This window comes from Rhagoletis zephyria, unplaced genomic scaffold (genome assembly GCF_001687245.7).
Source record: "Rhagoletis zephyria isolate East Lansing unplaced genomic scaffold, Rhagoletis_zephyria_1.1 Rzeph_scaffold_03010, whole genome shotgun sequence".
Taxonomy (NCBI): domain Eukaryota; kingdom Metazoa; phylum Arthropoda; class Insecta; order Diptera; family Tephritidae; genus Rhagoletis; species Rhagoletis zephyria.
Genome location: NW_016160094.1, coordinates 2,979 through 68,547, shown reverse-complemented (window position 1 = coordinate 68,547; position 65,569 = coordinate 2,979). Strand labels below are relative to the sequence as shown.

General features: G+C 34.1%; 4 protein-coding genes across 4 annotated transcripts; 1 reads left to right on the top strand and 3 right to left on the bottom strand.

Moving 5' to 3' along the window:
- Positions 1-11,622: 11,622 nt before the first annotated feature.
- Prp6 (pre-mRNA processing factor 6) lies at positions 11,623-14,921 on the top strand. Its single transcript, XM_017623001.1, has 5 exons — positions 11,623-11,864; positions 11,931-12,248; positions 12,307-13,507; positions 13,599-14,552; positions 14,627-14,921. Exons 1-5 carry the CDS (start codon positions 11,767-11,769, stop codon positions 14,849-14,851), a joined length of 2,796 nt encoding a protein of 931 aa, XP_017478490.1. The 5' UTR covers positions 11,623-11,766; the 3' UTR covers positions 14,852-14,921.
- Positions 14,922-14,927: 6 nt separating this feature from the next.
- On the bottom strand, positions 14,928-15,886 carry LOC108368208 (uncharacterized). Its single transcript, XM_017623002.1, has 2 exons — positions 15,428-15,886; positions 14,928-15,356 (listed from the first exon to the last, which is right to left on the bottom strand). The coding sequence occupies exons 1-2, from the start codon at positions 15,884-15,886 to the stop codon at positions 14,979-14,981; spliced, it is 837 nt and encodes a 278-aa protein (XP_017478491.1). The 3' UTR covers positions 14,928-14,978.
- A 5,476-nt stretch (positions 15,887-21,362) lies between these two features.
- Positions 21,363-27,609, bottom strand: Ir75d (Ionotropic receptor 75d). The gene is made up of 5 exons (XM_017623004.1): positions 27,363-27,609; positions 26,399-27,164; positions 22,064-22,652; positions 21,730-22,001; positions 21,363-21,654 (listed from the first exon to the last, which is right to left on the bottom strand). Exons 1-5 carry the CDS (start codon positions 27,607-27,609, stop codon positions 21,363-21,365), a joined length of 2,166 nt encoding a protein of 721 aa, XP_017478493.1.
- Positions 27,610-56,757: 29,148 nt separating this feature from the next.
- Positions 56,758-58,221, bottom strand: LOC108368209 (uncharacterized). Its single transcript, XM_017623003.1, has one exon. The coding sequence runs from the start codon at positions 58,219-58,221 to the stop codon at positions 56,758-56,760; it is 1,464 nt and encodes a 487-aa protein (XP_017478492.1).
- Positions 58,222-65,569: the final 7,348 nt, after the last annotated feature.

Sequence of the window (65,569 nt, the reverse complement as noted above, 5' to 3'; positions counted from 1 at the left end):
CTGATCATTTATGTATACATTTGTCTATATCTATCTCGATTCGTTTTGGCTGTTACAAACAACCGTTATGTGAACAAAATTAATATACCCTTGTGCACAAGTGCGCTCGGGTATAAAAATGGATGCCAAGAGGCTTAAAAAAGTTGTAGTTTGAAAATATTTTGGAAAGGGTTAACATAAACTAAAATTCATTACTCGAAAGCTAACTGAAAAACTAACCCTCTAGTAGGCTGAACCGCCTCCAGACTAAATTAAACACGCTTTTCGTGCACCTATAATAATTCTTTTCTATATTCGTAAGGCGAGATCTTTAGGCAAAAATCGTACCTTTACGGCGATGTAAATTTAATCCGTTATGTCAATCCGTTTAATTTTAATCGGCAGTTGAACTAAAGATTTTGAAAGCAACGATTGAAATGAATTATTTCTTGCTATTTAATAATTTCGTAATTAAAGAATTTTTTTCTTTTGAAAAATTTTTTGATACAAAAAAAATCAGGGGGTTTCGTAGTTAAAAGCACAGTATTTTGATATAAGTTTTATAATGGTATGACTATCCGAAATGAATAAAATTGCTTTCGAACACAGACCGTCTACAGACCGGCTTGCCGATACATAAAACCCCCGTTTTCATTTTTGACCGTCTACAGACGGGTTTGCCGGGTCGTATACCAACATTGTGTAGTAGAAAGCTGAAAATATGTATGCCAAAGGAAGAAATTACCCTGTAGGGAACTCATTGCACTATTATTTAACAAGGTGTGACTATGCCTCGACAACTTTACGTTAATTTTAACCGACTCTTTTACACGGTGATGTCGCCAAAAAACTGCGTATTTATAGTTGACTTGTAGTGTGTTAACTAACAGATTTTTGTTGGTTCAGTCGGTTTTTATACTTTTTTTAGATTAACTATACCCCTATAATTACTACTTAGTTCGGATAAATGAGCTTTTTAATCCTTTTCGAAATGATGCTGTTTCAATATCCCTAGCTCCCTATATCAAAATACGAGTTTTCTTAAACAGCAACTTTTCACTCTAAGCTAAGCGTTTTTTCGTTTTGTACGCAAGAATTTTTGTTGAAACTGAAAATAGTGAAACAAATTTCACACATAACTACAGGCAGAGAAGCCTCTCCTCCGATTTGTGGCGTGCGGCTTGATGTTGTCACAGGAACCCACAGAATACCTATATATTTCTTTCTTATACCACCACATCTTTTTTATTTATTTATTTAGTCTACAGACAAATGTTTTCTTACAGACAATTGAGATAAAAAGATTTAGATATTTAAGTATGTATGATACATTACAGAGTGAAATAATTATAAATATTAACTTGTAAAGATAATAATGATATACAATAGCAATTTGGGTAGCTGGCGAGGCCTTGCCTCCAGTTTACTTTTGTGTGCGGCGGGCGGAAGACCTAGTTTCCGCTCCGCGCTGTTTACAGGCCGTTGATCATGGTCGGAAAGGCCGAGCTTCCGATCCATGTTCCCGTAGTCATTAGGCAGGCGGAAAGCCCTAGTTTCCGCTCCGCGCTATAGACGAACTGTTGGGCGAGGTCGGAAAGGCCGAGTTTCCGATCCCTGCTCGTATTGTCCTACGCGGTCGCGGAAATATACGAAGCCGTTACAATTGTACTAAGCAGTCATAGATATTGTGTAATTTTTTAGTTCACGGTTACAGATATTAGTTAATTGAGTATTTGTTGAGCAAAGTTTTCTTTATTACAAAAAGCGATTCAGATGTGTCGAAGCAATCATAATGCTCATGATAAAAACATAGCAAGGTATAACCGTTCTCTCAATTTGTCGGCCATGATTTTTTTTTGAAGTTTGCCAACATTTTAAAATCATATAAAAGTGAAAATAAAAAATTGAAATTGTTCGAAATTGTTGTTGCTTGAGATTGAAAATGAAAATGTGTGTGTGAGTTTGTGAGTAAATTTAAAAATTAAATTGTTTGGAAACGTCAAGAATCTTAAAAGTGACTCTCAGCGGTTCTACCTTACTATATTTGTATCATGATAATGCTTGTTAAAATCTTGGCATAAACACCGAAAAGCATCATGCATTTCAAAGTTTGATTTACAAATACTCAACACAATAGGTTTAAAATGTCTCGTGGGTCTTGTAGGAATACAAAAATTTATCTCACTCAGTAAAAAGGGACTACTGACCATCCCGTTCATTAATTTAATTAAAAAAAGAACACCAAGCATCTCTCTACGACTCTGAAGCGTCGGCAAATCTATAAGCTTCAGGCGATCCTTGTAGGGTGGGAGATTTTTAGACGAGTCCCAACATAAATTTTTGAGGGCAAATAACAGGAACTGTTTCTGCACTGATTAGAGCCTGTCACTATGAATTTGATAACTAGGATTCCATACTATAGAGGCATACTCCAAAATCGGTCTAACTAGGGAGGTAAAGAGAACTTTAGGGACATAAGGATCGTTGAACTCCTAGGCCCAGCGCTTAAGAAAGGCCAACAATCCTCTAGCCCTAATCACGCAGGAGTTTATGTGAGACTTGAATTCTAGTTTCGGATCCATAGTTACACCTAGGTCAATGAAATTGGTCACTTGCTCAACATTGTGGTCAGATATCATATACGAATTTGGATAGAACGATTTTCTAGAGAAGGTCATGAATTTACACTTTTTCAAATTTAGTGACATGGAATTTGCTTCACACCATTCGAAAATGCAGGTTAGGTCAGCTTGCAAATGCTCCCTATCTTCTGCAGTACTAATGTACTTAAAGAGCTTAACATCATCAGCGTACATTAAGCATTTCGAGTAATTCAACACCTTAGGAAGGTCATTTATAAATAAAATAAACAAGACGGGACCAATATGGCTGCCCTGAGGTACGCCGGATGTGACATGTATTGGCCGGGAGGTACAATTTTTAAAAATTACTCTTTGTTTCCTATCCACCAAGTAAGAAGAAAGCCAGCTGAGAAGAATATGAAGGAAACCAATTCGATCAAGTTTATATATAAGGGTTGAATGAGATGAGATACTTTATCAAATTCCTTGCGGAAATCAGTGTAAATCACGTCCGTTCGAAGATTGTTTTTAAACCCATTAGACACATAAGTAGTGAATTCAAGAAGATTGGATACAGTTGATTTACCTTTGCAAAAACCGTGTTGCGATAGATCAATAGCAGAAGTAATAGAGTGAGATAGTTCTTCCGTAACGATTGCCTCAAAAACTTTAGCAATAGCACAAAGCTTCGCAATTCCTCTATAGTTTACGATGTTAGTCCTACTTCCATTTTTATAAAGTGGCAAGATAAACGAATCCTTCCAGGAAGATGGGAAGACACCCTGTTTTAGGGAAGCATGAAAAATATTTGTCAGAGGCTTATACAAATACTCTGCACAACTTTTAAGAACACTTGTGGGTATACCGTCTGGGCCAGCTGTATATGAAATTTTCAAACAATTCAAATGAATGAGGATGTCTGCAGCAGATATCGATGGAATTCGGATATAATCAAATGATGGCAGAAAGAATGGGTAGCTAGATAGATTCGAATTCAGTTGGGAAGATGTAGAACTGGCAGAGTAGTTTGACTCGAAGAAACCAGCAAACATATCGGCAATAATATTTTCGTCACTGCAGACTAAGTCATTCAACTTCAATGTTGAGGGATAACCGTTAGTCTTACGCTTTGTGTTCACAAATGCGTAAAACGATTTGGGATTAGAAACTATATTGAGTCGAACCCTGTTAATATAATTATTGTAACACTTTTTGTTCAATACATTGTATTTATGGCTAAGAATGGAGTACGCGGAGTAGATAGAAGAAAGCCAGATTTTTTAAAAAGCTTTAATGCTTTGGATTTTTGATTTTTTAAGCGTTTTAATTCGCCAGTAAACCACTGAGCGTTAGACGTTACGTTAGCTTCCTTAACAAGAGGAATGCTTTTACTGAAAATATCTTGGTTTAGTTTTAGGAGTTAGCGGAGCCTTTGAACGATATTTCAACAAAGAAAGAACAAGAGATATAAGTTCGTGTCACAGCTTCAAAAACTAATTGCATATTACACTGTGAGACAAATGGTAGGGGTCAGTGATCGGGAAGGGTTCAAACTACCGGGGAAAGTTATATCGGTAAAAAAGAAGTTATACGTGTCCGGGCGTTTCGCTGGGTCACATCTAGGAATCGAGATATATCGATTTGAAGTTAGTAACTATCATATTGAGGAAATTGTCACCTTTGGTGGTCTTTTTTTGACATAACTCGAGAACCACTAGTCCGATTTTGTTCAAACAAATTTGAAAAAATTAAAAATTACAATTCCTTTAATCTGTTCATATAACGTTTTTCTATATAATCAACAGTTTTGCCGGTAAAAATAAATGTATGAAGAAAATAAATATTTTTTGCCTAAAATATTAAATTTCATGACGTATGTCTCATTTTGTTCATAGGTTATGTGACTTTACGTGACACTTTTTTCCGTTTTGGATTTTTTATGAATAAAAAAAAAATTTTAATTTTTAGGCAAAAATAAAAATTATTAAGGCAGCTATGGCCTAATGGTTAGATGTCTCATTACCAGGTACTCCCGGGTGACCTGGCCTCCAGAGTAAAGCAAGCTCGTTATGTTTACCAATATAATTTATTCGAGACCTGTAACATTAATAATGTGCCGCCAGCAATTTCCGCCTCGCCCACTCAGTGTTATACCAACATCCATTTATTTCTAGTCTGCAGTTATGAAGACACAAAGTTAGCAATGCGCCTAGAGCACTATAAACCACTCAAAAAAATATTGTTAAATAATGAAGCTATCAAGCACCATTTTGCTTCTTTACTATCGAAATCAGATAAATTTTCGTTGACCTCCACTTACAACTTGTGGACCCCCAACGTAGACCCTCGGCGAGTATCCCGTGGACCCCTGGGATCACTGATTTATACTCACAACAAATTTTTTCAAAAGTCTTGCATTTTTCATTGTATCTTTGATACCATAGATATAACGGAGCATCAATCTACATTCGATGCGAATATGCTTTCTACCAAAACCTCATTATTTGAGGCATATTCACGCGCTCTTTTTAACCGACTTCCAAAAAAGGAGGAGGTTATCAGTTCGTCGGAATATTTTTTATTTTATTTTATTTTTTATGTATGTTACCGCATAACTTTGGACCAGAGCTGTTAAGTAATGATTATAAATTGTAATGATTACCGATTTAATTAATTATTTTTTTTCAATCTGCTAAATGATTAATTACCATTATTTCCACTTTTAAATTAATAATTACCGATTACCTTTAAAAGTAATCAAAAAATAATAGTATTTTTAGCCAATTGGAAGAAAAAAATCAAGAATAATCAAAAAAACTAATGCGACTATTTTTACAATAATTTTTTTTTTTATTATTTTTGATTATCTATAATTATGTAAATTATATTCTGTGAACATAAATATTCTTTCCTCTTTTAATACAACTTAAACAAAGTGCAAGAAACGATAATATTATAACAAAAAACTTAATACATATATAGATATTATCTACATAATATCTTACGTAATAACGTTTACTTATACAAACAAATATTAAACAAACATATTCATTGGAATTAAAAACTAGCATTCGCTTTTAATAATACCAAGTTTTCGAAAGAAAAGTCGGTTAAGGAATGGCGCCTGGGTTTATTTATAATTCCCGCATAAGAAAAAAGCCTTTCGACAGGGCCTGATGATGTTAATGGAGTATTGAATAGTATGACAGCTTCTTTTAATAATTCATAGTTTTTCCAAACTGCGGGAGTCTTTGAATCGCTTATATAACTGTAAAGTTAACTTTGAATAAGATTCCTTATGTCATTTTTATTAGGAGAAACTTGCTCAATACTCGAATCATCTTCATCATCTGAAATACAAAAACACTTTTGCATTAAACACAACTACGTATGTATGTTCAAGGAATTAATTTACCATCATCATCGAAATTAAAAAATTTAGATCGTTTTGATATAACTTTACTTTTAGGATTATTAATCTTAAAAGAAAGTCTTTGATTTTGTGTATATAAAAAAATTGTTTCAGCAACCCGTTTAATGATATGATCGTCAGTAATTTCCATGTTGGTTTTCCGCAGAACCTTGATCCAATTCGTTTTGACATCTGGAGATAGCACAGCTACAGTAATAGCAATGTTCGCTTCCGGAGTTAATATAAAATATGCACTAAATCTTTCCCGTAACTGCATCTCCAGCTTTCCAGCAAAAAAACTTAAATAGTTCTCCTTTTTGTTTCTAATTTTTATAAGCTTGTTGCTTACTGTCACGAGAACAGGAAGAAGATATCCATAAATAACATTATCTTCACCTAGAAGAAAATCCAATGCTTCTGCATAACACATTTGAATGATACTCTATATCCTCTAAAGATAAATTCGTCAGGCTAAGTCTATCGATTAATTCGTTTAATTGGTCTTTATGGCAAAGTAGTTTGAGAACGGAATCATACAGGGAATTCCAATGAGTTACAACAGGTACAAGCAATAAAGAACCTAATGATGATTTCGGCCATTTACATTTTTTTCCACAGATTGTTGCACTTTTCAAATGCCTACAATGATAAAATTTATCATTAATTGACGATTGGAAAACCCGTTACTAATGACAATTACCATTGTATGCCTGTCATATAGTGCTTTATCGCTTTTTAAAGTTTTGATGTAGTCAGTCGTAGCTAATAAATTTAGTGTGTAGCTGGAACATCTGTGGTGCCTCGGCAGAAAATAATCATTTTGAAATTTTGGTAGTAGGCAATTCTAACAGGTGGCAGCCCTCTTCAAAAGTATTTTCGAGCTTAATCCTTGTTAACTTTCCTTCGTCGGACATTGCGATACATATTTTAATTAACTGATGAATTAAGTGGAATTTGACTTTTCAAACATGTGACACATCACTTTGTTACGAAATAAAAGATCACAGACTTATTATTTTTGAAACGGAGTAAAATTTAATTTTAATGTTCGGTTTCGGCTTCGTTGTTCGGCCGAATATTGAATTGTACCTAATATTAGGCTTCGGCTTCGGCTTCGGCCAAAATTCCACCTTCGGTCGGACACTAGTATGCATGTATGTTAGATATGTATGTGTGTATTCCGTTGTATACAACGCAATAGTGTACATATTATATGTTTATGTATGCATTATGTTTATTATTATGGTTAATAGATTTTCTAAACATTGGACCTTCCTTGTTTTATACAGTCAAACTTTTTTCGGTCTTTGAATTATATGGAATTTTTTGGGGAAAAATTTTAAAAAGTGTAAGGAAAAGTGGGGATTTTATTTTTGTTGAGTGGCGATTTTCCAAAAAAAGTATGTAAAACCCCAATATAATTGCAGTTATGATATAGCATTTTCAGTTTAAATGAAACTTTTTTCAAATTAAATGAAACCTTTTTCAGGTTAAGCGAAACCTTTTTCAAATTAAATGAAACCTTTTTCATGTTAAGCGAAACCTTTTTCAAATTAAATGAAACCTTTTTCAGATTCAGTGAAACTTTATTCAAATTAAATGAAACTTTTTTCAGATTCAATGAAACTTTATTCAAACCAAATGAAACTTTTTTCAAATTAAATGAAACTTTATTCAAATTAAGTATTAAACTATTTTAAATTAAGAACAGGAAATCAACTTAACCTATTAAGAGCCGTTTGCACCATGTCTGGCTAACACTAAAGGCTCTGTTATGCATACTTGGCATTGCTTGAGAGTTGTCACATAAGGAATCTGTTAAATGAGCTTCGCGTGTAAGCTGTTACCCAACGCACAGCATTACATACGTAGAAGTCTGTTGGTTTTTGATTTCTACGTAAAAACACACACAAATACTCTCCCTTCTCACTCACTCGCTTAAGCGAAATGTAAACTTTGGCATTTGCATAACAATTGTCTAATTATTTTCTTTTAACTTAAACAAACCCTATGGATTAGAGCACAGTCTAATCACGGCAACATTCAACTTCGGTTCAAGAATAATTTTGACATGTCCCATTTCTCTTTTCCTTTTCACATCATCCTTTACATGTACTCCCGAAAACAGAGATATTTGAAGTTTTATAAAATGAATAAATTATATGATTTGCCTAGTTACCAAAACCACTCGAAAATCACAGCAAACCAACCAACCTACCAGAGCTTTATTTTAAGAAATGAAACCACCAATTTTGGTCCAATTGGACCGAAACGGCAACACTGTATTCAACATGCCTTGACCGTAAGGGAGAGCAACACGTAACAGCTAATTCAAAGTAATCCAAAAAAGAAGTTTCATTTCATTTGAATAAAGTTTCATTTAATTTGAAAAAAGTTTCATTTAATTTGAATAAAGTTTCATTGAATCTGAAAAAGGTCTCATTTAATTTGAATAAAGTTTCACTGAATCTGAAAAAGGTTTCATTTAATTTGAAAAAGGTTTCGCTTAACATGAAAAAGGTTTAATTTAATTTGAAAAAGGTTTCGCTTAATTTGAAAATGGTTTCATTTAAACTGAAAATGCTATAAAAACATTAAAAGGTGGGATCATTCTCTCAAATCGTCGGTCATGATTTTTTTGACGTTTGCAAACATTTTAAAATCATATAAAACTTCAAATAAAAAAAATTAAATCAAAAGTGAGATTGTGTATGTGAGCTCGAGTTCGGATTTTAAAATTATATTGCTGGCAAACGTCAGACTGCCTCTCAATGATCTCACCCTGTAATGTTTTTTATCATGGTGAAATAAATATAAGGTGATGTCACTTACATAACCTCACTTTTTCTGCATGCCAATTGCGGCCATGCATTTTAGGGTAGTAGAAAAAGGGTGAAAAGATTTGGATTATTTTTACTACTTTTCGAGTACTATTTCCAATACATACATATATCAGTGTACCCCACACCAGTTAAATGACGCTTTTTTCTGTAAACCATGTAATTAGTTTCATTTTTTCGCTCAAAAGAAATTATTATTACTTAATTTTTTTTNCTTAAGAGCATCATCAACATTAGATATGTATGTAACACAATCATGACACATAAATCTCAGAAAGGGGCAATTAACTAAGCCTTGCAGGCAGTACTCATCTATGGCTGCACACGCTTTTGTTTTATGGTAAACTCTACCGCACACACCCTTACAGCGAATACCACCATCCCCCCGTATGCCCTTGTGGCACCTGTCACACTCATCCATTGGGCTTAGTCACTGCAAGACAACTGCAGGCTCCGTTAATGTCAATATATTTTGTTTTTATTGCTGTCATCCACCACTTCACTGCGCTTTGGTTTGCCGTTTTGTTAATTTCGCGACAAGTAAACACGTATGCATGTATGCATGTATGTATTTATGAGATTTAATTTATTTCTTTTAAGAATGTTTATTAAAAATCACCTTTATTTTTTAACATTTATTTACATATGTAACCTTACGCTCAATTGTGTGTCATAATAGAGTTTTTTATGTTGATCACAATGTGAAAAATCCCTTTACTGCACCAGAGCACTCTCTAACACGACCGCCTAGCACGACGATCAACTACTAATATGCGTATGTGCGTACTTAGTTTTTAAATATCTTAACTTTAAAGGGAATTCTACTTCGACCTTTATTTTCGTTAACATTTTAAAATTACATTTCTGAATTCTATCAGTTAGAGCGTGTGTGAATCGGTAAAAAAGTTCGCGGCGAGTAAATTTTTTACACTACGAGGTGAATAAAATTTCAGTAGCTCATGAGGCTAGTGAAATTTTTGACAAATTCATAGAAAATTTTGACAATCGCAAAGATTGTTGATGTGTGTAATTTTTCGTTAAATAAAAGCTTAAATTGATGAATTGCAATCAACTATGGTAGATGTTTTCTTAAAATGTTAATTTCACTTTAATTTGTATTTTTATTCCACATAAATCTGCGGTTATCAAAAATTTACCGCTGTCAAAAAATATTTCACAGCAGATTGGCATAACTGTCTTACCATAGTAAAAATATTATTCAACAGCTTTCCCCATAGAACTTTGTTACCGATTCACACACGCCCTTATATTATAAAATAATTATGCGTTTAAATTGTTAGACCAAAGTGCATTATCGTAGCCATCCGAGGCACTGCTCCAATAATCTGTTGGATATGTATAGTATATATTTTACCAAAAATTTACTTACAAAATCACATTTATTGGAAATTATCGCTAAAATTTTCCAGTGAATTTGAAACGAAAAGTCAAAGCAAAAGCGAAACAAAGAAACCGCTATTACGTTTATACTTAAGTTATTTGCAAATAAAAATAATTTAAAAATACCTAACTCACTGTTTATTCGATGCTGAAAAATTATTTTTTAATATTGCCTGATTATAAAAAATCGAAAAAGATAATAAAGTTAAAAATGGTAATGTCTTGATTATTAAAAGACAATAAGATGACCATCGAAAAAGAAAATAAACCTAAGAATGGCGGCTTATCTGCAAATAGTACCACTAGTCAATACTTATTTGCGTGCTTTAGTTATGTATTTGCAAATAAAAAATGAACTCAGCGTTTATACGGCAAAGTTTACCATTTTGAAAATGATTATTTGCAAATAATAGGTACGTGCGTATAAACTTTTTTTACAAAATACTTTTTTCCCAAAATTGTCTGCTCCATTTTTTGTTCCATTTTCCCCAGAAATGAAATTGGAATGAATAGAGTAGGTATTACATTACAAATTCCCAAAATTACAACAACCTACGTACAAATGAGTCAACTCAAAATATAAAAACATTAGTACAGGCCTAAGAAGCGCAGTCATGTTGTTCTTGTAGCGGCTACAACAACCACGCCCAGGACGGTTGGTATCTCAGTCGTTGTCGTCAAGTTCCACTAACGGCAACCCTAGGAAGCGTGCAGCTTCTGTGGGGTTTGTCCACAGGGACAAGGCCGTTAGGGTTGTCGGGTTTTCCGGGCATGCGAAGAGATGTTTCGAGTCATGTGGAGTCTCTCCGCATGCCGGACACTCATTCGGCACATCCTCATTCAACCTACTCAGGTAGGAGTACAACCTGCTGCAGTAGCCGGAGCGAAGTTGTGCAAGTGGAAGCGCAGCCATCGCACCTGTTGCTGCCCCCGCTAATTTTCCATGGCAATTATTAATGTAAAAAGTCTCAGTCTTCTTATAATTGTATTAAATTGTATAAAAATACTCACCCGTGCAACTTCGCCATGATTTCTAAGGTTGGCAAAATTTGCTTGCATCGGCCTGCGTCGCTTGATACCACTTGCGAAATTTGCACTTCAATTCAACACTTTTACTAATATTTCACTTTTTCCTTATAGCAAACACTCACATCTGCAATATTTCGCACAAAACACTAAATTTGGAGCGATATTTCAGAAGAAATTAGTATTTTTCACAATTTTCTTACTCGCGGTAATGAAAAACAAGCACAACGGTTGAAATGGCGGCGGAAACTTGGTTGCCATAGCTTGCAAACTGACTTTATTTAAAAACGCCTCGTTAGAAAGTCTCCCCGCTAGAGGGCTGAGCGTTCTTTATTGCATATTTTTACCGGTAGGTGTTTACAACGTGAGAAAACAGCTGATAATGACAAAACCGCGAATGAAAAATATAAGCAAACGTTTACTAATTTAGTGGGGAAGAAAATAAACTAATTGATAAAAGTTCCTTTTAACTAACACTCCTAACCTTTTAAAGTTTAAAATTTAAACTAAAGCAAACAGAGGTAAAATGGCAAATATAACTGCAGCAGTTATTGCTAATCGGAACAAAAAGCATTTTCTGGGCGTACCCGCGCCACTTGGTTATGTTGCTGGTGTTGGTAGGGGGCAAGTATATTTTCTCCCTTAATACATAGAGTTGTTGAAACTCAATAAATAAAAAATGGTTTACAGCGCCACCGGTTTCACTACGCGTTCAGATATCGGTCCTGCCCGCGATGCCAACGATGTGTCTGATGATCGCCATGCACCACCCGCTGCAAAACGCAAGAAGAAAGAAGAAGAGGAGGAGGAAGATGAGGATTTGAACGACTCTAACTACGATGAATTTAGCGGCTACAGTGGCTCACTTTTCTCCAAAGATCCATACGACAAAGATGATGAAGAGGCTGATCAAATTTACGATTCCATAGACAAACGTATGGACGAGAAACGTAAGGAGTACCGAGATCGTCGTATGCGTGAAGATTTAGAGCGCTATCGTCAGGAGAGGTGTGTTATTTTTATGATTCTTTAAAAATGTTTTGTTAGCTCTTTTCACATTTTACAGGCCAAAAATTCAACAACAATTCTCCGATCTTAAACGCTCGCTGGCCAACGTCACCGCCGAGGAATGGTCAACTATACCTGAGGTAGGTGACAGTCGCAATCGCAAGCAGCGTAATCCACGTGCAGAGAAATTCACACCGCTTCCTGACAGCGTGCTGGCGCGTAATCTCGGTGGTGAAGCTACTTCAACAATCGATCCTTCATCTGGGCTTGCCTCAATGGTACCTGGTGTAGCCACGCCTGGCATGCTTACACCAACCGGCGATTTGGATTTACGCAAGATTGGCCAGGCGCGTAACACGCTCATGAATGTTAAGCTTTCGCAGGTTTCTGACTCTGTAACCGGTCAAACTGTTGTTGATCCGAAGGGCTATCTGACTGACCTGCAAAGCATGATACCCACTTACGGCGGTGACATAAATGATATCAAGAAAGCACGCCTCTTATTGAAAAGTGTTCGTGAAACGAACCCTAACCATCCACCTGCTTGGATTGCATCAGCACGTTTGGAAGAAGTAACTGGCAAAGTGCAAATGGCACGTAATCTTATAATGCGTGGTTGTGAGATCAATCCCCAATCGGAGGACTTGTGGTTAGAAGCAGCGCGTTTGCAGCCGCCAGACACAGCCAAGGCTGTGATTGCTCAGGCAGCGCGTCACATTCCTACTTCGGTGCGTATTTGGATAAAGGCTGCTGATTTGGAAACGGAGACAAAAGCAAAACGGCGCGTTTTTCGCAAAGCGCTCGAACACATTCCCAACTCGGTGCGGCTTTGGAAGGCTGCTGTTGAATTAGAGAATCCTGATGATGCGCGTATTTTACTCTCGCGTGCTGTCGAGTGCTGCAACACTAGCGTGGAGTTGTGGCTGGCGTTGGCACGTCTAGAAACCTATGAAAATGCACGTAAGGTACTGAATAAGGCGCGTGAGAATATACCAACGGATAGACAAATTTGGACAACTGCTGCAAAGCTGGAAGAAGCAAATGGAAATATACACATGGTGGAGAAAATTATCGATCGTTCATTGGCATCACTTACCGCAAATGGTGTGGAGATCAACCGCGAACAATGGTTCCAGGAGGCCATTGAAGCGGAGAAATCTGGCGCGGTGCACTGCTGCCAGGCCATAGTAAAAGCTGTAATTGGTGTAGGCGTGGAGGAGGAGGATCGCAAACAAACATGGATTGATGACGCTGAGTTCGTGAGTATCATGGTTTAAAATTTTTTTGGTTAAATGCTTATTGCATTTTTCGATAAACTTTTAGTGTATATAATATTCCTTTTTTCCACAGTGCGCAAAGGAGAATGCATTCGAGTGCGCACGTGCTGTCTATGCGTACGCGCTGCAGGTGTTCCCCTCAAAGAAGAGTATTTGGTTGCGTGCAGCTTACTTCGAGAAAAGTCATGGTACGCGCGAATCTCTGGAGGCGCTGCTTCAACGCGCCGTAGCACATTGTCCTAAATCTGAGGTGCTCTGGCTAATGGGCGCCAAATCCAAGTGGATGGCTGGTGATGTTCCCGCTGCGCGTGGCATACTCTCGTTAGCTTTTCAAGCGAATCCTAACTCTGAAGACATTTGGTTGGCTGCTGTCAAACTGGAGTCAGAGAATGCAGAATACGAGCGTGCACGCCGTTTGCTAGCTAAAGCACGTTCATCGGCGCCTACACCACGTGTTATGATGAAATCTGCACGCCTAGAATGGGCGCTCGACAATTTGGGAGATGCTTTGCGCCTGCTTGATGAGGCTGTAAAGGTATTCCCTGACTTTCCTAAACTATGGATGATGAAAGGACAAATCGAAGAACAAAAAAATCATTTGGATGAAGCGGCCGAGACCTACACTCAAGGTATTAAAAAGTGTCCAACATCTATACCGTTGTGGGCGCTTTCTGCTAAGCTTGAAGAACGCAAGGGCACACTTACTAAGGCGCGTTCAATACTAGAGCGTGGACGCTTACGGAATCCGAAGACTGCAATGCTATGGTTGGAAGCGATACGAATAGAATTGCGCGCCGGCTTAAAAGAAATCGCCAGCACAATGATGGCGCGTGCATTGCAGGAGTGCCCTAATTCAGGTGAGCTATGGGCTGAGGCGATCCACATGGAATCGAAGCCGCAGCGCAAAACGAAGTCAGTTGATGCGCTCAAAAAATGTGAACACGATCCCCATGTGCTGCTGGCTGTTTCAAAGTTGCTCTGGTCAGAACATAAATTCACTAAATGTCGCGACTGGTTCAATCGTACGGTAAATGTTAATGGAAATAATAGTAAATAATTTTTTTATTTTTAATTAAAAATAAACTTTTAAATTGTTGATAGGTTAAAATCGATCCCGATCTAGGCGATGCATGGGCATATTTTTACAAATTCGAGATGCTGCATGGTACGGAAGAGCAACAGAAGGAAGTCTTAGAGCGTTGTGTAACAGCTGAGCCGAAGCATGGCGAGGCCTGGTGCAGAGTGAGCAAACATATTAAAAATTGGTGCTTCAAGACACCAGAAATATTGAATGGCGTGGTTAAACAATTATCAATACCAGTATAAATTTTAATTTAAGAACTTGAAACTTTTAGAATTTATTGATTAAATCCATACGATGAAATTAAAAAGTGTATTCACAAATGCAAAACTAATACAAAAAATAATTAGTATAAAATTAATGCATTGAATATTAAAAGCGACTAGTCACTACATCCACTATCGCCTCACGCAACGTTTTCAACTTCTTGATTTTGGCAACTAATTTTTCGGCATCCAAACAATTTTCCGGCATACGTGCAGTTTGCTCAAAATCGCGTTTTGCATCGCGTAAGCGCTTATGAATTTCCTTTGGCTCGATTAAAACACGGCCGAACAACTCAAAGTCGTTTGAGAGCGCTGCAGACAATAACGCAGCATTTTCTTTGGAGAACTGGTAATTATAGCCAGTACCCTGCCGCTCATAAGGAGCACGCAGCAATAGCGTGTGAGTCGGTGAATGTTCAGGCTTATTCAAATCAAATTCTTGATTTGCATCCAACTCGCCTTCAGTTAGTGAGCATTCATTCAACTGTTGAAATAAATTGTAAGTTTTTACACAAAATGTACAATTGTGTTAACTAACATTTCGCATACACTCACCATTTGCCGCAGCTGGCGCGTTTGTTTGACCAGTATGAAATCTTTCCCTTCTTTCGGCTGGCGGTTAAAGCCTATACGCCGATTAGCTGGCATGCGTACGTAACCAGTCGAAGACCGCTCATATTCCGGTTGCAACTTTAGCAGCTCAAACATTTGCATTTGTGTAGCGGTCAGCTCATAGTTTTGTATTTTCGGCAGCACTTTTTGCAGAAAATGCTCACGTAGTTGCTCAGTTGAATAGTCAGTGAACTTTTCAGTATTATTCCAACTCGCTGTGTGGAAATCATTCCAAGTTTCTTCACGTTCGGCAAAAAGTAACCGACTGGAGGTTGTTACATACTGGATTAAAGCCTGGTCTAGCTCCGCTGTGTTTTCACTAATGTCGATTGATGCATTTACATCTGTTACTGGCGACTGACTGCCGTGAATATCATACATTTCTACGTCCAATGGATCCATTTTTAGTAATTTTATTAGGTTGTGGAATTTTGCAAATGACTGAAGACTGCTATTTCTTTTTAAACGCGCGGAATTTTTGACATCACAGAAAACGGAAACGTCAAATAAAGCAATCGTTGCTAAGTTATTTCCCTTTTTTTGAAATTCCGTGTTCCGAGGTTGCATTTTTGGAAGAGAAAAGTCCCAAACCTATCCGGGCGGGTAATGTGTAATATTGGACAGCAGATGTCGCCCAAGCCATTAGTACATACAGCTGTGTTCAAAAAAATATAAAGTGCCGCTGGATCGGTCCCGTCAAACAAGAAACCCAAGTGTTACACATAAAGGATGCATATAAAAGGTTAAAAAAGTAAATCCTACTGATATTATAAATGTGAAGTTTGTGAGTGAGTGTTTTTGTTTGTAGCTCTTTCACGCTAAAATCGCTGGAGGGATTTTAATGAAGTTTGGCACACTCATATGCTATGACCTTGATTAACATATAGGATATTTTTTGAAGGGAGTTGCCATTTTTTAAATAGTTAAAACCAACTATTTATCAAAGTTAGATAAAATAAATGTTACAATAGTGTGGGTGTCAAACAAAATCAGTTTAAAAGCGATTTCTTTCAAAAATATTTTTGAATAGATTTTTTCACATTTTCATAAACTTAAAATCATTTAATTAACTATTTAAATCACATATTTTAGTATGGGTACCAAATGGGAAAGGTTTAAGACAAATTTATTTCTAAATATGTTTAAAGAGGGTTGCCCTTGTTAAGAAATTCAAATGCAATAATCTTAAAAGATTAAACGAAAAGTTGAAGGTAAAAGTGGATTAACATACAGGATACTTTTATGGGTTCTATAAAATAAAGTACATTTCGTGTCCATAATTGACGTTGATTATAGGGACAGGACAAATACCAAACTACGGAAATCATGGCAATACCGCAGTGCTTTTCTCCCACACTTCAACTTGTCCCAAACTGAATTTGCACCGTTTTCTCTATTATGTTGACGTAGAATGTACAGTCTGGAAGAAGATTAATCCAATTTGAGGTGATTAGGTAATACTAAGACTCGATATCCTGTACTATTTCATTAAGCTTTTTAGAACGTTTTATTCATACCTCAGCATCTTGCATCATGAAATATGATGTCATTATAAAGAATTTCACTTTAAAATAACTTTCAGTTCAAGCTCATAGATCTACTAAATTATTTGAAAGTTTTAGCTCATTCGTAATCACTTATGTGAAACCCAAGGAGGCAAACCCAAAGTGGCCCATACAGACAGTCGCTTAGAATGCTGTTTTGCCCTGACTACCAAAAGTTTTTTGCTGTTTCAATTATTAGTAGATGTTGAATAATAAGGATAGAGTATCCAACTATTTTTTTGGGGGTTTTTGTACATTTTGCCTTGATTTCTTGGCATAATTATGACTTCTCGCTCACTAGTAAACAGATGCGTTATTCTTCCCAATCGCAAAAGGGGGTACCATATTTTTAGTAATTTTACACTGAAAAATAGTCAAATTACTTAAAAACATCTAACAATGGACAAGTTTTTATTCCCTTAAAATGTTAGAGCTTCTTAACTGAAGCACTACTATTTTTTGAACAGCTGGTTTTTGGTGCATATAGACAAATGTATCATAAAATGGCAAAATGAAAAAAAAATGTATTTGTCAATGTGATTGTGGCCTATTAACATTTTATTTTTAATATTTTTATTGAGAAAGAAGTCTGATGAGGAGATGTGGTGATCTCCGAAATAGTTGCTATAACTTCTACCGCTTAGACTTTGTTGCTTATCAATTTTTCCTAATAAACAATCGTGGTACAAAGCTCAATAAAAATATTAAAAATGAAAAAAAATGTTATTTTTTTTTTATTTTCCTGTAGACAAGTGGAATAAAATAAAATGACATAAAAAAGTTAATAAATGTAGTGAGAAAAAGGAAATAATAAAAAAATGTTAAATAAAATAATATGTATAATAGTAAAAGTATGCATCTAGTGCAAACGGTGGGATTTAAAGTTGTGTTCTCTAATTTCCAGACATCCGACGGCCGGTACAGTAGGGTAAAAGCAAAGACAGGCCACACTGATAAAAGACGGTAACTTAGAAATTAGGGATGGTAAGGTAACACTGATACAAAAAGTGTAATATTTGAGGGCCGATGTCGCCTCAGCTTGTAAAGTTTGTGTGTAGGAAATATTTTATTTTATATTTTTAACATATTTGTGTTTTCTTTTAATATTTTACGAACTTGTACTTTACTTGTATTTTAATTGTTTTTTAATTTTTCAGGATTTTTAAAAATTAGTTTTGCATGAAGGAATTAAAACATGAAATTTAATATAAGAAAAAATAAACATGTAAATAAGAAATTTTAATTAAAAGTAAATTATGGAAAAAATTAGTAAGGAAAGAGTAAAATGAATTAATAAAACAAAAATAATTTGTTAAAATAAAAACAAATAATTAAATAACATTAAAATAGAAAATTATGCACCTAGGGCAGCCACTGGGATTTGAACTCGTGTCTTCTAGGTCATAGACATTTACCAAACGTAGCAGGCGGGTAAAATCCGAACACGCGACACTAAAAAGAGTGAATGCAAAATTAGTGCGGAATTGGCAACCCTGGTCCCATGAGCGTGATTTTTAACAGCAGATGTCGCAAGTGCCAGCATTACCTTATATTTCATTGGCTAAAGTAAACATTTAGCCAAAATACTAAATAGCGTACAAAATCATGCTTAAAAATAAGTCGAAAAGGCTTTTTTTATTAAAAACTCAAGAAACTAAACTAATAAAGAGCCGCAGCAAACTTTCAATTAGACAACTTTTTCTTGGCATACAAAATCACTCATAGCATCAACAGCGCCATCTATTATATAAATCAAACAGCTTTTGTATATTTTAGCAACAAGCAACTCATGTATGTGATTAATTTGCCGTTACCTCGACTGGAAGGTTGGCATCTTCTGTAATCACGCTTCTGTGAGGTCGGATTGTGGAATGGCCTGAGGCCGGGAGTTCTGTGTGGTGGGCCAGTTCATGTTGACGGAACGTCCGCACTAAGCCTGCCATCAATATGGGTGCCATGGAGGAGTCCAAGGTATTCAGGTTGGCTAAGGAGGGATGTACCGGGCCAGGGGTGAAAACCAGCAGCCAAGAGTTCCCGTGGTAGGCAGTAGTGGGATAGCGTACCGGAGTGAAATGCCACTGCCAGCCCGGCCAATATGGTTAGACCGCAATCTTTTGCAGAATTTTTTTATTTTTATTTAAAATAAATTTATTTCTTTTCTGCGATTCTTTTTGCAGTTATTTTTTATTTTTATTTAAAATTAACTTTTTCTTTTTTACCACAATTCTTATTTGATTTAAATTTTTTCTTAAATTTAATTTTTTCTTCCTTTTAAATTTTTTTTCGCAGCGTTAGCGTGAAAATTTCCTATTAAATTCTCGGGGAAAAAATTTTATTTTAAATTGTTTTTAATTAATTTATTTTTTTACTTTAGCTTTTTGCACTTTTTATTTCCATTTAACTTTTTCTTAAATTTCCATTTTTTTTTAATCTTTTATTTTTAAGGCCTCAAGAAAAACAAAAAGTTCATATAAAATGACGCACAAGAAATAGAAAAGAAACTTTCTTCTATCAAAATTTCTTAAAGCAATATGAAAAAAAATTCTCGTTTAAATATTTCTTCAAGAAAGTTTACAGGCCAATATGGTTAGACCGCAATCTTTTGCACATTTTTTTTATTTTTCTTTAAAATAAATTTATTTCTTTTCTGCAGTTCTTATTTGCAGTTATTTTTTATTTTTATTTATAGTTAATTTTTCTTACTAATCTGATCTATTTTTGCAGCGTTAGCGTGAAAATTTCCTGCTATGAATTTTCCGGGCAAAAAATTTGTTTGAAATTGTTTTTTTTTTAATTAATTTATTTTGTTACTTTCGTTTTTTGCACATTTTTTATTTCAATTTAATTTTTTTCTTAAATTTCCATTTTTTTATTTTCACCTTTTCTTTCGGAATATTTTTAAACCAAATTTTTTTTCTGAAAACCACATCTTTTATTTTTATTTTGTTAACTTTTGCAGCCTTAAGGCCTCAAGAAAAGAAACTTTCTTCTATCAAAATTTCTTAAAGAAATATGCAGCTTTCAAGAAAAAAATGCTCGTATAAATATTTCTTCAAGAAAGTTTACAGCGACAGCGAAGTATTTCTTTCAAGCAACAAAAATAATTGAAAACATTTCTTCTGATTTTTCTTGAAAACTGCCCGTTAGCTAGAAAAAATTCCTACTATGAAATTCCCGGCCTAAATCTCATCTAAAATTTCCAATTTTTAATTTTATTGTGCATTTTTATTTTGTTTTGTTTAATTAAAATCTGAGTTTTTCTTCTGCCACGGGTGGAACAAAACAAAATTAACCCGTTTTTTGGAGCAGATTTTACGGAAACCCTGCGATTTTATTTAACTTTTCTGTGTGAACTTTATGTCTTATAATAAAACAAAGAACCACGAATACAAACAAAGCAAAAACTACAACAAAAATTATTGCTTTATTAAAAAAAAAAATATAAGAAGCCAAGTAGGGGTTCAATTCACTCACATTTTATCTTAGGATAGTGCCTTTTGTATAAAACAAAACGCCAAACACCGTCTGCCAAAAAAATTATCAAAAATCAACGCGATTTGCTAGCGTCATGAAATTTTCATTTTCACCTACTTAAATTGAATGGGCTACCTTTTTTTTTGAATGCATGCCTAGAATTTTTCTAAAAAGTCTGAATAAAAAGTTTAAAATTTTTGGGTGTAATTGTTAAAATTTGTTGAAGTTTATAATTTTTGTACGAAGTTTTAAATGTGGATTTATGTCGTTCTGGTTATGTAATGTGCTGGACTTTTATAAAAAAATGTTTATGTTTATAACATTAAATAAACAAAAGAAAAACCAAAACTGGGCAAAATGTCACTTAACTTCATCAGCTGACCACAAGGGTATATAGATAATGGGCGTGTCCGCGCTTCCCCCCACAATTTCAAAATATGTAGTACTATCTAAAATTAAATCTATTTTTAAATAAACTGACAGCTCATTTCTTGCAATCGCATACAAGTTTTCTTAAATACAGCCATGAATTTATACTGTTTATGTAAATTTCCAATTTTTCATTTTGTTCCTCGATTTTACATTTTTAATTGGTTTAAGTTTATTTATTTTATTCAAATTCTTTTTACTTCATTTTTTTTAGTTTCCAGTTTTTCTTAAATTTCCAGTTTTTTAATTTAATTTAACTTAAATTTCGAAATAAGCAAAATGTGAAATATGTGAAATGTAAAATTTTTCATAAATTTCCAAATTTTTATTTATTTTGGTTATTGGTTTTTGTGGAATTTAATTTTACATTTTTTAATTTTATGCTGAAAAATTTCCTAAATCTGCGAGTCTTATGTCAAAATAAAATAAAATTATTTTTTTAAATACCCAATGAATTCATCGACAACGCCGTTGTTTGCTTCCCTTCGCTTCTTATTATGGTGTATTCTCTTCGCCAAATTCCAAGCATAGTTTGTAGCGATTTCAATTAGAAAGCAAATCGCGCTAAGCAACATTCCAAATCCGAAAATACCCAACGCGTAGCGACACTCTGTGATACCGATCGAAACAAAACCGCCAACGCCGCCCTCACACTTGGGCTTTTGAGGAAACCACTTGAGCTCTTCACGATTCATCAAACCCACTTCGCGTTGCCAACGCAATCTACAGCCGCGTAAGGGTCAGAAAAAAATGGTGTACTTAGAAAATATATGTAGAAAATAATTTGAAATAACGCACTGCCTGCGGAAAAGTTCCTTATATGGAAAATTCTTCCTTGTCGGTATGGCGATCATTGGTAGCTGAAAGGGCTCGAGCTCCTTGAGTCCACACTTCTCTGGCTCGCTAAATGTGTTGCTGATAATTTGGTAGCCAGCCTGCAGTTCTACTTGGTAGGCGAAGAGTCCTGTGCGCATTTTTTCCATACCAACTGTGGGACGCATAAAAATATTATCACCCTTTGGTGCAATTTTCTTGTGGTACAAGTGATTTGTGACAGGATCAGTAGATTCCTAAAATCAGAGAAATGTTATCGAATGAAAGAAATACGTTTTATAACTCCGATTTAACACACATTGAAGTAAATTTTATTATAAACAGTATCCTGCACTCCAATCTCTAACGGTGATTGCGCTAAATCGCTCAAAGTTTGTATTGCCTCCGAAGGAGATTGCAGCAATGCAACAATATTCGCCGAAAATGATGTGTACAAGAAGAGCGTTGACACAAATGTTGTAAAAACGATGACACGCGCTGATCGATTGAAGATATTCGCATAGAAACCCTGCTGACACATCGCGCCCCAAACGAAGACCACACAATCGAGTATGCCAATCTCATGCGACTCCGGTGAGTACAATAGCTCTACCATGAATATGCCTATGGTGAAGATCATTAACAGCAGTATGGATATCCAAACATCGCGTGCGAAAGGCATGGCAAAGATGTTAGCCACTGCGGATAGAGGCGGTTGGCGGAACATTATGCCAGCGCGTATGCGAAAAGTTTCCGCTACAAAGTCAACTAATGCAATGCGATCTAGACGCATGAAAATGGCCATTTGTCCAAAATCGAGTTCGTAGCGTTGGAAGCGACCCATGAGGCCATCGAAGGAGCCGTTCGGTTGGTGCCAGCCATAATTGTCCACCTGATGGGTGTTGAAGCTAAAGAAAATTGGAGAAAGAAGTATTAGAAATGAAGCAGCTTAATAAAACCGAGACTACAAGAAATTTTACTCCACCACAATGGGGAAGAAGAAAAATAACTAATATGGAAACATAAAGCAAAATGAAGATTTTGCCGTGATTATCAAAGATAGAAAAAACGGAAGAAAAACGAATCAAGCGAAGAAGAAAGGTAATGATAAAATAGAAAAAAAAAATTATACAAAATTTGGAAATAAAAAGGGAGCAGAAGAAGCGTCTAAACTAATCCCACATGATCTTACAAGAATAAATCGAAAAAATCATAAGCTGGCAACAAATTATTGCCCCGTGAAATATGCAACGCCAGGAGTTGCACAATTCTTCATAGCTGAATTGCTGAATATTTTAACTGCATTACCAACGTACCTAGAATCGCGGTGACAAGAACTGGTAACATTTTTTGGTAATACAATTTTCCGGTTACAAAATCTTCGGTAACGTGCAGAATAGACCTGTTAGAGAGGATTAAAACACTCCTTTATGGCATAGACAGACGGCAACTTTAATCCGAATTAAAGGCGCAGTTGGTCGGTTCCAAATTTTACCCTGGCAGACGACAGTGAATTGCGGATTAAGCGCGCCGCGAGTTCGTAGTTTCGAATCGCACGGCCAGTAAAATTTAAATTTGAACTTTTTAGTTGCCTCAATTATTGCTTTTATTTTTTAAACGTAAGTACAAAGGTTTTATCATTTCTTTAATAAAATTAAACTCGAAAAAATAAAATTAACTTAAAATAATTATGTGAAATAACTAAAACAAAAAAAAAATTACTAAATAGAATACTTCTACTAGTTATTATATTACTAGCTCTATTACTATTAGATAGCTTATGATATGGATTGAAAAATAGGCTTAATGCTTTCCCGGACAGAACCAAATTTAGCACACTTACTGCAGGCTAAAAAAAATGCGAGATAGGGTTGGGGCAACTTTCCAAAATTTTTCTTCTTGCTGAAAGGGGTGCTGGCAGCAAACTTTACGTTTGTAAGTATAAATTTAGATGATGCTCATGAAATGTTTATATTTCAATTTCACAATTGAATCAGAAACCTAAGGGCCGTTTAACTGCCTGCTAAAAATAACCGGTGTTTTGACTGATAGTCAAATTTTTCGCTCACAGGCCATCGATAAAAAGTCCAAGAAAACCAGCCGGCCGTAAATTTTTAGCAGGCAGTCGATAAGATGGCACTAATGTTGTTTAAATTTAAATTAGCTGATCAAATATTACCAGCTGCAATTGTCACGGAAACACTAGCTTTTTATAAAAATCATGAATATTTTTGTCAGTTTCAAAGGCATTCAGTAGCGCATTTTAAGTTAATTGCGCACCCTGTATTGGTTACAGTAGAAAATTGAAAGTTAGTATAGATATTAAAAACCAAGGGGTGCCCCGTTTTCTACGATGACATTTCTTCCGCCCATACAAAATTTGGCCCACTCTAATAGTCATAGGCTGAAAATAATTTCGATATATCAAGGAGCGTGGCGCCTCCCATACAAATTGAAATTTTCATACTGCGTAAATATCTCTGGAAGTATTTGTGGGATTGATTTTTTTATAGTTACTACGTATCTCTGGTGAACTTGGTGTCGGGATAAATAAAATCAATTCCATACTCATGGAAGAAAATTACGGTAATTAGATAAGAGGGCTTGGCAGCTCCTTTATATGCCGAGTTTTTTTTTTTGCTAAATATCTCTGGAAGTGTTCGTGGTAGAATACTGCAGCTGAGTTAGTTCATATCTCTGAAAGGCTATAGATAGAGAAAAGTTGGAGTCATTGGAAAAGGTTCCGCTGTAGCACCTATAAATGTGTGAAGTATTTAGAATTTTAACTACAGTACTGAGATGTGGTATTTTATTAATGCTAAGGGGAGCGAACCCGGTTGCTCCTGTGTTCTAGTTCACAGTTCTGACAACTCGGCTACTAATATTTACGCCAAAGTGTTTGCCTGCTTTCCTTTTTATTACCAATAGACAACAGCTGACCGGTTTGGTTATTGCCATAAAAAGTCCCCCATTCATTTCAATAATTTAATCTAGGACTGAATCCGGATCCACTGCAGTTAACTCCAGAGATAATTCTTAATTGACGAGTTGATACGGATCAACGCTCTGCCGTCTGCCTATGCTTTTAGCGCACATAGCCATTATGGCTGAGCTGAGAGATGAACCTATCATTTGCTTGTAAATTTATTTCTCAGCTTCTCTCAGCTCAGACATGAGCGCTCCATACACGCGTCCAGTTATGATTGATTTCTTTGGCCGAAGTAAAGCTTTGCTAATTCAGCTACCTTAGTTGTTCTCGAATTGGAAAATATTGCAGATAATCTGTAGGGTAATTCATATATACCCCGAAACCACGTAAACCTCTTAATCTTACTTAATTTTGTATGAAAAACTGGTTTATTTACGGGATTTACGCGGTTATGAGGCATATGCGCGTTTTAATGAATACCCATTGTATGACTTTAGAAGTTAGAAGGGATTTATTTGGCCTGTTAGGCAAATTTTGAAGTTGTGTATGCAAGCCAGAGTAATTTTTCTCAAAAAAATACAAAAAAGGTGTTAAAGTACAAGTATTTCTCTTTGAAATGGCGTTGAGTTTGCTCAAATATCTTTTTGCTTCGCTGAGATATTACAATTTTAAGATTAAAAAATTCCCAAAAATCTACGGTATTTTGTAGCTGCACGAAACTTGCGTTTTATACTACTTTAATTTAGTGGGCTATAAAACTGCGTACATCAAATTATTCTAAAAATGCTGAGTAAAAAGTTTGAAATTTGGGCAAATTTTGTTTGCATTTTTATAATTCTTGTACAAAGTTTGGAATGCGCATTTAAATGCAGTTAATTATATGTGAAGTAAGGTAGGCTTTTATAAAAAAATTTAAGTATTAAATAAAGAAAAGAAATATATACTAAACTGGTTGAAATAAGACGCTTCTTTTATGTCTGCCACTAGTAATATGAACTTCTTTCAGCCACACAATACATACGTTGACTTAAGTTTATTTTGCACCGAGCTTTTTTCGACATGCCTTAAGTTACTTTATCAGATATGCAAACGCTAAAGTATTGTCAAATGCGTATACATTTAATTATTCTGCCTTATCCTGAGTTTCACATGAAAAAAAAATTCACCCGAAAATTTATCCGCCCATAGTAAAACCATGGAAACCAAGAGTGAAAAGTGAACCGGTTCGGGGAAAATGAAACTCATTATAAGGCTGATTGTCTTTTGTTTTGTTACTAATGAAATATTTTACAACTTAAATAATAAAGTAGGTTTCAAACCCATTTATTTATTACTTATTATGTGGTACAGCTTCTCAAACTATATTGATACAATTTGTTCATGTTAAGTTGTTGGAAAATAATAAATATCTAAATCCCGGGACTAATCCCGGGATTGTATGAATAATGTCCCGAAAATCCCGGGAACGCAAAAATCCAAAAAAATTAACATTCCTAATCTGAGAATCAGATCCGGGCCCGATTGCCGGCAGACTAGTGTGATCGAGTGCCGTAATCTGAAAGTGAAAATTTGAATCGAGCAGCCGTTCTATCACGCATGCCGCGCCTCAGGCCTAGGTTTCGTTTTAAACAACCGTTAATTCACACGACAATGTGCCTCGGCCCCGAGATAAATGCTTCAGTGATTAAATTCTTCATGCCTTCATTTAACATCTCCGAAACTTACCGCATATTTAATTTGTTGGCCAACTCGATGGTGAGCCGGTTGTTTACTTTCGAAATAGTGTCGATATGCCGCAATGATATATCCTCGATATTCGTAAACAAATCGGGAAAGGCAATAACAAGTCCCGTTTTAAAGGTGATACCCTCCAAGTTTTGGCGATAGGAAATGGCTGAACCAAATTTTTGAAGCGCCTCCAATAAATCGTTGACATCGCGCATTTGTGGCACACCCATTTTAGCATATTTCAAACGCTTTTCTGCGGCAACTTTATACACATCGAGCATCGCGAAGGATTGCGTTGCTGGCTGCCGCACCATAACCCGCACCTCACCATCAGGTGGCAGAAATATTTCCTCATCATCGAGTAGTGTAATATGTGCCTCATCAGCGGTGAGTAGCAACCAAAAGCGATTTGTGGTGAAGTAGTTGTTTTCGGAGGCAGCGGACCAGCGTAGCACATTAAGCGCACAGGCGTTGGCGAATTCCAATAACAGAATACCGGATTTATAGGTGAATGGCGGCAGATGCAAACGCAATGGACGACGTGTACTATTATCGCTTCGAAATGTGCGCGGTGGACCAAATGCAGCAGAGCCTTCAGTGGTTGGACCGTTCGTAGTAGCCTTAGTTAGTATGTTGGACCCATAGAGCCGCCAAATTTGCTCGCTGTCGTCATAGTCCTGGCCATTGAAAATACGCGTTGGAAATCCATTGGCAATAAATTCGAATAACAGAGACTTCAAGTTTTGATACCCAGCGGGAGTGACTGCAATGATGGAAGTAACGAAAGTAGTTTTTTTTTTTATGTCGCATCCAATGCATTTGTATTCATGTTTGTTTTCGATTCAAAATACTAGAATGAAAATTTATGACCGCCAAGCGTTCGATGGCTCAGCTATTGCTTTACGAGCGCGCTTCTTACATATGTACACATTTCTCCCGCGCCATTATTTTCCATGCTTACCAACATCCTCTGGACAGACAACCAACAGTATATTGTGTACTCCATGCCAGCGAAAATATTCCATGAAAATATGCGCGTCGTATTTTAGCGTGGCGGCATCGGCTGTAGATCGTTCTTCCGCTGTTAAATTGGCCGGGCGTGTTGCGCTTGCCAATTCAAGGGCCGTTGCTTGGTGAGGAGCGGCGGCGATTGAAAATATGTAGTAAATTAGTAGCATGAAAAGCCTTTTGAAATTCAACAGCTCCATATTCGTTCTACCAGTTGCAAGTGTTGCAGTATTCGCGTGCGCTTTTTATTCGTTTTATTTTCTCTTCGAATCACTGACCCATTTTAAGGGCCTAGTTTATGCGATTATGGCCACCAGGTCGTGCAGTTGTTGCATTTTATAGCGCTTCAGATGCAGGTAGATCCTTTGTGGGCGCTTAAAATTTGTGTATATGTATTGGTTAATGCTTCTTCTCTTGCGTTTTTCATAGTACGTTCTTGAGCTTATTATTCCAATTATAAAATGTTATACAAAATTGGACGTGTTGAGTCGCTCGTTAAAGGAAATTGCAGGCAATTTTGTGGAAAATTAGAGTATGTAATTTATGTGTAAAAACTGCGTATATTCTTTAACCCCTTCAGAACCAAGGCAAACATGTTTCTCAAATAGCTCTATACTCGTAAGAATATTGTGTGCACTTGGCGGTTTTTGTTTTTATCGTTTATAACTTTATCTTAAAATTTTAGGAAAAATATTAAAAAAGTACCAAAGATTGGTAAATACATACATAATATTTTCACCATTTTTTTTTTTTATAAAATATTTTTTCAGGCATTCCAGGAAAAATACTTAAAAAATATATGATAAATGTTTACCATTTTTTTACCATTTATTAGAAAAAATTATTTTCTGAAAATTTTAAAGGCGTTCAGCTTTAAGTATGAACTTTTATATCTTTGGAAATACTACAATATAACCTATTAAGAAAGTTTTAAATTAAACCAATTATAATTTGTCTTTTCAACGTCGGATTGTCTTTCCATTTCTCTTCTTCCTTCGTTTGACATTGAATATTTAATTGAAACTACATAGAAGATACCAGATCTTTTTGTATGACGAAAGATATGCAAGTATATATATTATTTTTGGAAGCCATGTGCTTTTTGATAATTGATTGATATCGGGACCTACCTCTGGAAAATTTCGAGAATTTTCGAATTGCGATTGAATATTTAGTGTCGCGCCCATCGCTAGTGCGAACCTCTCAATCACCACGCACATACATATGTTACGAATTAGATCGTTTATGAATGAAATACTAATTTATATCCCGATAACTATATAAACAAAAACTATCGATATCAATTTTTCATTGACGACAAATACTTAAAAATCGATAAACATGTGATATCAATAACAATGTTGATAAAAACTAATATAATGCCAGTTTCATCGTTAAATTGACGAACATGTGCTGATCAGTATAAAGTAAATAAATTTATCGATAATTCCGATAAACGTGTAAAGTTAAATAAATAAGTTTATCGATAAATCAGACAAACATATACAAATGTTTGTGTATTGATAACGATATTGTCAAAAATGCCATAATAATAATCTCCGATAAATTTATCGATTAATACTTACAACAAATTTTTTCAAAAATCTTGCATTTTTCATTCTATCCTTGATACCATAGATATAATGTAGCATCAATCTACATTCGATGCGAATATACTTTCCACCAAAACCTCGGTATTTGAGGCATATTCACGCTCTCTTCTTCAACGACTTGCAAAAGGAGGAGGTTATCAGTTCGTCGGAATATTTTTATTTTTTATTTTTATGTTTGTTAACGCATAAGTTTGGACCACGTCAACCGATTTCGATAATTCTTTTTGCATCGGAAAAGTAGTGTCTCAGCGGTGGTCCCATGCTAATTTTATCCGACCATTGGATCATGAAATATATATATGTAAATATATTTTTTTATATGAGAATTGAAGTCGGTTTTGTTTTTTGCTTAAAAATTACTGGTTTAATTTTATTTTTATTCATTTAATAAAAAGTTGTTTTTTTCTCATTGATTTTGCAACCAAGAATAAAAACTACGCTCTTTTCAAAACTTTCATTCTCGCATATGAAAACCATAAACAAGAAAATAATTTGAAAAAATAAAAAATAAATCAAACCTATCAGCCAACAACTAAAGTTTTTACCCATTTTGGCACATGTAACATGCAATTTTCCACTGTCAAAACTGCACGCAAACACCAATCAACGGTAACAATAACAATCGAACAATCTGTGTGTGCATTTCAAAATATTTTCTTAAAATTTTTCTTTTTTTTCTGCATATTTCCTTATTTTTTTCAGTGCCACAGTTGCACAGAGCTTTAGCCAGCCATAACGCTTCGGTCGTCTGGCAGGATGCCAATTGCAAACTTATTTGTTTTTGCAAGTAGTAAGTCTTCAGTGAAGAGTAAGTAGCATGCACATGTTGCAATGTGCGCAAGTGATTGCAAAGCGGAAAAAGTGAAAAATTGCAAAAGCGCGTGCGATTGGAAAACTGGAAACTAACTATGTATGTATGTAGTTGGCAGACTTAATTGACAGCAAGACTTTTCGCACTCAACTATAAGGAAATAATGGAAACATAATTAAGAACAGATTAAGACAAATTCAATTGAATGCGAGTGAAAGATTGTTGGCAAATGTGAAAAATTAGTTTATTAAAGAGTTTGTAATTAAAATTGGTTTAATAAGATTTAATATTGCTAAGGTATAGATATATGTACATAAAGTAAGTTGAAGTGATAGCGAAAGCGTATGATCTACAGCATATCAATACTTTTGCGCTTTTTACTGTTTAAAATTTTGTAATATTTCTTAATTTAATTTTTTTTTTCGCATGCGCTTCGCTTTGCTTTCAATTCCACTTGTAACGCAGTGATGCTCAATACTTACCATCACATTCAAACAATGCTTGTCTCCAATTCAATATCCCAAAATAAAGCGCTGCAGTGCATAAAAATTGATATTTATTTTTCATTTTCCTTAGACCAAAAATACATATTTTCGAATTTCTTGATAACAAATATTTATGTCTATTCGTGCAATATGCCATTCCTTATGTTTACAATGCGTGCCTTCACCGCGGCATTTCGATTGCCATATGTTGCGCCATGAAGTTGCCACAAAGGACTAATATTTCTAGACATACTGACATTTTTACATAAGGACACTTATATGAAAAGTATTTGTACAGCTTCCTAAGGTGGTGTTTTGCTTCATAAAAAAAAAACAAAACGAAGGCAATTTCAAATCGGCAACTGACTGTTTGTTTTTGCCGCTGCATTACTTGATTTGAGCAGCAAGGATTGCTTGTAAATATGAGTATTAAATTATGGTTTTTTACTAGGTATCATTACGTAGCTTTAAAATTAGATAGTGGAGCGCAGAAGCTTTTGTCTTTTCAATGAAAAAATAGTGTACTAAAATAGGATAAAGACAAGTAATTTGAAGAGTGATAAAAAAGGACATACCATCGCTTTAGCTCAAGGTTAAGAGAATACAAATAGGAACATGAATATGAATATAGGTACGAAAATGGTAATGCATATAAATAAGAATATGAATAGGATTATTGAATATGAATAGGAATAAGATATTGAATATGGACTTGAATGCGAATAGATATGCGAATATTAAAATTAATATGAAGAAGCATATGAATATGAATATACATACGGATATGTATATAAAAATTAATTTGAACATGAATATTAATATAAATATGATAACGAATATGATCACATATGAATAGGAAATTGAATATTAATAAGAACATGAATATAGCTTTGGATACGTGATGTGCATCGAAAAGATATTGATTATGAACACGAATATAAAATTGAATACGAATATGGCTATAAATATGTATATGAATATGAATGTGTGTATGGATATGAATATACATATGTATGGATATGAATATGTTTTATCGACATGAATATGAATGTGAAAATAAATGTAATTGGGAAAATAATGCATCCGCAATGCGAATTACGATATATAATATTGTTATTCATATCGATAAAATATTATCGATTATTATAAAAGATTTGAGCGATTGATAGTAATGATCAAAGCGTAATAAAACAATGCCCATGCACAAATATATTAAGAAAATATCGATTAATTGCACGATATCGATAAATTAATCGATAAATGTATCGAAAACGATAACGAATATGTTTATTTACTATTTGAAAAAGTGAATAGATTACAATTATAATTTGTTTCATGACTTACGTATTTCACTTTACTGCCATATAAAAGAAATCGATTGCTTCATGGAAAGATCTACAGAGTAAGGGAAATGTTATTTTAGGTTTTGGCTGGTTAGGCTTCTGAAGGCAGTGAACTTCTTCACGTATGGATTGAAACTGGACGAAGGTGAAGGGGTCTTCTGTCCAGAGGATTCCATCAGTACTGAGTTCACGCTGCCAAACTGCTGTAGTGTATTTCAGACGAAGGTGGCTGGTATAAAGTATCCCACCGTCACTTCTCAAGAGAGCGCTGACAGTCAAGGAGGTGAACATTAATTCTGATAGCCAAGCGGCTATCAGGGACTTAAGTGCGTTGGAGATGCGCTCTAATTTGTTTGATGAATGTCTGCCCTCTCAATCCCTCAGTTGCGTCGGAATACATCTGTATTAGGCTCTTTTGGGTTACGAGTCAAAGCGACACAGCGGGAAACTGTGTGGCTGACGAATTGGCTGGGAAAGGTACTCTTGAAACGTTATCGCCGGATAAAGAGTGACTGGCTGTGCGATTGATCACTTTTGGTACACTCTTGGCTAAATGGCGATTGCAAGGTTCTTGTGGGCGAGGTTGGGCCGGGTCGAGGGCACTTCTTACACTTAAAAATTTGAGGTTTTAATGGGTCACTGCCCAATCTGTATTCATGCTGTAAGGTGGAACATATTACCTGATCTTGTATGTCGCAGGTACCTGAAAGAAGATACGGTGGAATCACTTCAACGCTACCTTCTTAGGTGCCCAGCGTAAACTAGGCTTAGGCTAAAGTACTTTGGCTCTCACATCCTGAAAAGCCCCGAGGAGCTCTAGGGCATTGAGATGAAGCGAATTCGTAAGGCATCTTACCGACTAAGTATTAGGTGCCGTCCATAAATTATCTAAGTGAGTCTCTGACACATGGAGCTGCCACCTAGCTTACTAGGTTAGTTTGAGTTAAACTGGCTGCTACTGAGATACACATAGATCAGTAGCCAGATGGAGTACAAGTACTGAAGTGTTTTATGAATGTAGTCTGTCCGTTCGAGAGGCAAACTGGTAGCTCTCTTGGCAGTCTCAACCGCTATTTCATTACCCTCTATTCCTTCGTGTCCGGTTACCCCATAGATTTGCAATCTTCTGTTGACGGCCAACTGATCAGAGTGTTTGTGGACATAAAAGTGAGTTTGAAATGTTAATGAACTAAGCCATTTAGACCAGGTTTAGATATTATTCTTTTGATTGATTAATTTTTATTATTTATTTATAAAAGTATTATCTGACAAAATCATATAGTACATACATACATAAGTCCAAATTTAAAACTTTGTAGACATATTAGAAAAGTTCAACAAAATTTTAAAAGAAATATTTTTTATTAAGCAATTTTTGAAAACATTCGAAGTATGCAGTTTTATAGCTCATTAAGTTCTAGCTAAGGAAAGTGCAAGTTTCAAGTGGCTATGAATTCGCATTGATTTCTGATAATTTTTTTGCTGACGGTGTTAAGCATTTTCTTAAATAGAAAATACGTTGGACAATATTTTTTTGTACGGAAGAAAATAAATCTGTCACACGAAACCTAGTGTTCGCTGAAAAATACTTGAAAACTCACGTTCCACTCATTCAAATCGGTGTCTGCACTAGTTTTAATTGACGGGCCAAATTATGATATGAATAAAATAAAAATATTTCTAATGAAAGGAAAATGAAATACAGAGATTTTGGTTTTGAGTTTTTGTAGCAAAACTGTAAACAAACGATGTAAGAACTGTCAACGAAAACACTAGCAGCCGGTGCGAACAGTTCGAAAATGAAATAATTTCATTGAAAGAGTATGACAAGCAACTTAAAAAATTAAACTTATGTAAACATTTTTTAAACGAACTGCTATTTTCTACCCAGTTAAAACATATTAAATCTCCTACTAAGAATGTCTTTTATAAAGCAAATTTCTGTGGAAATATAAACACATATATCAGGCTTGTTTAAAAGAGAAAAAATCAAATTCTTTATTCTAAACGGATCGAGTACTTTTTTTTAATTGTTCACCCAATTTATTTCATTTTAGCAAATAAAAATGTTACACTATTTTGCCATTTATGCTGAATTAAACTTTTCCTGTAAATAAATATTGCAATATTTAATTTTCAATAAATTTTTCACAAAAAATAGCTTTTAAACAGCTAATGCGTGTGTGGAGAACAAACAACAAAATGACAAACAAAATGGGCAACGTAATTTCCACAACAATAAATGTATTTTATTTGACGTTACTCATACGCTACGTACACCCGGCTATAAAAAACAAGAGCACCAAGAGGCAAGTACATATTTGTAGATATGTATGATTTTTTGATTGTACCCTGCAAACCATGCTTCCAGAGTTATCTGAATAATAGAGAACTCTTAAAGAATTCGTTAAGCGTAATTTTTTCCTCTTCCGATGTTTTATCGAGTTTTCTAAAATGAAATTTACTGTTTTTTTTTACTAAATTTCACATGAAAATTGGTAAAGAAATGAAATAAAAACTGCGATGTGAAGAATTTTTTTCCAAATTTTTTTTTCATAACTTTCTTAAAGAAACTATACAGAAAGTTCTGAACGAGTTCGTGTCAACCAGTTTATATGATTTTCTTTGAAAATTCGTGAAGAAATCAGAACACATTGGCGATACTCTTTAAGACTTCGCTGATTACATTAAAGTGGAAAAAAAAAGAAAAGTCGGAATTTTATTGCTATATATTCGGTATTGTTATATACCGCAAAAAGTATACCCTTATTATTTTACTTTGAAATCAAAAAATTATTAGAGGTCGCTCTAAGCGCCTAAAGCTTTCCATGTATTTTATATGGGAAAAAACAACTTTTCGCAGGAAGGGTATAGAATGTCTAAATATCAATATTTTTCTACCAGAAAACTCTGTTTATCTGTAGGATATTGCCAACAATAATACCCAATTGTTTATTTAACCATTTTTTCCCCGGAACTATAGTTTATAGGTCCGCCAAAACCCCACAAAAACCCCGAAAAATGCAATGGGGCGACCAAAAAAATCGATAGTATTAAAAATGGTTAAATAAATAATTGGGTATTATTATTTTGAAAGACTTCTGAAGAGAACCAGAGTTTTTCGATCGAAAAATATTGATTTCCAAGAATTCTATACCATTTCTACGAAAAGTTGTTTTTTTCCATATAAAAATACATGGAAAACTTCGAGCGTTTTGGGCGACCTCTAGTTATTTTTTTGATTTCAAAGTAAAGAAAGGGGGGTATACTTTTTCGATATAGAACAATCCTAGGGGTGGGAGCATTACAATTCCGACTTTACTGTTTTTGGATCACCCTAATCTACATACATATGAATATTACGTTGACTGTATTGTTGCAAAGTACAAAGTAAAATTACGTACGGAAAAGAAGGATACCACCAGCCACAACAAAAAAGTATTTAAGATAATACAAAAAGTTTCGTTGTGTGGTGTAAACAAAACCACTAAAACGAGACAGGATAACATTTCTACTGTAGAAACTATGGTCAGGTGATTGTTATTTAGATGAGCTTGAAGTATTTGCAATTAAAAAAAGGTTAAAATTATACTGATTGAAGGCTGGTTAGTTAAGTAAGGTTAGGCTAGGTTACATAAACTAATACGGTAGACAAACGGGCTCGATTATTTGCATAACCAGCCTTAATTTGCTTTAACTCATGCATTTTCCCCTTTAAAATGAGCATAAGCAGCCGAACAAATGCACGAAATTTTTTTGCGGAATTAACTCGGATCCGGGGAATTTTCGATGACAACACTGGTAAAAACGGCCAGTTGTTGTCTTTTGTCAAGTAAGCAAACGAAGCAGTCGAGTTTCGCGTACGCGGTAGCCGAATGGTGAGAGTTGCGAGCTACAAGCCTGTAGCTACCAGATTCGATACTCGGTTGGAGCGATTGCGGAAATTTTTTTGTTTTTATTATTTATTTTATATTTTTTTATTTTATTTTATTTATATATTTAATTTTACTTTATTTTATTTTCATTTGCTTTATTTTATATCACATTTCTTATTTTACTATTAGTTAATTTTAATTTTTAAAGATGAATTTTGTTAAAAATTCAACAACAACTAACTGAAAGTAACGTAAAAAAATATAGAACTTATAAAAAAAAGAATGAAAAAGAAATAAAAAAGTATACTGGCCGTGGGACTCGAACCCACGACCTTGCGGCTGGTTTATTCGCATTACTGCCATCTGTAAGGGTAAAATTTTAATTTGCATTTATGCTTATTAATTCAAATTAATTTTCTCCGTCTGTCTACCATATAGGGTAAGGTGGCAGTTGTGGCAGCTCGTGGCAGTAACCATAGGTAAGGTGCTTAGTAAAAATCTAAATAGACACGTAATACCCATTGAATTGAGATGACCTAGTTCACCGAAGAAATAATTATGATTTTGCTATACTTTAGCTAGTAAATATGTAGTACTCATACTGCTTGTAATCCTAACAGACAGAGTGGGGTCAGAATTATAGTTGTTATGTGGCTTATCTGCCTCTTAAGATTCAAAAAAGTTTTCGTACGTTGTCCAAACATTGATAAGCGAAGTGATCTTGGGACTTTTAGCTTCGCTTTAATCTATAACAGAATTTTCAGGAGAAAGTAAAAATTTTCGTCTACCGCTTCACGCTAATGGTGTAACTAGTTATACCATAGTCTTTTACTATCTTTCCACCATAGTTCTTCTTATCGAAAACCAAAGAGTTACATATGTATAGCTTTGAAGTAGTGAAGGACTGTGTCTTTGCAGCGAATCAAGCGAAGGATAACTCTTATCAATAAGTGATGCTACGGGATAAGCAGGCAATCGGAAAATAGAGCCTACTTTCTCTATCGATAAATATCTTTAAATTCATATAGCTAGTAAACACTGATAGTTAGTAAATACCGATAACAAAATTGATAGTGATAACACTAAAAATTTCGATACTTTTTTCCGATAAAAATATCGATACAGATTTTATGATAAACCTTATATTGATGGTCCCTCTAATAACGACGGAACTCAAACCTAAAAAAACGTTACTGAACAATCCTTAACTGCGTTATAAAGATTTAGCAAGAAATAGAGACATGTTCCATTGCCCAGTAGTAAGGAGTTTCTTCAGTTTTGAGTTGCGTCGTTTTTCGAAATTCTATATTCGCTTTGAAAGTAAAGAAAAATATGCATTTATTGGGAGCTGTCCTAGTCTACTATACCTACACATACATATGGATACAATAAATGTAGTATAAATATTTTAAGCACACTTCCAATACCTGCTCGTAAAATAATTTCTTGACTACGCGCATAAACTTTTTTATAGCTTTTCTATGTTCTAAGGATTTCGATGTCACTTTAAAGATATGCCATTGCCGTGCATAGAAAAATTTGCTCAGTAAACAGCTCCATTTCCATAGACAACATCTTTAACGCTTGTATCTGCTTGTGTGCCACATGCTAGTATGCTGAGAAAAAAATAGAGAAAAAAGCGCTAAAATGCTATAAATCATAAAGTAAATCTTATGGCAACATTTATGTCGCCGCCTCTTTGCCACCGCGCTGAGCCGGCAAAGGCACGTATCCATCCGCCATCTCCTCCTTATTGCAGCTGGTGTGGTGTTACTGATGCTGTTGTTGTTCTGGCTGTGGGTTGTGCGTCTTTAACAAACAATTTTTCGTATAATGAAGTCATTTCACAGTTCGTTGCGCCACTTACCACTACATGCAGCCAGCCAGTCACTGGATAGGTGTTATAAGTCACATGTACTAGAAAGAAGAAATATGTATTTAGAAGTAGCCGAATGAAGCGTTCTGCCACACTCTGCCGGCTAGTTTATTTAGTAGTAGTGGCTGTAGCGCTGATTTGCTGCAAAATAAATAGGCTGAGCGTGTTCGAGTCGATATACAGTTAAAGTCACGTATAGCACACTTTTCATCTTGTACTTATTAATGTCGCATTATATTCATGTAATGTACTTGTTTACTTAGTTACATATGTATAAAGTACATAAAGAAATACTTACATACATACATACATGCATACATATAAGAACTTGGTATCCTAAGAGTCTTTCTTCTGGCTGTGTTTGTTTGTTGGTAAATTTGGTAACTAACTTTGCTGATATAATGCTGTTGGCCAAAAGTTATGAATCACATCAAAGTTGATTAATTTTATTTCATTTTATTTTATTTGTTGGAAAATGTAACTAAGTTGGCGCAAGTGTATTTAATATGTCTCGCATTTGTTGTTGATGTAAAATATGATTTTTGGAGTTTTAATGACAAAATTTGCGAAAGAGTGGGAATGGGGCTATTTGTCATGAGATAAAAACTAATGTTTGAAGCAACGAACTTTTCTGTCATTTAAATTACAAAAAATTGAGCAGATTTATTCAAACTAATTAGCGTATCTAGGGTGGTCTGAGGTTTTGAGGCTACTTAAAATTTAAGGAAATTCCTGTTTTGAAGTTAAATTTGAGTAAATGGGAGTAAAAAATGGGTACTTACTTTAACTGGACATAAATTCTGCGTCCCTGGGACATCGATTTTTTTGGTCATATAAAAAGTGGGCATAAATTCTGGGTCATTTAAAAACTCCATATGATTTTTAGTAATTTTGTCTATTAAAAATTGGACATCAATTTATGATCAAAAAAATGTGTCTGTTGAAAAAATGGACATAAAGTTATATTCACAAAAAATTGGCCATCAATTTTTGGTGACTTGCAATTCGTCACATCTTTTTGTACTTTTGAAACTGGACGTCAGTTTTTTGCAAACAAAAACTAGACATAATTTTTTTCCTTTATTTTCGTACTGGAAATAAATTTTTGGTAATTTAAAATCAAAAATTAGGCTTTAAGTCAGAAAAAAGCTTTTTGCTACTTAAAACTGGGCAACATTTTTGGAAATTCAAAGTGTGTATGACATTTTTTGGCATTTTAAAAGCTGGACATAAATTAATGGTGATACAAATCTGTTGAAAAATTTTTGGTGTGCCTTAACAATTGGTCATAAGTTTTGTCCTTTTAAAAATTTACATACAGTTGGCGATTTAAAGCTTGACTTACCTTTGGTAATCAAATACTTAGACGTAAATTTTTGGATGTTTTAAACAATTTATATAAATTTATGGTCATATAAAAACTAGCCACCAAACTGCCAATATTCTGGCAGCCCTCCTTGACATAGAAGGAGCCTTTAACAATGTTCGGTTAGAAGCTATCCAAAAATCCCTTGACGAGCTCGGCGTCGAGGAGGCTATAAGCGTGTGGCCAATGGCGATACTTCGCAGCAGAACGATTTCAGCTGAATTTGGAAGCTGCACATTAACAAGAAACGTTAGTAGGGGCACTGGGGGAGTGATCTCTCTTATTTTATGGCTTAGCACCATCAACTCAGTACTACTCAAGTTCAACCAGGAGGGAGCAAAAGTAATAGCCTACGCTAACGATGAGGTGATTTTAATAACCGAGTTATTCCCATCCCGATGGCTCCAAAATGGACGCGGAGCTGGAACAGGTATTTACTCCCGATTTTGCGAGTGTTTTTCAGGCTGAAGTAATCGCTATAGCCGAAGGCTCTCGTCTCCTAGAACGTAGTGGTATACGTGACGGCGAGCGCATAGCCATTTTCTCCGATAGTCAGGCGGCCATTAAGGCCTTGGCGTCTTTTCCAACAAGGTCGAAACTTGACTAGAGTAGTGCAGGACGCTGCTAAAATCAGTAAGGAGTCAACGCGATTTAGATTTAGTTTGGGTCTATGGTCATCGCAACATTCCCGGAAACGAGGCTGCAGACGAGTTAGCAAGAGAGGGTTCCACATTGGTGTCGCTCGAGGACCGGATCCCAATTGGAACCTTATATAGAGATATCTTTCTCCAGAATTTCTAAAAATCGGAAGCAGGCTTCCGCATATCCAAACTCTAGTGGCGTGTGCACAACCCTGAGAGAACACACAACTTAATAAGTAAACCCAGAACTGACGTTGCTAGGCTTGTTGCGACTCTTACTGCGCATTGGCCGGTTGGAACTTACACGGGAAGGCTGAGGATCCTCTACAACGGCTTCTCAAAAAGCTGCAGAAATGAGAACGAGCAGGAAACAGTAAAACACCGACCTTGCAAATGTCCAGCTCTAATGAGGAGCAGAAAGACCAAACTAGGAGCATATGAGTTTACATCGTTACGAGAGGTATCTGATATACATAAGTCTCCACAGCATACTCAACTTCATCAACCGCCGGTTGGCTCTAACATATTCATTCGAGGTATATGGTATCAAAATGGCACTTAGGGGCTACTTGGGCGTAATAGTTTTTCCACCACCATTCTAACCTAACCTAACCTTTACATTACCAGGAATTTATATCCGGTTTTTAAATTAACTAATATTTAAGTCCAGATTAGCACAGTTTTTAATATATGCAGCATTTCTCTTAATTTTTATTTTTTTTAATTAAATAAAATTATGTCCAACTTTAAATAACCAAATCGCACGTTTATATAGAGATATAACTCAAAATTTACGTCTTTGGAGATTTCATTATGCTATTAATAAGCTCGATAAGTATATTATGTTCCGTCTAACAGATAATCAAACTTCCCAAATATGGCGAAGATATGTGTCTTTCCATCTGTCTTGTTGTATACCAACTGTATGAATTGATAAAACTTTGATTGCGCTTTCCCACAAAATTTAAATTTTGAAATACTTCGTTATATTATTAAACGTGCGAAATATGTATGTCCAATTTTTAAAGGCTCTAGAATTTATGTTCAGTTTTAAATAGCTGAAAATTCAAAAATTATTTCTAGTTTTTCAATTACTGAAAATGTCCAATTTCTAAATGATCTAGAATTTGTGTTCAGTTTTAAATCAACAAAAAAAAGATGCCATGTCTTTCAATTAATAAAAATAAATATCCAATTTCTAAACGATCCAGAATTTATGTTCAGTTTTAAATGATAAAAAAAAATGTGTCCACCTTTTAAGCCTTAATTTGTGAAGCATATGTATGTACGTGTTGGTATTTCAAAAAAAATTTTTTAAAACTTTTAATGCCTACAATCTAAATGCATTTACATTTCGATTTCCTTCGCCATGAGCAAATTTTTTTTTTTGCTGTAGATGGTACTTGTACTTTAAACTCTTTTCGTTAATTTTCCCTCGTTCGAACACTAGCACACACCTGCTCTAGCAGTCATACCTTTTCTTATTCAAATCTTTTTCTATTAAAATGGTTGAATTGTACGCAACTGTATTTGCATTGCAAGTTTGTGTTTGTGATTTTCCTCATTTTCTTGCACATTCATGGTTGCATTTCCCAAAACACTTTTGCAAATGTATATTTATACACTGAGAGAAAAAACGCGTTGTAATAAAAAATGCTTGCCACAATTTGTTAATTTCCAGATGGTCAGGCAGCATGTAAATGAAGTTTTTTGGGTTATCTGAATTATGAAAAAGCATCCGTGAAGTGCAAAACGCTGCATTTCGATGTGGACGTATTTGAATTAAATAAAGGTATCGATACTTTTACATGGAAGTATTTTATTTTTTAAGTATCCATACAGTCTAAAAAGTATTGAGATTGTATTTACTCATTATTCCACTAAAAGAAACCAATTTATATATGCATGTATATTTTTTGAAATAATTTATATACGTTCAATATATAAATGACCATAAAAGATAGTTATTCTTGCTAGGCAATATATTATATATACACTTTTGAACAAGGGTATTATAACTTTGTTCACATAACGGTTGTTTGTAACAGCCAAAACGAATCGAGATAGATATAGACATAAATGCTCAGAATGAATAGAGAAGTTGATTAAGCCATGTCTGCCCGTCCCTTCGTGTACAGGATAACACGAGCAAAAATAGCACGTTTTTTTTTATTTAAAAAATTTTTTCGCTCAGTGTATAAGTGCATACATATGTACGTGTGATGCGTTATAAATTCAAGTTCTTGCACGAATGCAAACACTTTCAAATCCACATGTTTGCCAAAGTATTTTGAACAAAACTTTGGCGGCATTATATTCTTAATGCGTTTCTTTAGTATTTGAAAATTACATTTACTAGGTATGAAGCATAGTATGTGAATATGAATGTATGTATGCAGGTTTTCTTAAACGAATTTTTAATTTGCATTTAGTCGAGTTGGTCCAATTTTCCAGCATAAAATTAATTTCCAATAGAAAAGGTAGTTGAATACTCAACGGAGAGAATTATGTCTTGTCATACATATTGATTCACAAAAATCCCTAAATGAAGTTATAGATCACATTATAGCCTGAAAATATTATATGTATATTTAGTGTAAAAATGTTCAAAAAAAGCTTAGAATTTATTAAATTTTTTGTTGTTGATTTTTGCGATCATTTTTCAAGTTTTTTCTCTCNATTTAGTGTAAAAATGTTCAAAAAAAGCTTAGAATTTATTAAATTTTTTGGTGTTGATTTTTGCGATCATTTTTCAAGTTTTTTCTCTTTGTTTTGTTTTAAATAAAACTGTATTAAAAGCTGTTATGTCTGTTTATTCTAAAAACAAAATTACATGTTCGGATTCGATGCTTTAGAAATGTCACAGAAATCTGGCCACCGTACCTATACCTATACTAACTGTAGATAAACCTGATTTTATAAAATACAAACATTCTTGTTTCATTTTCTATCTGTAGTATCTGCATACATATTTAGTACATGCTTCTCAAATTACTCGAAGCTTTTATGGTTTGAGCATTTGAGTACTGCGAATGTGCTTGATTTCTATGTAATAACTTACATATGTTGCACATATTTTTCTACTGAAGCTATGCTACCAGTAAAATGCAAATCAACGTTAACAAATGCACGTGTGCTTAGAAATAAAAATACAAAGGTGTTTACATACACATGTTCAAAAATACACATAACATTTGCATACTTCTAGAGCAGCATCATTCAGGTTGATTTGTGTGATTGGTTTTTATTTTTTAGCCAGCGTTTTTTTCTCTTCTCCACTCACCACTCTATAAATTTGAATATTTTAATCCACATCAGTGTGCGTATGTGATTTTTTTATGTAAAGCACTCAATATGATCAAAGATTTATGCAATAAACCTTTAAAATTGGAATCAGTGATTTATAAAAGGTTGTGACGAGAGGTATGGGATATATTTTACTGCCTTGCGTGTATCAAACGCCTAAAGGGAATTTAGGTCGACCGCATAGCTTATTTATAGCATTTGGAAGTATTTGAATCNAATCAGTGATTTATAAAAGGTTGTGACGAGAGGTATGGGATATATTTTACAGCCTTGCGTGTATCAAACGCCTAAAGGGAATTTAGGTCGACCGCATAGCTTATTTATAGCATTTGGAAGTATTTGAATCGGGACTGTAACAGTTATAACTTTTATTGAAAAAAAAAATCGCTCTTTAACAATTATTTTTGGACTTTTATTTAATTACTCCTTAAATAACCGTTATTTCTGACATTTATTTTATAAATCCCAAACAACAATTATTTTTGATTTTTATTTAAATAATCTGCAAATAACAGTTATTTTGATATTTGTTTTATATATCTTATATAACAGTTATCGAAGACTTTTATTTATAAAAGTCATAAATAAAAATCAGTCATTGATCTTTATTTTCTAAATCGTACTTATAAAAGTCATTTGTATAAGTCGTAGTAAACTTTTGTTTCCCAATACCTAATTAACTGCAAAAAGTGTTAATGACTTTAATACGAATAATTTAAAAAGTAAAAGTCCGTAGCTGATTTATATTGATGACTTTTAAAAGTAAAAGTCACTGACTGATTTTTATTGATGACTTTTTTAAATAAAAGTCTTCAATAACTGCTATCTAAGACATATAATATAAAAATCAAAAAGAATTTTTTTTTTTTAATTTTGCATAAAAATTGCAAATAAAAATTTGAGTCTCGGTGAAAAAAGATCACTTGGATCACTTAGTTGTAGAACATTTCCTTCATAGTGAATTTTTCCATGACAGTTTTCATCAATAACTGTTATGTATGTTCGGTACCTGATTAGAATAGTTTTTTTCGGTAAATGACGGGATAATACATTTTTAAACCAAACTGGTATAGTGTAGTTAAAGGGGTCTACCAGCGGTTTTGTTTCGAAGAGAGATCACCTGACCTTCCCAAAAAAAAATCTCAGAAAAGGATTAAAAATCGTAGTAAAACGTGAGCTAAATTAAAAATACTCTTTTTTTTGTAACGAATTACCATCAATATTTGGCGAATTTAGTTTGATCTAAATTTTCAAAGCCTGTGGTTTGGTGTATTTTTTTCACTCATGCATTTATTATATGAAAAAATATGTACCTATTCCGCAGTGAGTGTTGCAATAAATAAAATATGACAGTTTACCGTGTCAACACCAAAAGCTTTATGCAAATGTAAATTACTAAATTGCTAATCACTGTATGTATGAATGTGTGTGTGTGTATAATAATTTTTAGTTCAGTTATAGCAATGTTAGCATGTGCTTTCGACATTAATTAAATAACAATGCAATGTGAATGACATTCACTATTTGTTCAAATTGTCAATAAAATTGCGTGCTGGCGTTGGGCGTTGCATAATTTGCAAAGAATTTAAAAAAATTTATTAATTGAAATTAAATGGACTATGCACGTGTAATTATTTATTGCAGTAGACTGACTATACTCACGCTGACGTAAAAACTAAAACTTAACGAAAAAAGTTCTTTTATGTGCCACTTGTGCCAAATTATTATGCTCTAAAGCAGAGCTTCTTAAAGCGGGTTCCGGGTGTAGAAAAGTCACCGGAGTTCCGCGAAATTAATTTTGGTATGAATTAGCACGGCTTAAGTTGTACACAGAAAGAAAAGTTCTATAAACAGCTTGACCGAGACACAATTAACTATTTTCAAGTATCATATGTATGTACTCGTAGTTAGTATGATTTCCGTACTGAGTGCCATACCTACATAAGAGTATTGAGCTTGCGCTTGACAGCTTTTTTTTTTTTAACTGGTATGTGCTGTTGGCCGCTGTAGCCAAGGAACGAGATGAATTGCCAAATGAAATGTGAAATGTCATAGGGATTTCATCATCTTGAAAGTTTAAGAACCCCTGCTCTAAGGTGACTAATTATACCTTATATACCCGAGTGGGAACTAAAAGAGCCTATTAGGTTTTTAAAATTATGAAAGTTTGGTGAGGTGTCTTACTTTCGACACAAAATAAACGGCAATTGTACTGGTCAAATTTGTAAAAATAGGAGAAGCCAATGGCATAGTACGTAAGATTATATTTTATATGCCTGCTACATATGTATAAAATACTCACAACAGCAACGATATTAGGGCGGGTCGAAAATGCAGTTTTTCTCAAATCCTTTAGTAATAGTGAAAATATATTGTAGCATGAAGTCAATAACAAGCCTGAAAAAAATATTAGTCTTTTATTTTAATTGTAAGAGAGAGAGACATAAATGTTTGTTCAACATTTTCATATGAACGATTTTCATCTTAATATTATCATAAATCAGAACGATCGAGTAATATTTATTAAAATTACATCGAAAAGCTTTGGTACAACTCTCGTTTTTTTCTACAGAGTTTTCTCTTCAGTTGCATAAATAAATTGGAAAAATAAGAACCCGATTACAGAAAACGACTTTTTCCGTTCAAGCTGAATGCAGAGCAATATCGTCCAAATGGAGAGTCCTCAAAAGGTTTTTCCAGCACATCTTAACGACCATTGCGTTTAAATGCAGTCACTTCATCACGTATTGGAATTAACTAAAATATTTATATATAAATATTTATTGAACGTCCTCTACTCTCATATAACGGAAAATTTAGAAACCGCGAAAAATTTGCCCTTCGGTGAGTATTGAAACCATTCCGCTCCAATTTTCAAGAATGCATAACTGGGCTTAAAATGGGCGTTACTCCGCAACTAATATCGACTTATCAAACGATTCCTAATGTTGGCTAATCCGGGTTTGACTTCATTCACCACGGGTTTGAAAAAAGTCCATGGTAAATGTATTGGTAAAATATTTTAAATATTCTCGATAAATAGGCGACATCAACCGATAAATACGTTTAAGACATTCGATAAGATATCGGCATTGAAACTATTTTATTTAGATATTGCCATCCATGGTTGTAATTTGAGTGTAAATATGTCGATAGATCAGTCACTGCGTGTGTTCGAAAATCTGAGAACTAAATAAATGTATCGATAAAATTCCAAAAATTTGTCGATAAGTGTATCTATTAGACTAACATAAAAAAATATAAAATTAACGTTAGATATACTTATAATATGGATAAACAAGTCTAAAAAATCGATCAATGTACACTTAAGGGGTCGATAAATATATCAAGAAATATTTTTATAGACTTTTTGTTAAGGATATTGATAAATTAAGCACAAAGATATTGTTTAATGAAACAATCAGCCACCACATATACCAGGAACTTAACAGTAGCAAAATCTCTGAAAAAGGTAAACAATCGAGTAAAATTCTTTCCACTATTTAAAAAAAAAAAAACCATTTAAAATTTTATGAGCAACCTTGTTTTTTACTTTAAGTTTCATTTTGCAAGTACATAGTATGCCAACTTGCAACTTCCATTCGTGCTTAAATAATTGTATCAAATTGCGCTTTTCAGTTCTTAAGTATTACCAATCGATGAAACTACTTAAGTGTTAAGAGCATACACACGAAGAAATTTACAAGGTCAAGGGGAGAACAGCAAATTAACTATAAATTCAAAGGAATATATGCAACAATGTCCTTGAGTTGAAGGCAACACTCGCACATCTTACCAGTATATCCATATGCAACAACCACCACAGCACATCAATAAATAAATATTGGTTGTAAGCATAAGCGTGGCAACGCAACGCCTGAGCATTGCTCACTGAAATGGTGTGGAAATTCGTTGCGTTGAAATTTTTATTACATTCCTTTCATAATTTATCTTCAATTACGCGAATATTTGCATGCGTTTCTACCGATTCAGCCAAGCGGCGTTTCTTCAATTTGCGGCTCAATGGCTGTTGGGGTTTGTTTTAAATTTATTTGCATTTATGCATACATACTTGCGTGCTTATGTGCTTATCTTCTTTTACGCATTGCATATATTTACTGAATTCATACTTTTCACACGAAATTAAATAAAAGCCGAATTTATGTGGCGCATAAGAACTTGGCTATTGATAGCATTGGCCTGTGATAGAGGAAATTAAATAGCTTGCTTTTGTATATGTATACTTAAATACTGAATACATTTACTACTTATGAATGCACGAAATTTTAAATGAGTTCCTTGAATAATGAATTTATTGTAGATTTCAAAAAGCAATAATTTAAAAAGTTCGCCAAGTTTGGAATGAAAATATGTGTAAAATTTGAATAATGATACCATCACAATCATTGACATCTTTCGACAAACACCAACTAATCCTTACAGTGAAGAAGCTTAAATACATACTTACATACAAAATACATCTGGACTTACTAACTAATTAAAAATTTCAAATGAAATTTAGCTGCAGATGCCTCAAATTTAAAATGTATAGAGTGCTCACCTGCCACTTGTTAATTATGCGAAAATATGAAAATTACTTCTGCTGGATTGTGCTTAGCAGCTGCAATTGAGGATTTACTGAAAATTAATTTTCATAACCATAAACAACTTCTCGTGAAAAATGATAAGCCAAATTTATGTAAACTAGTATTATTTTTTTAAAAGAAAAAAGTCTCGAGAAGCGGTATCAAGTGCGCTTTTGGTTTGTAGCACCTCTAACAAGTTTATTTGTACCAAAAATCCGTTTTTCGACTCGTTAAAGCCAAATATTTCAAAAACCCAGAGCCAATTGTAAAAATTGAATGTCAGATTCTAATTTTNCAAGTGCGCTTTTGGTTTGTAGCACCTCTAACAAGTTTATTTGTACCAAAAATCCGTTTTTCGACTCGTTAAAGCCAAATATTTCAAAAACCCAGAGCCAATTGTAAAAATTGAATGTCAAATTCTAATTTTATGGACAAAATCATATAAGAACCAGTGGTCGCTGGTTGTGACACATGCAGTCGTTAGAATTTTAGTACGCTGTGCAATTGATTTTATTTGAGCATTCATATAAAAGAAAATTTTAAATTTTAGTGTACCGTTGAACCCGAAAATTGTGGAGTAAATAACGATAAGCCACATAGAATACCGCAAGGCCCAGAAATTATTCCGAGAAATTTCCGAAAAATCCCGGAATACTCCGAAAACATTATTTCCATGCCTAAAAAATTTCAATAAATAAATAATAAAAATCGTGTAATATTACGTTAAAATTGGCCCCATTAAACTTGTTAAATGAAAAAGAGCTTTTTGGAAAACACAATCGTCCACATTGAACATTTGGAGTTAACTTTGACGGTTGTTTGATTACCAATAAAAATTAGAAAAAAAATATTCAAAATCAAGTTTTTGTGTTTCAGTTTGTTTTATGCGAATGTCTGCTTCATGATATTAATGCATATGGATTATTTAGATACGTCAAAATGTTTAGTTCGTATGCCCTATTTATCTCTGCGTACGACGAGACCTGATGGGAAATAACTAATTACCGCCTTGGCCTCTTTTTTTGGCGGGCAGACATGCATACAATTTTGATATTTTTGATAACTTTTAATTTTTAATATTTTTCAGAACATAAATTTTTTGAACGTTGGCGTGTCAAATGAAAGCTTTTGGGTCTTTCTGATTGGTCGGAGCAAAAAGCTTTCTGATACAACTCTGCGCTGAACTGGTTTTCAAACGAGTTAAATGATTTAACTGGTTCAATTTTCCAACAACAATTGCATGCGATTTAACTTGTTTATGAACATGTTTTGTTCATTTAACTAGTTCAAGCCCATTTAACACGTTTGAACGTAGTATAAGACAGAAATCAAAAACAAGTAATACTATCATTTTTCACTCCGTATTATCTCTATCAGAATCTATGTAGATAAAATTTAGATTTATTTTAGGTCTTTGGTTCGTAGATCAAAGCTTTTGATCACAACACATTACATACATTAAAGTAGAATACACTTGGAGCCAACCTAACACAATCTTTATTGCTTATCTGCAAAGGTAGGTGTTTTTTTGTATCTGGAATCAGGATCATATACATGATTTATCAAAAAATTAAAGCTATAATACATGTGCGAAGTAGATAAGCAATCAGAATATAAATACGAAGTAGCTCGATTCACTATTGATTTTATGATATTGTATTAAATGCTCCACAAATGAGGCCAAGGGAGCAGAAGTATCCTACCCCAAACATCTTTTTTATACTTTCATGAGCATGAAATGGTATTATAACTTTGGTCCGATGTTTGTAAGTAACAGAATAAGAAGAGATAGACCCATTAAAATGTATACTTAAATGATCAGAACGGCGAGCTGAGTCGATTTAGGCATGTCCGTCTGTCCGTCTGTCTGTCTGTCTGTCTGTCTGTCCGTCNGTCTGTTTGTATGCAATCTAGTCTCTCAGTTTTCGAGATATCCGGATCAAATTTGGTAGGTTGGTGTATTTTTATAATGTATTAATCATTTGTTGGAACCGGGAAGAATGATTGTTCAGATATGAGATTTTTCGTTATAACTTCTCCATTTATGCAGCTAGGAACATGAAATTTTGCAATACTTCCACCTATTATGAACAACAATCTTAGAGTGAAAATTACAAAGATCGGGTCACTATAACATATAGCTCTCATACAACTGATTGTTCAGATATAAGATTTTTCGTTATAACTCCTCCATTTAAGTAGCTAGGCACATGAAATTTTGCACTGTTGTCACTTATTATCAAAAGAATACTTTCAGTGAAAATGGCGAAGATCGAGTCACTACAACCTATATCCACCATATAACTGATTGTTCAGATATGAGATTTTTTGCCATAACTTCTTCATTTATGCAGCTAGGAACATCAAAATCGCACCTTTTCCACTCATTATTAACAGAATACTTATAGTGAAAATAACAAAGATCGGGTCACTTTTACATATAGGTCCCATACAACTGATTGTTCAGATATGCGATTTTTTGTTATAACTACTCCATCAATGCAGCTAGAAACATGAAATTTCGCACTATTTTCACTCATTATCAACAGAAAGTTTACAGTAAAATTAACAAAGATCGGGTCACTATAACCTGTTTATTGCCCCCATACAACTGATTGTTCAGATATGGGATTTTACTGTAAAACTCCTTTATTTGGACAGCTAAAACCGATAAATTTCGTAAGCTATTTTTTAAATAATAATACAAAGTCTACTGAGAAAATTGTCAAAATCTATGCTGTATAATCTTAATCTCTTGTACCACTGATTGTTCGGATACCAGTTTTTGCGATATATGTATCTCCTTTATGTAGGAAGCTAAACCCATTAAATTGTGTTACCGGTTTACGTACCGATCACATAGCAGTGAAAATCACTTAGATTGATGCTATATAAGTTACATCTCCCATACCTTTGATTGTTTAGTTAGAATTTTTTATATATGTATCTCCTCTATCTACGTCTGCTGTGAATATATAAATTTTTTCAATTGCAGTAATCTGTTAACGTAAAATTTTCAGATGCTCATGAAAGGTATGGAGCCTTCGGCATAGCCGAAGACAGCGCTGCTCTCTTCTTATTCTGGTACTTACAAACATCAAACCAAAGTTATAATACCATTTCATGCTCATGAAAGGTATGGAGCCTTCGGCATAGCCGAAGACAGCGCTGCTCTCTTCTTATTCTGGTACTTACAAACATCAAACCAAAGTTATAATACCATTTCATGCTCATGAAAGGTATAAAAACAAAATTTGTGCATTAGGCCAATTCTGCTCTCATGGCCTCAAATATTGTAAAAGGATTACTTTTATAATCTCAAAACAAATTAGCTTCTTAAACTAAACAGTCACACTCACCTTGAAAGGGTTACTAAAACCATTGAGTAAATCTCTCTTAACTTTATCTCTCACTATTTTCAATTCCCATCAATGCCCACTAATTGATTGTATGCACTAATAAATCTTCATATCTATCGCTTACAGGCGGAAAACTAAATACAATTGGCCAGTCGCTTGGCCATCAGCCAAAAGCACAGGCTACATGCGCTGCATGCATCAACGGCCTCATTACATGTTACTCATAGGCACCGTTGCCCCGGGTATTTACACTGCACATCTACTACTATCCTACTATCTATGTTAATGCAAACATGTGGGTATTCCACTGCTGCTGCTGTTTGGCTCTACTCGAACAAATGTTCTTCAGTTAATTGACATATATCGGTAAACATATCAATTACGTTTGATTGTGGCGGACAAAAGTGGTTTGGTTTTGAAATCGACAGTCAAGCTAGAGATAATCCATCAATATTCACATCAAACGAAATATATTTAGTAAGTGTGTGCGTATGCGTGCCATGAATTAAAGAGCCACATATGTATATGTTTGCGTGTATGCACGTACAGTTGACACGTAATAAATCGTTGGTTCATTGGTTGAATTATCAGTTAATTAAAATATGTTTGCATAGCACTGCTCTGACCTAAACAATTTCGGAAAGCAGTTCGGTGAAGCATTTAAACCAATTTAAATTGCACCACTCAGGTGTGCACCACATTCAATGTGATAAATCAAAATTAGTGGTCGCAAGCAGTTTTGTTGCGTGGAGTGTAGTTTGCCAATGATTTATTCTGATTTGCTCAATTGATTGCTAGCAGCTTAGTTGCATTTTAAAGCTGAAAGTTAAAGTAAAATTGTAAGCATTGAATTTTATTTGTACAGTTAATCAAGCTGCAACATTGTTGCGGCATTTCACTGGCATTTATTTGCCTTGATGAATTCATTAATTTGTGCGCATATTCAGCTTGGAAAAGTGACTGAAAAAGTTATTTACTAACGGTTTTTATTGTTACACCCACTTTTGTTTGCTTATTTGTTTGATTGTTTATTAGTCACTGCTGTGTAAATATTTGTCATTCAGTTGAATTCCCTGCCACAGGAAAAAATATTGCGGTTTGGCTGATGGCTTGGCTTTAGTGTTAGTTAGTAGCTATGACGCCATAAAGTAATTCGATTGCTTAAGCGCATGAACACACAAACATAAGTTTGAATAGATCTATTGGCATTTATTTTCCTTAATATATGTATGTGAATTTCGCTCATATGTATGTTTGTAAAAAAATTGCCTTGATTGCCAACACAATATATACAGTATCGGTCATATCTATAGCACGCCATTTCAAAGTGATATTGTGTGCCACTTATGTATGTTTATTAAGAATTTTCAATTAAAATTTTAGTTCATTCTCAGGCAAACCCCATAAAATAAGTACAAAAAGGTGCAACAAAATTTCACCTAAATTTAAAACGTTTTTCACAGTTTTTTAGCCCCTGCAATTTTAGTCTGATAATGTGCAAATTTCCAGTGGCTACGCATTACCGTTAAATTTTTAATTTTTTTTTGTCACATTGGCTTCTATATAATGAATAAACTCAATTTATTTGTATATGGAAGAAAACCGCAACAGCTTTGGTGGAAAAAATTCTAAAAAATCAATGGTACCAAAAGGTACTTGAACCTTGCACATTATCAGACTAAAATTAATTGGGCTATAAAACTGTGTATTCAGAGAAATTCTAACACTTCCGAGAAAAAAGTTTGAAATTTAGATGAAAATATGTTGCACTTTTTTTCTAAAAATTGTTAAACTTGGGTTTATAAGGGTTTTGTTAGAGAAAGAACTATATTTTAATTTAAAATTCTTAAAAATAAATACTTTGAAATGGCGTGCTATAGATATGACCCACACTGTAGGTTTCTTTAGTACGTTCGATGACTTTTAAATCGGGACCTAAATTTGTACAAATTNCGAGAAAAAAGTTTGAAATTTAGATGAAAATATGTTGCACTTTTTTTCTAAAAATTGTTAAACTTGGGTTTATAAGGGTTTTGTTAGAGAAAGAACTATATTTTAATTTAAAATTCTTAAAAATAAATACTTTGAAATGGCGTGCTATAGATATGACCCACACTGTAGGTTTCTTTAGTACGTTCGATGACTTTTAAATCGGGACCTAAATTTGTACAAATTACATTTTTGAGAATTATATAGCATTTTCATGTCCAGTTAAAAAAAAAAAATTTAGATCTTAAATTTAATAACTATATTATAAAATTTGGGAGTTCCAATAACTGATGCTGGGAATTAAGAAATCCACAACAGTTAAAATAAGTTTGATTCTATAAGTTCAATACCTTTTAGAATGTTTTGAGTAAAAAAAAAAAAATTTAGATCTTAAATTTAATAACTATATTATAAAATTTGGGAGTTCCAATAACTGATGCTGGGAATTAAGAAATCCACAACAGTTAAAATAAGTTTGATTCTATAAGTTCAATACCTTTTAGAATGTTTTGAGTAAAAAAAAAAAAATTTAGATCTTAAATTTAATAACTATATTATAAAATTTGGGAGTTCCAATAACTGATGCTGGGAATTAAGAAATCCACAACAGTTAAAATAAGTTTGATTCTATAAGTTCAATACCTTTTAGAATGTTTTGAGTAAAAAAAAAATTNTTGATTCTATAAGTTCAATACCTTTTAGAATGTTTTGAGTAAAAAAAAAATTTTTTAGAAATTTTGAATGAAAGAGTTAAAAAATAAACCAAAAACCATCTTAAAAAATTATTAAAAAGTAATTTAAAAAAATCGAAATTATACCGAATTATAAAGAAAGTTAATTTTTCGAAATACAAATTCAATACACACAAAATTGCCAAACAGTTTTTTTTTTCCAAAAACACAATAACAAAAAAAACGTGGTAGGTAAAATGTTTTACTTTGAGCTTTTTGGAAACTTTCAAGTTAAACGGACGATTTTTCGGAGCATTACGTTATACTTCGGAAGTTTATCTGTATATTTCACGCTGTATTTTTGTCAGAAATTTTTATGAATGAGACCTTCGGGATTTTTCGGAATATTTCGGCATAAAACGCATTTTTTCGGTAAATTCCCGAATATGATCCGTAGTTTTCGGAGTGTTTTGGTAGCCTTTGGGATATTTGTGGCAACCTCATATTTTTTGTTTTGTTTTAATTTGGCTGTTGAAAGCATACCGAAAGATAACGGCAACATTCTGGAAAATACCCAATATGTTCCGAAATATACCGATAAAAATGCAGAACAACACTATCGTTTCATGTGAAACTTTACAAAAAGTTCGGAGTGAAACACGAGGTACTACAAAACCACTCCCGTTATACAGAAAGTAGTTCGAACAGATTCGGAAGTTTCCGGAAAAGTCCGGAAAGACACGGGAATATTATAAATGAATAATAAATCCCGGTAAATGTCGAAAAATTCGGAAAGTATCCGAAAATCCCGAAAAATATTTCAATAAAATAGATTAAAAAAATTTGTAAAAGTTTACAAACAAACTCAAAATATCCTAAAAATACTGCGAAAACGAACGCAAAACACTACAGAGAAGAAAAAAATTTCGTAGGTTCCCGAAAAAGTCCGAAAAACCATTCGTAAGATCCCGAAATGATTAAATAAAATCCCTGTAAAAATTCGGAAGGGATCTGAAAATTCAGGAAAGTATTCCGATAAGAAAGACTCAAAACGTTCGTAAAAGTTTACAAAAAAACTCGAAAAAACAGATAAAACTGCGAAACCAAACTGAAAAATTCCGAAAAATTCTCAAAAAGCGTGTAAAAGATTCCAAAGATCGCAAAAAGCCACGAAAACCTCTCGAAAATTTACGAAAAGGTTAAAGTAGTACAGCAGGGTTACAAGCAGAGAGCAGCCCAGAGTTCCAGACAATATTCAGAATAATTCCGAAGGTTCCCAAAAAAATCCGAAACACCAAGAAAAAATGTCACGAGAAATTTCGAAAGGTGTCCAATGATAAAAAAAAAATCCGGTAAATATTGCAAATTCGGAAATCATCCGAAAAATATTTCGAAAAAATTGTAAAAATATCCGCAACAGTTTTCGGAAATAACCGTAAGATTTCAGAAATAGTTACGAAAAATTTCAAAAATCTAAAACTGTTTTATTTTTTGAATGGCAAATTAAAACTCATTTTGCTTTTTAATTTTTAGTTATCGTCAAAATGTTAAAAAGCAAAAATTCCAAAAAATTCGGTCAAACGTTTTTCTGAACTATCACCTATGAACAGAATCCCTTGTGCCTACCTTAGTGAATGATGCATTTGCACAAAAATTTATTTATCACTCACTCATTCACTAACTACCTTACTCACACACTCACTTACTCACCCACTCATTTATTCACTCACGTACTCCCTAAAGCTGAAATTAGTCAAGAACGTAAACCTACCGGTACGTAAACCCGAGTCAGCTGACACGATCTGTCTTACCAGAGCGCCATGTAAATGACTAACTCAACACCGCAGAATTTTTCTGTAGTTGTAGCCCATAGCTGATTTCTTCCTTCTATAGATGGTTGCCACTTCTTCAGTTTTGCTGATGGTAAAAAAGTTATAATTTCCTATTCAAAATACGTTGAAAATATTTGAAATTTACTATTGAATAAGGCATTGTAGTTGAAAAGGTAAGTTTATGAAAAGGCATTAATGAGTGGCAACATTGTAGTAAGCAACACTGAGGGCTCCAGTAATCGACAAAATGCTTCGTATACAGTTTAAGTATACGTTCAGCGTTCTTGACTAATTTCAGCTTAACTCACCCACTCACTAACTCACACTATTTCAAATATAGCGTTTTGTGGCAGAAGAACGTCGTTATTATCCGAGCTCAGAGCAATGTGACCGTTTTGATCCAAGTGGATCAAAAGTTATATATTTTTCGATGAACTTTTGAGGTATACTTTTTTTTTAAATTTTGATACTTTTCCAATCGTGTAAAAAATACCCGTAAAAGTCGAAAAGCTTGTCAGAGATGTTTACAATTTCTTCGCACATAAGTGCTAAGAGAGTGGACTAATTTGCCAAGTTTCAAAATCAAATCAAACTTACTGTCCCAGTGAAGCGCGTTGCAATTATTTTCCATATCCACCAATAAAAATTTATTTTTTAGTTTTAGGTAAGGCTTTCTCAAGTAAGCCGACAAGTTTTGTATTCGAACAGTACACTGTGTAATTTTTGTTGCCAAATTCCAATTTCCAGTTTTTTTTTAATCAACAATTGAACATTTTTGTAGTGTTTTGGAAATTTTTATATTTCTTTGAAAGTAAGTGTCCGAAGAAAAAAATTTTTTCGTGCATATTTAAGAAACATTAAACTATACAATGAAATTATTTGTGTTGCAAAAATATATTTTTTTTTGCTTTTCAATCATTTTTATTAAAAATTGAACTTCTAAGCAATTTCTGCGCCTCGTGGACGAAAATTTTTAACAACTTTTGTAATAAACATTTCTGCACAAGCCCGCGGTCACACTGATTCAGAGTTGTTCATCTATCAGTTGACAGAGCTTGTCCCTCTTTAATGGTGGATGGTAAGACTCTTCTAAAATTTATCAATAGTTTCCCCTGCGATCTCCAGTCTCAAGTAATATACAATTTACTTGATTTTTTGGACACCAGAACTGTTAGTTATTTGGCGCTCTCTCGAATACTTTGCTTTGACAGGAAGTGAAACACAAGGCAGAGCTGTATCAGGGCGAGAGTTGATTTCAGTTATTGCTCCTATACTGCAAAGTCCAGTTTAACGCGTAGTTAGTCATTCGTAAGTCTTATACAATTTGAAAACATTATCAAATATCTCAATCCATTCTTTGATAAGTGATATGGATTAACTAGTGATTAGTTTTCTCTTATCAAGAAAAGTTTTGATTATAAAGAATACTAATAAATTTTTAATTCCGACAGGAACAATAAACAAAAAATTATTATCACATAGCAAGTAGTTACAGATAATAAATTAAACGACCTAAGTACACATAGGAATATATATGTAACTACGAGAGCATGCTTTTTTTCACTTGCATTTCTATTTCATTTGTTGCCACCACATCAGTGCTCTTCCCAAATCGGTGCATTCTCGATTTTCAATTCCTCAACACCCAACAACCCAGTCGTGTATAAATCCTCCAAAGGCAAATGCTTCACTACCTTCAAAAAGTCATCAACTGCGCAAGCGTATGAGTAACCCTTCATCAAGTTCTCCTTATTCCAGCCAATCCAATCGATGCGTCTCCCCACATCCTTGCAAATCACATAGTCTCTCTTGATTTCCTCCAATGAAATATGCGGATTATTCACACCCAACAACACAATGCCTTTACGCGATTCGCGATCGATGACGACGCGGAAGTACAACATTGGCACTGGTATCAGTCCATTATTATTCTCATCGAATGCCAAATACAGCTCCTGCTGCACGCCATTAACATCCGGCAGTGTAGACACACCCCATATGCCAGTGTAGCAGTCCAAGGTCAACGCTTGATCGCTCGCAAAGCGACGCACACCGTCCTCGATGCGCTCCCAATTACCGCCATTGAACATCTGCCACTGAGGTGCCGCGTTCACAAAATAGAATGTAGCCTTTTGTGGTGCACCGAAAATGAAGTCCACCTTGGCGGCCATGTGTCCGCGCGCCATGTACACATCGATGGTATCATTGAAGTAGGGTGACGCATCCATGCCGAGTATCTGGCTAATAGTTTTGTTTTGCTCTACCTTTGTGTACAGATTATTCACATTTTTGCCATTATAGAAGTCGCCAGTGATAAAGGAAGGCCGTGAGACGCCATGCTGATAGCCATTGCTGGAGGGATTTAGCACGTGGTGGACGTAGCGTGTCACCTCATTCACTTCATCGTGACAAATGTCCATTGTGGGTAGAAAACCAGCTTCGAGCTCGAAGCCAACTTCCAGCAGATCGGTGCCACCATTGCAGGGGCGGCCGGTACGTCGCGCGGTGTATGCTGGCCAAGCAGTGCAGCTGAAATTGGCGAATGGATAGATGAGTCCGTCGACCAGGAAATACTTCTTCTGCAGGCACTGTGCTGTGACCTTTGTGCGATTGGTAAATGGCGCCATAAACGATGTGCTGCAGTACATGTCGATGTAGGCGCCATTGGAGAGCTCCACCACACCGGCTGCATTGGGCACAAGCCAGTCGAAGTGATTGCGTGGCGTAAAGATCGGCGCTGGATCGTTGAGTTCGCCATTTATGTCGAATGCGCAGTCACCGCGCACTACAACGCCCGAACCGCTGTCAGGTGGTGATGTAGCGGTTGATGGGGGTGCAGTCAGCGTTGTGTTGAATGGGCTGTCAGTGGTGCTATTGTTTGGACTGTCAGTTGTAATGTTCGATGGTGGTGTAGGGTCTGTACCCTCCACCGCTGGTACCACGGTGCTGAGTTCAGTATACCTCTGGCGTTGCTTCGACTGCAGTAGACCTGCCTGCACTGCGACTGAAAAGCAGAGCAGCGCGAAAAAAAGTTCTAACGTTCTTTTGGTATTTGCCATTTTAATGCTCACGCTCGACTAAAACGCGTTTAGAAGGTGTATTTGGCATATAAATGTTTAGTGGCACGTGAACGATAACTGGTGGGAAAATCTTATCATTTTAAAGTGGTAAAAATGCTTTGTCGTAGCTGATATGCAGTAATCTTTATTGGTGATAAGTTAAAGTCAATTGTTTTGGTAGCAAGTGCTAAAAATTAATTAACAATTCATTGAGACTTCATTAAAGATGTAAAGTAATAAGTTTAGTGATTTTTGCATAGTTTTATGCGCGCCGCACTATTAACCAAAAAATTACACACTTTGCAGGAGTCGTATAATGTGCGTTTGAGAGAGTGTAAAACTCTTATTAACAAGTCAATCGTTGTGATTAGGGTGCAACTTCCGCTACTGTGTAAACGTGGATTACGATATGAGATCTATTAGATTGCCACTTAATTTTTTTTGTATAAATTACGTAGTAAATATTTTTTTTTTTGCAATACTGTTAAATGCATTCTCCGTTTAAAATAGATTAAAAAATAATGGATCCAACCCTGCTGTTTAGACATGCTCAAACGTAGTCAGCCATTCTCACGCCCTTACGACATTCTTCTATCTCAATAGTAACTTTGACATTCGCTTTAAAGTATAGCTACGGTATCACATATTTGGATCGTTGAGAGTGTGCTGACACTATTCTACTGTGACTGTAGTGCTTCCAATATTTTGCTTCTTCTTCTTGTTTGGCAATACAACGTTCGTCGGTTTGGGTCAAGGTCAAAAAAGTATCTTCTTTGCGAGTTTGTACAAGTTTTACATCCCGAGTACAAACCGGTCCTTTGTTAGTCGAGAAAAGGTGCTGCTTTTCAATTGCCTACCGAGCCCAAGGTAGCATCTGTTGGCAAGAGTTATTCTTCGCTTGATCCCCAAAGGAACATAATTCAGCCTAATATGACCCTCGGATATACTGCTTAAACTTCAGCCAGTCTGTGATCTATGCACCATTGTTTCATGACCTCAGTAGTACTAGCGTCATCTCCGGGCACTGTACACCAACGCTCTATCGATGACGTCTACCAACAAGCTCTGTAGAAGTTGACGTGAGGAGGAAGAACAGGAAACAATTAATTCCTTCCTATACCAATGCCCAGCTCTCGAGACAAGGCGTCTCAAGCATTTGAGATCACGCTTTTTCAAAAGTTTCGTGGAGAAGGCGGAAGTGAAAATAAAATAAGCTGCACAGCTTCATCCGGGATGGTATATGGTTTAACGGACATTAAACTGAAAATATGGAATAACTTCACATATTCACAATGGGCAAGCTTGCTTCCGAGTTAAAGTACGAGTAATTCGTACGCGAGTTCCCAACCAGATCTAACCTAACCTAACAATTTTAATGAGGCACTGGTATGGGTACAATCAGGGCCGGATTTAAGCACAGGCTACATAGGCCCTAATACGAGCTACAAACTATCTCCACAGATTCAATAGCTGTTAAAATTTTTTCAAGTACATACATACATATGTGTATGATCGGCTTATAAACATTACGCTGAATTCTTGATGTGCGTAAACCTTTGAAGGATACGAGTGGAAAATTACCTGTAGTGTAGTTTATTTATTGTCTCGTGTAATATTTTTCACCTTTGTGTGCACCTTTGATTACAAGCACACACGTGCCTTTTGAACTACTCTCCATATATTCTACTATGCTATTGACTGCATTCGAGTAAATACATACATTAGGCAGTTCCTTAAAAATATCAAAATCTGAATTTTGTTCTAAGTATGAATTTAAAACATCCACGATATAGCTATAATAATAAATTATCAATACTTAGTCATTATATTCGCCGATTTCAATAATAATTTGAATGAAGTAAGTTCCACCTCAATTATAATTTTTATACATTTTTGAATATATACGATACATCACCGTTATTTTAAAAATTTTATAACCTTTAAAAAATGAGTTTTGGAGTCCATTTTTAAAACTGAAAACATTTTTATGTAAATATAGACAAAGGTATGATGACTATGGCAAATTTTCAGTGCTTGAGAAAAAAATATCAAAAATTAATTTTTCTTTCGCACTTGGACTAATTAGAATTTTGAGTGGGCTTCCAGATTTCGATATTTCCTTGAAAAACAACCAGCTACAAATCAGCTAATTTTGGCCCTATCAAAGTTACATAGCGTTTGGCGCGTATTTTTATTATAACTTCAACAAAGTAGAGTAATATTTAGAACTTAGGTAAAATTAAAAAAAAAAAAATGCTGTACTTTTGCCGAGAAACTTACAAGCAATTCTTGCTAAGACAGTACAGTCTTTCGTAAGACAAATGGCAAGATTGTTCGGAAGACTTTTGTTATTCTAGCACAAAAGTTTTTAGGAAAAAAGGTCTTTCAATTCACCACTCGTGGTGAAAAGCTATGTTGAGCGAAAGCACTTGAATAAAATTTTGCTTGCGTCGCTCCAAAGTCGCAATAGTCGAGTGAGCAAAGCACTGGCGTGCCATCCGGGAGGATCTGGGTTCATGTACTCGGGCAGCGGAATTTTTTACTTTTTGATTTTAAGATTGTGTTGTTTAAAAAAATTATATATTTTTAAATTAAATTAATCTTAAGGAAGTTATTTTATATATATTTTTCAATAACAATTTTTTGTTCCTTCATTTAATTTCCTTAAAATGTTTACATGTGTGTTAAAAAAAAAAATAATAGTTTAATTTCATTCAATTTTTAGGAAGTTAATTCATTTTTTTTAGTTTCGGTTTTTTATTTTTTTAGTTTAATTTTATTTTGCTTTTTAAATTTTAGTTCTTAAAAAATAAAAATAATTTTTAATTTCATTTAGTTTTTAGAAATTATTTTCCCTATTTGTATTTTTTTTTATTTAATTGGTTTTTCTTAATATGTTTTTATTTTAATTTTTTATTGTAAAAAGAATATCATTTTATTTCATTTAATGTTATAATATCTTGTTTTATTTTTGTATTTTAAATTGAATTTTTTGTAATTTTTGACTTTATTTAATTTTAAATACTATTTTCTGCTCTTTTGATTTAATTTTCCCTTTTCAAAATTAATTTTTAGATTTTATTTTTTATCTGTAAAAGAATTTTTTAAATAAATTTTTTTTAAATATTTTTCTTTGTTTTTGTTTTATTTGTACTGTTACTTTTATTTTAGTTTTTCTTTTTTTCTTATTTTTTCATTTAATTTTCCTTTGTTTTTTTTCCTATATATTTTTTTAAATTTAATGTAAAAGATATTTCAACTAGTCTTTCAAAAGACAGTAGAGAACTTTCAACATAGTTGTCAGAATATACAATTGTCTTACGAAAGACTGTGGCGAGTTGAAACGCAGTTGCAAGAATTGCCCTGTTAAACAAACGACAGTGTTTGGATCTTTGTATTGCATGTTGAATCCGTCTGGCGATGACTATGTGTTTATATGAATTAATATGTCATATTTATCAGGCAAACATTTTTTTAAAACTATGGTAGTAACCCAAAAAATAGTTTAAAGTTTTTGAAATTTTCGTGGAAGTCCTTAATCTGTACATACAACAAAACAAAGGCGTGTCCCATACGTATTTCAAATTTTTATATTTTAAGTACCACCCTAACATGCATTAATACATATTCCCGCTGAGTCACTGCTGTTGCTCTATTGCAACACAATAAACCAATTTAAAGAAGCCATATGCGCATAAAATGCTCAACAATAGAGCCCTATTACATATGAGTACCTATGCACGTTATCCAACATTTTAGCAAAAGTACACAGAGAGCGTTGCACAATCAGTTTGATGGTCGAGGCAACAATGTGATTAATAATGTAACAAAAAGTACTGTCGATAGAGGTGAAATAACAAAGTAGGTGAAAAGACTGGATGCAGGGCAGTCTGATTGGTTGATAAATTACTCATATGGCTGAAAAATGTGCACATTAAAGTGTTTATGTAGTTGATGCGTAAGCAGAAGTATATGAATGTATGTATGTATGAGATGCGTTTCTCTATTAGATAAAGGCTGAAAAAGAAAAATTTCTCAAAAAAAAAAAAAATGAAGTAGTTAGGTTTTGCAAACTCAGCAAAGCAGCATAGTAATAGGCAGTGTAATGGCATGACAGCTAACATATCGCTGCCTTACAAATTGGTCAGTTTTCAATTTTTTTTCCATTTCATTTTCACATTGATTTTCTGGCCCTTTCTACTACAGCCACTTGTAGATCTCACCTCGCATGCATACTTTTAGGTGTTTAGGCATTTGCCTGTGGTTTTGTTATTTTTTACTGTGGTAGCCAGTGCTTTTTGCACTGCTTGCAACAGTTTTATGCTGTGTTTTGTAATCTTGCAGATGTATTTCGAAAGACAGCTTGATAAACTGCCAGCAGACGAAACCTCATTCGGTCTGCGCTTTGGGTCAAGCAAGCATTGCACGAAAATTTCCGTTTTTTTTTCGCACAAACAAGTGCAGTAATATGTAGCTTTGTTTTCTGGCTACTCGAATTCTGGTTGCTCTGATTTTAACNGTAGATCTCACCTCGCATGCATACTTTTAGGTGTTTAGGCATTTGCCTGTTGTTTTGTTATTTTTTACTGTGGTAGCCAGTGCTTTTTGCACTGCTTGCAACAGTTTTATGCTGTGTTTTGTAATCTCACAAATGTATTTCGAAAGACAGCTTGATAAACTGCCAGCAGACGAAACCTCATTCGGTCTGCGCTTTGGGGCAAGCAAGCATTGCACGAAAATTTCCGTTTTTTCGCACAAACAAGTGCAGTAATATGTAGCTTTGTTTTCTGGCTACTCCAATTCTGGTTGCATTTTTCTTTTTCATTCGCTCTTTAGCTCCCACTCTGCACTTAAATCCATTGGTGTTCAGTTGATTCTGCTAAAAATGCTCTTACTATTTTCTTTTGCCCGCTTAGTTACATAGTGGCATACTTTTTGTGGCCACAATGGAACTATTATCCGTCAGATATGCCAGCCATTTTGTGAAATGATGAAGCTCTGATTTTAACCTTTTTGTGTTTGCTTTTTGCATGTCTTCTGCTGTTGTTTGTTGTTCACAAATGATCACTCATTCGTAGAGCACGAGTAACCGGTTGCACGAGGTCGTATTCTTTTGTGTGTAACTAAATTGTTCTCGATTCCGGGCATACTTAGGACTGCTGCCTCGGGTGTTATTTAAATCATGGTTGTATCGAGCAAGTCTTTAGCGACGAAGTCCTTGTTCTTGTTCACTTTTCTATGGGATTCATAAAACTCAAACATACCTAAAGTTCCGCAAAGCTCGAAAATATTTCCGAAAAGTTACAAAAAATTCAGAAAGCTCCTACAAAAGTTCAGAAAAAAAACAACATGAAAACAACGCAGTTCCGAAAATGTTTAAGATAACTCCAAAAAATCACGGACACTCCGAAAAAAATGACCGAGCCCAAGGTTTTGTTTTGCTTCAAAAAAAAAAACGAAATGTTATAAAACTATCTCAGAGAAATCATAAAAATTCACGAAATCTGCCGAAAAATTAAAAAGTCCCTAACAATTTCTAAGNTACAAAAGTTCAGAAAAAAAACAACATGAAAACAACGCAGTTCCGAAAATCTTTAAGATAACTCCAAAAAATCACGGACACTCCGAAAAAAATGACCGAGCCCAAGGTTTTGTTTTGCTTCGAAAAAAAAAACGAAATGTTATAAAACTATCTCAGAGAAATCATAAAAATTCACGAAATCTGCCGAAAAATTAAAAAGTCCCTAACAATTTCTAATAAAAGCCAAAAAAACATAAATTATTTAATTTTATGTTTCAGTTCCTAAAAATATAAAAACTATTTATGTCTTTTTGATTTCAAATTATAAAAAGAGTTTTTACAGTTTCTGAGAAATCCTGATATTTATGGGTCGATATTGTCTGCTGAAGCAGAAAGCGAAGAATTCAGCGAAAAGTTGTTAAAAAGACTGAAAAACCACGAATCACATTTTTTTTTAACAATGCAAAGTACGTCAGTGATTCAGATTAGTCAACAAATTATCAGTAACGATTCTGAAAAATCCGAGAGATCCAGCTGATTGGCTTTTATTTTGCTGTTATTTTGATATATTGATTACGTTCAAATTGCATTTATTTAATTTATTAAAATTGCAATTAAATCAAGCTATTTTACTAGTATTATAAATGTAAAAATTTGTGATTTAGTAAGTGAGTTTGTGAGTGTGTTTGTTACTACTTCACGTTAAACTGGACTTAAATAAATTTTACGCACATAAACTATAAGTTCAATGAAATTTTACAGAATGGGTGCCAAGCGAACCGGATTTAAATAAAAACTCTTTTCGAAAGATGTTCTAAATTTAATAGGGTTGCCACCTGTTAAAACGTCAACTTACATTTTTTAAGTTTAAGAAAATTTTTTTTAAGAAAAGTTTTTAAAGAGGGTTGCCACCAGTTTAAAAGTTAAATAAAATTTAATCAAGAAGTTAAATGAAATAATACTTCATGCATATGAAAAGAACAATGTTTAAGGAAGCTTTATTTTGAAATTATTTTAAACAGTTTTAAGAAAGCTCTATTTAAAATTTTTTATTGAAAGTTGCCACCTATTCAAAAGTCAAATTCATTTTGAAAAAATATTACAATATGGATGTCACACAAAAGAAGAGGGAGCCACCTTCCTAAAATATCGAGAACAATTTAAGTGAAATTTCAATCAAATTTTTCTGTTTGAACTAAATGAAATATACATGCATACATAGTATATAATAATCAGATATTTATATGAGACAATAACAGTTGGTATATGCTTCAATCAGATATATTTTTCAAAAAAAAAATTTACACCTATAANCAATCAAATTTTTCTGTTTGAACTAAATGAAATATACATGCATACATAGTATATAATAATCAGATATTTATATGAGACAAAAAAAGTTGGCATATGCTTCAATCAGATATATTTTTCTAAAAAAATTTACACCTATAGNCTAAATGAAATATACATGCATACATAGTATATAATAATCAGATATTTATATGAGACAATAACAGTTGGTATATGCTTCAATCAGATATATTTTTCAAAAAAAAAATTTACACCTATAAACGTGCATAATTTGAAAAATTTGTTTATAGCACAACGAGTAGCTCGAAATGTAAGTTGTTTAGAATCATTACTTTAAACCGAGTTTCACACGAGTGGAGATGTGGTCAAAATCTAGTAATGACATATTTTAATTGCCTAATTAAAAACTAACACATTTCAAGTTCGCTTAGTAGACATTGAAGTGAATTCGTAATCACCGAAAAATAATTAACTTTAAAATTTTCAAATCATCAAATTTCCAATTATAAATAATAC

Bases quoted from the DNA above. Each gene is read 5' to 3' on its own strand.
- Prp6 (XM_017623001.1), top strand. From the start codon at position 11,767: ATGGCAAATATAACTGCAGCAGTTATTGCTAATCGGAACAAAAAGCAT. The intron at 13,508-13,598 runs GTGAGTATCATG...TTTTTTCCACAG, and splicing joins GGATTGATGACGCTGAGTTC to TGCGCAAAGGAGAATGCATT. The intron at 14,553-14,626 runs GTAAATGTTAAT...AATTGTTGATAG, and splicing joins GCGACTGGTTCAATCGTACG to GTTAAAATCGATCCCGATCT.
- LOC108368208 (XM_017623002.1), bottom strand. From the start codon at position 15,886: ATGGATCCATTGGACGTAGAAATGTATGATATTCACGGCAGTCAGTCG. The intron at 15,357-15,427 runs GTGAGTGTATGC...TTATTTCAACAG, and splicing joins CGCGCCAGCTGCGGCAAATG to TTGAATGAATGCTCACTAAC.
- Ir75d (XM_017623004.1), bottom strand. From the start codon at position 27,609: ATGGAGCTGTTGAATTTCAAAAGGCTTTTCATGCTACTAATTTACTAC. The intron at 27,165-27,362 runs GTAAGCATGGAA...CCATCATTGCAG, and splicing joins TGTCTGTCCAGAGGATGTTG to TCACTCCCGCTGGGTATCAA. The intron at 21,655-21,729 runs GTGCGTTATTTC...ACGCGGCTGTAG, and splicing joins AAGGAACTTTTCCGCAGGCA to ATTGCGTTGGCAACGCGAAG.
- LOC108368209 (XM_017623003.1), bottom strand. From the start codon at position 58,221: ATGGCAAATACCAAAAGAACGTTAGAACTTTTTTTCGCGCTGCTCTGC.